Below are 72,089 nucleotides of genomic sequence, written 5' to 3' on the forward strand. Positions count from 1 at the left end.
TATAGTGACATCATTTCTCTATACTATTTCACGTATTAAATGATACTTTTTCTTTGAATTTATTCTTATGATGGTTTTTTTTGGTATTTTAGATTGTGTCATTAACCCACTATTTATCTAGTAACTTAAATAATATTAAGAACTTTCTAAATCAAATAACTTCATTTTTTGTTTTAGAAGCAATAATATATTCTATCGTAGACCTTTTGTCCTTTGAGAGACAGACAAATCACAATTGGGTGGTGGTGACTTTTCAATTTTTTCTCCGAACCCAAACAAAGAGTGATGTTGATGGGTTAGGGTACGTTGAAAATGAGTCTTTACTATGAATTTGGCCAAGTCCTTGTGGAAATCATCTCCGTCTTTTTGGACACCTTTTATTCATTTTCTCATTATAATTGGTGATGTCAAGTCCAAATATCATTTTGAATTGGTCAATGAGTTTTGATTTGGACATGTTCCTTCCATTGGTTGGGATGGAATGTGGTCTAAAAATGTTAGTTGTTATTTGTGGTATCTCAACTCACATTTTCCTTCCCCATCACGTGAGATTCAAGTCCTCCTGTCAATTTCTAGAATTTATATCATAAGATAATTAAATTAATCCAACCCAACTCATAAACATCCCACGAGCCCAAAAAGCACGCGTCTAATGTACAAATATTAAATCTTTATTGTCCTATGTGATAAGTACTAAATACAAAGTACAAAGTAGTAGATCTATATTGACTCATTGGGTTTTGGTTGTTATGTTGGTTGTCGTTTGCTTCTATTAATTGATTTTTTCCATAATTTTGACTCAAATTTGATGCACGTCACGTTTGAGCTTATTAAATTTTTGTATTTCATGTGACTCAAGAAATATAATAAGCTATTGGTTTTAAAATGTACTACTTTCAACTTGAATTTAAAATTTATTATTGTTTAAATTCTAATAATTTAATTTATTTATGATACTACCTCCAATTTGATACATTGGAATTTTGATTGGATTTGACCTCATCATAGCTAACATTCGCATGAATTGATGTGGATAGATAATGTTTCTTAATGAAATTTAAAATATGTTTTTTAAAAAAAATATTTTTTATCAGTTGAATGAAGACTTCATGATCCATTATTTTAAAGATCATGGTTTTCAATATTCTTTTTGTTTTAGTTTTTCTAGGCAATTGACCTTGGGTGTAAGAAGTGACTTTGGTAGCAATAGTTTGACAAGCAAGAACAAATAAAAAATAAACAAAAGGGTGGCTAGAAACCACAAGTTCTCGACCTAGATATATCAAAATATCTTGAGAAGACATAGAAATATTTTATTTAATTTTTTAAAACATTTTTTTAGTGAAAATGTTTGAAAAAATCACTTAGCATATGCTTGATTGATAGAATAAAGTATGAGATAAGATAAAAAAAATAATATTAGATTATATCTCTTGTTTGATTGTATTATCTTATGTTCAATTAAATATGAGATAAGATGAATGATGAGATATATTATTTATTTATTTATCTCTTTTATATCAAATATGTTAATCTCATGTTAAGATATGAGATATATGTCTCTTGTATATCATAAATGTATTTTTTTATTATTAATTTTTTATTTTTTATATACTCATTTTGTAAAATAATTTTTTTATTATAAATTAAATTTTTTATTTAAAAAACTAAAAAAATATTTATAAAAATAATATTAATATATGATATATAAATTATTTTTATATATTAAATAGCATATTATAAAAAATTATTTATAAAGTTTAAATATTTTAATCATGAATATTTTTAAATATAAGAGAATTTTATTTTAAATAAAAAATATTTTAATGTGATATAATTTTTATTTTAAATATTGAACGTAATATATTTCATATTTATTTTTTATTCATTTCAAAAATTAAATATAAATATAATATTTGGTATATTACCTTAAAATATCATATTTATAGGATAAATATATCTAAATATATTTAGGGTATATATTTCCTATACAATAATATCTTAATATATATATATATATATATTATCATAGTTTATCCCATCTTATCTTGTAGTCAAAAGAATATAAAAGTTATATAATTAGGCTTAAAATATGAAAATTGGAATATAATTGATTTAGAGAATATTTAAACTATTAGCTACCCAATAATATCCAAAATATCCTCAATGAACATTTCCTAGATAACCTCTATCGCATGATAGGACACTAAAGAGTCATTGAAAAGTCGATAGGGGCACTTGTGCAGCAATGATCCCCTGCGTCTACGCCCGTTGCTTAGCATCATATATTCTTAGTTTCTTACAATTCTATTGGGTACTCGCCCATGTGATTTTTTTTTTTATTTTATATTTTTGGTAATTTGTTTTTTTTTTTTTTTTAAAAAACGGACTATATACTATGAGTGTATAGATTAAGACATGCCTATAAAATGTGTTGCTGTAAGTGACATTTCATTTCTTTAGATATTTTGTAGTTTTTCTTTTTGGACCACGTAATAATTCTTTTATCATTATTGGAAGCCATGTAATCGCATTGTGTCTCATCATTATGCACCACAAGCAAGGTAATGGCCCATATATGTTTGGTTGTGCTATTTTATTTACTTTATTAATTGTGGATAGGAAGAGTTCATGTGTCTTGAAAAGCACATTTCAAATTAAATATGATATTTTTATTTACAAAATTGAGAGATGGTTATAAGTAATGCAAAAATTTTCATCCTTTATCTAGGAAAGAATATCATAGCCTAATTAGAAATTTATGAAAAAAAGAAATATTTATGCTAAATGTCATGTACAATAAATACAATGAGAAGCGTTATTGAGTATATATATTATTGCCGACTTAATCTATGGGGAAAAAAAACTAGATGACAATAATTATAATATATGACAATGAAAAATACAATCCTGACTTAATAATCAAGAAGTTTTAGTGACTTTGACTAATGTTATGATCCAACTTTAGGAAGAGAAGCTTACCAACCTAAAAAAGGATTGATGTGTGTGTTTGATCATGTTAACAAACATGCGCATTAATATCATTGGGCAATTTGAGAGTTGCCTCTAGGCCTACGACATGAGGATTAAACTTAAAATTGTTTATAACATGACATTTGCAAACGGGTTGCATTTGTTTACTTTAAAGTTTGAGTAGTGTATCTAAGTAACTACAGTTGAACATCTAAGAGCTATGTCATTCCTAATTCGTGATTTAAAGGCTATTAGTAGTATAACAAGTTACAACTATTACTGACTTTTTGCCAAAAAACTTACGGGCAAGTAAAGCTCATGCTAACCCCATAGATATTTCTCACCACATCGAACTTAGGGTAGAGAACTTTGGGTGCAACACACTATCTTTGTAATCCCAATGAGACAAAAACAAGATAACAAGACTAAATGTAAGAGACAAGGAAAATATGGTGGAACAACAAAAAACTTTAGGCCTAACAAAGGTAAGAAATAAAAACACCAAAGAGGCAAGCCTAATGAAAAGTAGGACAATAAAAAAATCAAATGCCACAACTGTGGCAAGATGGGTTACTTCGCTTTTGAGTACACTAAGCCAAAGAAGGTTGAGAATAAGAAATAGAGGAATTTGAAAATTCTTTGAACTAATTGAGGTTACAATTACTTATAATATTAATTCTAGTGACTGTGTGAAGAAAAGTGGATTTAAAGTCAATTAATGATTCTTGGAAACCTTGAGGTAAAATGATATAGTGGAAATGAGGAACTATATTCTATTAGATATGGTTAGATTGATGATAGTACAAGCTGGGATGCTTTTTTGATTGCCACCTACATCCTTAATAGTGTCCTTCCATGAGTCGATTCCTACAATCCTACATAAGTTATGAAATGGCATAAAACCAAATTTGAAGCCTTTATTTCTTTGGAGTTGTGTGGATTTTGTTCACAATACTTCTCAAAGATATGAGAAACTTGGCCTTAGAGTAGAGGCGTCCAATGGGCCGTGTCAACTTAAAAATTGTGTTGGGCCTGGGCCAATCCATGCAAACCAAATAGGTGGCTCGAAATGGCCTATAAGCCCGCGGGCTAATCGTGTTGTTCCATGTCGTGGCCTATGAGTCACTCACTTTGTTAAAAGTCTTAATTTAATTTTTTTAAGTCATTTTGTCTTAAGTTTTTTTTATTAAATAAAATTTCTTTTTGTTACTTTAAACACCTCTAATAATTATGATTTTTATTTTTTATACACCTCTAATAATTATACTTTTTATTTTTTTATATTTATATTTATTGAGTTTGTAATTGTAAAATTTATAAAAATGATAGTTTTAAAAAAAATAGTAAAAAAATTATATTTGAATTTGTTTTTTTTATTTATCAAAATAATAATAAATTTAAAATAATGGAATATAAAGGGAAATGAAGTATAAAAAATAATTCTTTTATTCAATATTTCAACAATTTACATGAAAAAAATAAGAAGATGGGTCGACACGATGACACGATAGGTTGTTTCCTTAGGCCTAATACGACCCGGTTCTTTGGGTTGTGCCGGCCTGAGCTGCTACAATAATTGGGCCATGCCAGCTCGACCTAGTCTTTTGGTGTGTCATGCCACATGCCAAAATGGACGGCCCAACCCATTGGACACTTCTACCTTAGAGCAAATAAACAATTTTTTTTGAATCCCCATAAGGTTATGTGATGTATGGAGAATGTTCTAATGGAAAAATGACTTAGATAAAGTTGCACAATATAGATTTCATAGAGGATGACTATCCTAGTTTAGATAAAGTAAAGAAGAACCTTAAATTGTATACTTTACAAAAGGAAGTCACGCAATCTTTGAATGAGGATAGGGAATTTCAAACCCATTCTAAGATTGCTAAAGATAGCAAGGATGACTTTCCTCTAGTAGGACTACACCACTCAATAGGATCATATCACTAAATGACTCTTCTTATGATATTTGGTTACATAGAATCCAATATGGAAAGATTTGTATAGAATCCAATAAGGAAAGATTGCCAATTATGATTTGAGATTGAGAAGAAATATTTTATGTGTGCTCTGTTAGAACTTGATGAGCTTCCATCTTTCAAGGAAGCATTGACTTCACCTAGATTAGTTGAATCACTTAGCTACTATGAGGGAAAAAATGAGTTTCATGGCTAAAAACCATATTTGGGAGTTGGTTGACCTTCTAATTAGGCACAAGATAATTAGAAACAAATGAGTATTAAATATTAAGTGCAAGGTAGATAGATCAATCGACAAATTCAAGGTACATCTTATGGCGAAAGGTTATACCTAAAAAGAGGGTATAGACATGAAGATACTCTTACCTTGGTGGTGAGATTTGCCTCATTCTTGCTATTGTCATGAATTTAGATTTATAATCGTTCAAAAAATATCTTAAGACTATATTTCTCAATAGAGAACTAGATGAGGAAATCCACATGGATTAGCTTAGAGCTTCTAAGTTGAGGGACAAAAACACAAAGCATGTTGCCTTATGCTTACCATTTATGGCATAAAACAATCATCTAGACAATTGTATTTTAGTTTTCATCAAACTATTATTTTTATTAGCTTTGACATACCAGATGAGTGCCATTGTGTGTATTTCAAACAATCAAGGAGAAGTTTTCTCATTCTATCTTTGTATGTTGATGACATTTTGTTAGTTATGAAAGACTTTAAGATAACTATTGTCACCAAAGAGTGGTCTTATACTTTTGACATCAAGGACATGGAAGAGTTAAATTATGTGCTGATATTTAAAATCCTAAAGGATCACTTTAGAAAGCTTCTTAGTTTATATGAAAAGAATACATTAAGATGATTCTAGAATATTTTTAGATGCATAATCCAATAGAGAAAGGTTACACCTTGAGTATTGATCAATGGCTTAGGAATGATGAAGACAATGAATAAATGAAAAGAGTTTTCTATGTTAGTGTAATTGGAAGTTTGATATATGCTATTAAACAAAAGTTTTATAGTTTGATTGGTAAATTGTTACTAGAGTAACCTAAGGTTTGTTCAGAGGAGAGTAGTTAAGAGAATTTTGCATAATCTCATTCTTTACTATTAAGGTGAAGACTTGAGATTAGAAGGATACAGTGAATAAAAATTAAGATAGTGACAAAGATTAACACATGTCTACTACAAGATATACCTTTTTATTTACTGATGCAACTATTTCTTAATGTAATAAGAAGCAATTTTGCAATATATTATCTACATGGAGTTAGAATATTTCTCTTGTTCAGTGATAGATAAGAGGTAATTTAGTTAAGAAGATTCTTTTACTGCCTACTTGTCATAGTTGTAGCAGATGAAGTTGTTATTGTCTTTAATGATAATATGGAAGCTTTAGCATGTAGTAAGAATTCTAAGCACCATGATAGGACTAAACACATAGACATTAGATTCCAATATATCAAGATGTTATTATACAAGCGGAGGTGATTCTTAAACATATCTCTACTTGAAGGATGATGACTACTACTCTAATTAAAGCCATTATTACAGATGTTTTTCAAACTCATGTTAGGAGTTTAGATTTTTGTAAACTATGATATATGCTTAGATACCTTATTGTGAGTTTAGCTAGGTTGGCAATTCCGAACAAAATTCCTAAGTGTCTCCTAACTTGATTTATCCAATCTTTCTACATACAAACTACTTGGTTAATAGAGATCAATTTGTTGAATTTGTCAGGAGACCAAGATTTGTAGTTGAAGTTGGAGCTAGATGGATTTGAATTAACCATTGTATTTAAATGCTGATTTTTCTTGAATTTTTTTTGAGGAGTTAGGAAACATTTTTTTACCAAGTGTTAAAAATGCCATGTTCCAAGATCGATCCAACTTTAGGTCAGATCAATCCAGCTTACACTTTTTTGAAGAAATCTCATTCGTTGGATCAATGGTTTCCTTCATTTAAAAACCCAAAACTTGTTTCCTATGCTGTAGAGAGACACACAATAACAACAATCCCCTTTGGTTATCTTCTTCTTTCCTATTTTGGGGCATTTGGTTGCTAAGAAAATCCAACTTTCTTATTGTTTTCCAAACTGTTTTCAATGGATTTTCTTGAGAAAATAATGGGTTGATTCTTTATTCATTCATCTCTCAATTTCTAGTTATTTGGGTTTGGGTAAAAACTCATTTTCTTCTTGTGTGGATTCAAGAAGAGGCTGAGATTAAGCTTAGTGTGGACTCCAAGTGTGCTCCAAAAGAAGAATGTGAGAAGCTAAAAGTGAAAGGTACTAGTCAAGTGGTTTGGAAATGATTGGTAAGCTTGAGCTAGGTAAAACCTTGTATTCAATTTTTGTTCTTCATAGTGGAAGTCCTTGATCGGTTATAGGCCCGTGGTTTTTTATTTCTTCGGAGGTTTTCCATGTTGAAATTTGGTGTCATTGTCTTTTTTTCTCATTCTACTTTTTGATTTATTTTCAATTTTTGATATTATTGGTTATTTGGGCATATATGTTGAATGGAAGAAAAATGAGTTAAAATAGTGATTATCCATTGGATATCTTGAATTTTTTTTTTGTTCATTTTGGTTAATGATATTTTGTAGTAATTGGAAATGAGTTAAGAAGATAATTGTTCTTATGAATTAATTTTAAGGAGTGTTGAAGCATTTGCATGTGAATTGAATTTATAAATTGTTGGGAGAGTGTTGTTGCATTCATACTTGCTTGTGAATTTTATACTTTATTGAAAAGTTGTTGGAAAAGAAGTTTATAAACATTGAGAAATTCTAACATTAGGTAATTTTTGTTGAAAGATTTTTTTAAAATTGTTCAACAACACCTATTCACATCTAGGTGTAGTCCATTATTGAGATTCACCTTTCACTTATGTATTGACATTTCATATGATTATGAGTATTTTATACAACTATTCAACATAGATTCCTTTAGTAACATGATTGACATTGTACTCTACCATATATTTTTCTTGAATGTCACTAGGCTTAGATTGGCTTAGTCACATAAGGCAATCATCCTAGTGCCTAAATAACGAGTTGGATGAGACAATAGTCATTTTAGAACTCAGAGGGTGAATAGAATAATTTAATTATGGAATATTGCCTTAGTTGGGCTATAAGATGAGACTATTAAAGAGCTTACTATGAAATAAGTCCACATTTTTATAAAGCCTAAATGAAGTTGAATATGAGATCTTAAGTAGGTGATTGATGGGTAATTAGGCTAAGAAACTCAAGTTAGGCACTCATGAAGCAACTAGACCAAGATTCATATGGTGTTAGAGAGTGATAGACCCATTTTTGTGGGAGCTCTACCATAACGTAGAGATCATATTGTATGTGTCATATGTGATTATTTGAGAGTATGGTTGGAGGAATTCCTACTCCAACACTGTGTGAGCCTTAATGCCCTTGAATCTAAACAATATGGTGAAATGAGGATTTTATGTTGCTACTTTAGCATGTTATTTAAGGATTGTGATTGACATGATTCAACAAAGTATGTTAGGAAAGTGGTTGAGTCTAAATGGATTGACATGAGTGGCTAAAGGGACATTGTCGATGATACACTATAACCATGGTCTAGAAGATCATGTTGAATTTTTTATCACAAAGGTTAAACATTTCTTTGAGTTACAAGTCATGAGGGGTGTAAAAAAAGCTTGATTAGATGTCATTGCCTAATTTGGGGTATAAGTAAGTTTTTCGAGTAGTATGCTATGTTAGTGAGATGTTGATTTAAGATAAGCACTCCTATCTTCTACCTTCTCATCATGTTATACACACCATGTTTTGTACTAGAAAAGGATTGGAATACAAGATTGAAAAAATGGATAAAATTCTAGATATAAAATTCAATATCGACAAGTGAAGGGATGTTAAAATTTTATTGGATTTGACCAATGTAACCACTTTCTTTTGATTTGAACATGGATAGATAATGTATTTAAATGAGAAAATTATGTTTTTGAATTTCTATTGGTTGAATGAAGATAGATCTCCATTTGAAGGCATTTCAATAAATGTACTAACACCATCAATGAATTATCCTTCAATTTTTGAACTTTAAAAAGATTTTGGTCACTCGATACTTTCTATTCTAAGTTTTTTAAGGCAATCATCTAAGCCTTTGATCTTGGAGTGTGGAGTGGAGAATTGTACAGCTAACTTTGGTGAGTGGGGAGGCTAGTACTCATTGAAGTCATTTAGAAATATGAAAAATGATATGTTTTGAATATTTTTGTAAGAAATATTTTGGAGAGTAGGTTTTTAAAAATGTATTCCTTGGAAAACACGATAGGGAAATTTGATTTGGAGGATAGTTAAGTCATGTTTGGTCCCTAAACATGTGAGAAAAAACAAAAGGATAAGAAAATAGAAAAGAAAAAATTATGAAAGAAAAATAAAAAAAATAAATTTAAAACCAATAAATTATTTATATATACTGTTTCAAACTCATTTAACTTATTTTAATTTTTTATATAATGATTAAATAATTTGAAAATATATAAGTTTCTTATTAATTAAATTTATATTTGATTTTTTTTATATATTTTTTACTATTTAACTAAACATAAATATGCATATATATATATATATATATATATTAACATTTTTTTCTTAGAATTATTGAGAAATTGAACATAATTTTAGGACTTGTTTGATAATTGTTTTCAAGAACAATTTTCTATTATCGAAAAAAATATATAAAAATAAGGATTATTTTAAAAAATAATTATACAAACATATAAAATGATTAAAAATAAAATACTAAACATAAAAATTATTTTTAAAATATATTTAAAAATATTAAAAACAAGTTAAAAATATTTTAGGTTTTAAAATAAACTTTTATTTTTTAAAACATTAAAAATTATTTTTTAAAACTATTTTGAGAAATAATTGGAGGACCTCTTAAAACGGGCTAAGAAACAATTAATACGATTTTTGGGGCCTTTTAGACCAAAAAAAAAAAAAGCATCAAAGTGATGTTATCATGATTCATGTCCTTCAAATTACTATTTAAGTGTGACACTTGTCACAACACTATTTTTTAATCAACACCCTGCAATGCTCATTGATGACAAATAATGACAACACCAGAGTTATATTAAATATTATTTTTTTCTAAAAGGAAAATGTAGGTTTCCCAATTAGTATGATAGTCCCCCCACTAATCATATTTTATCAAATCTAATACTATGATTAGATTTCTTCTTTTAGCCGCTTTTCAAACACTCACTGCCCACTGAATTGAACATATGATTGATTACCAATTTATAGATATATATATGAAATGGGGAGAATCTCTTTTTTTGGGATTAAAAGTTCATTGAGTTGGTGCCCTAACATTCTCAACTAAATCATATTATAACTTTTTTAATAATGAAATGAGCATGGCCCATCCCTTTTTGCTTGTTACTATCTTCAACATTCCACCTTGTTCCCTTTTGTTTGCTATGATTCTCAAAATTCCATTTTATTTGGAAAAACGATGTTTTCAGAGAATAAATGCATGTTTCATCGTGTGATTTAAAAATAGTTGTCTGTTTTTTAAAATAAATAATTATTTTTAATAATTTATAGTAATGTTTGATAGTTGTTTTTTTAAAAACAATTTTTTAAAATAAAGTGAAATAAAAAATAATTTTTAGAAAATAAATAAAAGTTGTTTTTACTGATTTTATAAACTAAAAGGAAAATATAGAAAATTTAAAAAGATAATAAAAAAACAAGTAAAATTAAATATAATACTGTACGTGTTCTTTTTTCATAGTCTAATATTAATATCGAAAATCTTAAAATATAATATTTCTTTAAATTGGACATACCTTTCTAAAGTTTTTTCTTTTCAATTTTTTTAAAATTTTTCATTAATCAAATAAATTTTAAATCAAATCGCACTTAATACATAAAATTTAGTAATTCTAAAAAAATAATTAAAACTCAAAAACTAATTTTGGCATATACCAAAATTTATTTTAAATGTATGAATTAGTTTCTTTTTTATATATAATTTCTTTCAAAATATTTTACTTTTTACTAAAAATTTGAATACATAATATGCATTATTCTTTTTTAAGTATAATATGCATCTCATGTTTTGTTTACATCTTTACTTCCCATTTAAACTTTCTCACCACATTTGTAAATATTTAAGCAAAGAGATGGAAAGTAAAAAATAAAATAAAAATTCCCTCGTCGAAGGTTTGGGACTTGAGTCTGGAGAGGCTAACCAGCATTCCCTCGGCCTTGTCTACCAGTAAATTAGGCATGCTCAGAAGCTCCTCCTCCTCAATGAATTGATCCTCCCCCGCTGCCAAGCCACCGAGTTGTGTCGTCTTCTCCTTTTTAGGTTGGATGGGGTCTGGACTCTCCAAGTTCTTGGACTTCGCTTGCTGGGCCTTGGCGGTGCTCACTACAGCTGCCCGTATATCACCGGCGGAGGTGGACTTTGGTTTATGGAATGACAGTGCGGAGTTGGGAAAATTCAAGTTGGCATTAATGCCTTTTAAGGCTAGCAACGGTACATCAAATGCGGCAGCCGCCATTTCAGGTGTCGTACGTGCCGAGCCACATTCGAGTACGTAGTTTTGCGCGGCTCTGAATCTCTGGTACCCATTTATTACCTCGGCACCAGATTCCTCCATAAACAGGGTGCTTCCCGACGATTTGACCGGAAAAGGCAGAGGAAGAGGGAAGATTTTTCGAGGAGGATGAGCAGATGTGGGAGGTGAAGAGAGGTCTTGTCCGCACAAAAGAGAGAGAAGCCTCAAGTACTTCAATTTTTGGAGTAGGAGGTGGTTGGTCACTTTGGCGCGCAAGTGAATGCAATTCAAAAAGAGAGAGATGCAAAAATTTGGGTAGAGAGGATTGGAATTGCAATTCTTGGAGTTATTTGCATTGAGTGTGTCAATTGAAGAAGTAATAAAGAATGAAAAAGAATGTTAATGATGTTTTAAATACAAAGGAAGGAAATAAAAATCGACTTTTAAGTCAATTGATTTTGAAAATGATAAAGTTTTTACGATATTAATAGATTTTCTTTTTTAACTTTAAATAATTTCCATCATAATTATTGATAAATATAATTTAATGATGATGGTTGGATTTATGGGAACAACTATCTAAAATTGAATATAGGTGAGTTATAAATTATGATCCAACAAACTTACCTAAAGATTGCAACTTGACCAACCCTACCTTATTTATGAACTCCTTAATGGATAGGTTGAACAGTTGGGTGGCGTAAAAGTTTGCAAATTAACTTAGACATTCTCCTAGGCAAAAATCATACTCAATCTGAATTTTTTTTTTTGAGATTTAAGAACATTTTCTAAATCATATTTATCAAAATCATTACTTATCTTGAATCTCAAGGTCCATGACTCAACCCCACTATTCTTTTTTTTTTTTTCACTAAAATTATTTTCATCTTCTTTTGAATCTCAAAACATATGAGAACAAGAAAATTAAGAAAAATAAAACTAAATTGAGTACGCCTTCGCTATTTTTCTTATTTTACCATTGTCAGTTCAAATCTTAGTAGAGTTTTGTTATTTTAAACCTAATCCCATCAATATAATTAGCACCACCAATATAATTAGCACTAATATATCTAAGAACATCTATTATAGGGAAAAGTGTATTTCCATGTGTTCATATGAAAAAAATCATAAAATAGAAACTCAAATTTATAAAATACAAATTTTAAGTAATTATCTAAAAATAATTAATATTTTATACATTTTTTAAAATTAAAAGTACTACATTTGATCATTCAAGTATTATCTTTTAATTATATGGGTATTATTTTTTTATCATTCTAGGTACTACTTTTGACCCGTAAATATATGAAACTTGAATTATTTTTATATAACTACGTGAAAAACACATTTTCTTCTATTTGAGTAGTATAATTTAAAAAAGAAAAATATGTTTTGGAATATATTTAAAAAAAAATAAAAGAAAAATAAACCCTTTAAAAATAATTAAAATTTCATGAACTTTGAAATAAAAGGTATTACCAATTCAAATCAAAATTTATATATGTATAATTTATCATTAAAATGTAGTATCAAGGTGTTGTCATTTACTTGAAAATACATAAAATTTTAATTATTTTAAGTTGGATATGTTAAGTTTTAATTTTACAAATACTCGTTTTATTTATTTTATTTTTTAAAGTGTGGATCAAAACAAAAAAAAATTAAGTATAAAGTTAATGTTTTTAATTGTGGTTTAGACATCGGACCAGACCAATCGGTCACAGTTCCGGTCCGATCTGACGAATTTGACCGAAAAGTGATCAAACCAGAATCGAATTTGTTGAATTGACGGTCTAACTGACAAATCGATCAATCCCCTTCGAAATCGTCGCCCACTGGAGTGTCTTCCCGCTGGCACCCCCCTCTCTTCTCCCTAAACACAGTCCCCCTGCGCGCTTGCACCCCTTCCAGTCACCTTATCTTCCGGCCACCTTCCATTTTTGTTTTCTAAAATTTAATTTTTTATGTTTTATATTTAAACATCTTAATATTTAATTTCTTAAACTTGTGTTAATTATAATTGTAATGATATGTTTAACATTTATTTTTTTCATTTTTGTTTTATTTTTTGCACATTGAAATTTTAATTTATTGAAATTATTAAAATTATTGAGTTGATTGATATCTATGTACAAAACTTTATGAAAAAAATTCAACAAACAGTATAGATATTGTCAAAATTTAGAGAATTTATTATTTTTATTTATTAATTTTTTTAATTCTAATAATATATAAAATATATATTTATGATGTTACTAATTCAATCCAATCAGTGAACGTGAATCGATAACTTTTTCAATTCAATAATCGATCTGTTTTTAAAAACATTGTTTTTAATAGTTGACTTATCAATTAGCATGAATAAAAAAATAATTATTTATTTTCAAATTCCAATTTGATGTTACTTAATCCAAGTCCATTTAATAGTTGGTCTACGATGAGCAATAAATACTTGAAATTGGTTGCATTTTAGTTGTATATACTAAGAAAGGAGGCTTTGTAACGGTTAACTAATTCAACACACGTGCCTCTTTTTGGGAATTCAATACATGGCATTGCCCATATACGCTGTCATGATGTGCCCCTCTCTTGGTTGTCCATCTTTCTCTCTTCTGGTCCATGGCAGAAAAAAGTTCCTTACACAAATAATTTTATTTTTAAATATGTGGTCCACATTTTAATACTATTTTAAATTTATTTCACTTATTTTAATATTTTTAAAATACTTTTATGGGTAAGTTTTTAATTAATTATAATTATAATAAAATCAAATATAAGAAAATAATTTTTTAAATATTTTTTTTCTTTAATACTTTTCTAAAACCAAACTGATGTTAAGATTGAAATAGACAACATATATTAGTTGGTGATAATGTAAAGAGATAAGAATGACAATTGATTATGTATTTTGGATGCCAACTTTGTCATCAACTATATATAATATAAAATAAAAAAGTCTTTTAATTGACTTTTTTTTTCAACTTTTTTAATGTATAAAAAAATATTATTTCTATGTATAAATATTTATAAATTTTTAATAAAAATTAAAATTTTAAAAGTAAAAAATATGAAAAGAATGAAAAAAAAATAATAAAATAATAAAATTTTGAATGGGAATGAGTAGGTCCAATTCTAATGTTTTGGATGAACAATTAATGGGAACCAAAAAATAAAATATAGGCAGTCGACCTGCCTCCTCCTTTCAGAAGGTCAAAACTTTTTCCTCTAATTCAAACTTTTTGGCAGCAGACTAATGAATCATCCTACCTATTTAGCTTATTGTGCAACTTTCAACAAAAACGGTTTGTCAAAGGACTTCTCTTCAACCAATTTTTCCTTTTTCCTTCTTATTTATTTATTTTTTATATATTTTTATATTTTTATTCAACTTATTCAAATAAGTTTAAAGTAATAAAAATAATCATCACCAAAGAATTTGGACCACCAAAAAGTAAAAATCCCCAAGAAATTTACAGTATCTTTAAAAAGTTTATGACAACAATGGGTAATATAAAGTTGAATTAGTAGATTCTTCAAATTGATTTTTTAAACCCACACATAAAAGATTTTTATTAATTATTCAAAAGTAAAACCTCATAGCATCAATACCCATGAAAATAATTAAATTATATAATAAATATATAAAATTAATAATTTTTAATACCAAATAAATGTTCATTAATTTAAAAACTTTAATATTTGAACTTCTTTTATACATCAAATGTGAGCCTTTAATATGGCTTCAGGCTTTTAGCTTTATTAATTCGATTAATTCTAGTAATTTGTTTTAAAGTAAAAAATTGTAGGTTTAAAAATAAATACAAAAAGCTTTGATCTTGTTTAGTTATTATTTTTAAAAATAATTTTAAAAAATAGTTATTGATGATAGTTTTTAAAAGCAGTTCTTATATGTTTTGTAGAACCAAAATCCATTTGAAAGCGTAAAATATTTTTAATACATTTTAAAAATAAATTTTATATTTAATATTTTAAAAACATGTACATATGTTCTTTTGAAAAAAAAAAATGTCACCAAAAATATAATGTCGGCATATGGCTGAATTTGATAATTTTAATTATGTGCTTCAAAGTCAAAAGTTATAGCTTTAGAAATAAAACTTTTTGCAAATTTTTTAATAAGTTTTTGACCCACAATTAATAATTTAATACATCACATAACTTCTTTATATCTTCATAGTATTCGCTTTTGCATATAATGACAAAGAAAATATTCATTATGTTTCTTCTCTTTCATTGGTAGTTGTGCATCCTATTTTAAATTTTCAAATATTTTTCATAACCTTTTTATTTTATTTTTAATTTTTTTCTTTATTTTTTTATTATTGTCAATATTATACTTGAGATTACCTTTGATTTAGAAAAAAAAAAACTTATATAGTTGTGATTATTATGTTTTTTTATATTTAATTTTTAATAAAAATTAAATATATATTATTTATAATTCCTTTTTAAAGTTGCCAACTTTCCCGCCACATATGTGAGGATTTAAGCAGAAAGTTGAAAAAAAGAAAAGAAAAAAAATCTAAAATGGCCTCCTCTAAGTCCTCCTCTCTTAACTTCTTGAAGTAGGATTTGAAAGTGACTATATTTTATGTAAGATTGACTCCAGTACACTAACGTGGCAGTTGAATGATTTTTGCTATATATAGATATTTATTGTCAAATTGCACACGGAACAAAGGAGTCGTGTCTCTCTTTCTTTCATACTTTTCTCTCAAACCAAGCAAAGACATTGCAATTATCATGACCGCCATTCCCGTTGCATCCATTAGCTAACCATAAATGAATATAAAACCCATATGGGCTCAAGATTCTTAAACTTCCCATGTCTCGTGGATTAAAAATTATTGAAGACAACCCCACATGATTGTTGTCTAAAAAGGGCCTAAAGGACAAGAACATGGTGAATGTGAAAATTTGAAGCCCTGAAAAGAGTGGAAAACGGATCGATGGGGAAGGCGTCTTGATATGTGGCAATTATCAAAAGGGGTAGTTATGACATTGAGATATATAAGCACTAGTCACATTAATGGTAGCTGTACAGTACACGCTTTCTTACAGGTTAGTAACTGGGATCTCTGCAACCCGATCAGCTTCGGAACCCAACATCAATGTTGGAAAAAGAAAAGGAAATCCAAAAACAAATCTCACAAACAAAGTGGAAAATTTACCATATTAATTCTTTTACCTGATGATGATGATGATGATGATGGTTCTGGCAGTTCTGCTTCTCCACCTTTCTGGCTTTGATTATGTGTAGCTCCATAGACTATCACTGTCTGAATTCTCCGGGGAATCGTCGGAGGGTTGGGACTTGAGTCTAGGCGGGCTAACCAGCATTCCCTCGGCCATGTCCACCAATAGATTAGGCATGTTCAGAAGCTCCTCTTCGTCAATGAATTGATCCTCCCCCGCTGCCAAGCTACTGGATTCTGTTGTCTCCTCCTTTTTAGGTTGGGTGGTGTTTGGGCTCTCCGAACTCTCGGGCTTTGCTTGCTGAGCCTCAGCGGCCCTCGCTGCCGCCGCGCGTATATCGCTTGCGGAGGTGGACTTTGGGATAGGGTATGACAGAACGGAGTTGGGAAAATTCAAGGTGGCATCAGTGCCTTTTAAGGCCAGCGCTGCTACATCATAGGCGGTAGCCGCCATTTCAGGCGTCGGGTACGTGCCGAGCCATATTCGAGTAGTTTTGCGCGGCTCTCGAATCTCCGATACCCATTTATTACCTCGACACCGGATTCCCCTATAAAAAGGGTGCCTCCCGGCGGTTTGACCAGAAAAGGGAGTCGGAGAGGGAAGATTTTTTGGTGAGGGATGAGCAGATGTGGGCGTTGAGGAGGAATGTGAAGGAGGTGAAGAAAGGTCTTGTGGGGGCACAATAGAGAGAGAAGAGTCGGGTACTTCGATTTTTGGAGTAGGAGGTGGTTGGTCACTTGGGCGCACGTTAGCACGAGGTTCTTCCATATTTAAAAAAAAAAAAAAAATTGCAATTCAGATAGAGAGAGGGGGAGAAAGAGAGAGAGAGAGAGAGAGAGAGAGACTCAAAATTCGGGTCAAAAAGATCGGAAGGGGAGCTGGGCTTATAAGGGGGGCGAGAAAAGGGTACTAGGCAAAAGCGTGGCCAAATCGCGGACCCCGGTTGGCTTTGCGCCTTAAACCCAATTCGACATGAGGCAACCCGAGGCACACGTATCAGGCGCAAGCTAGCAATTAGCTGTTACCTAATGGTCCTCATTCTGTTTCCCAATTTCTTAATTGGAAACGCTTTTTGCTTCAATATCTTAGTGACACAAACCTGTGGGTGTACACGGCAACGTCTGGTTGGACCATTCGCTTGTGTATTTTTCTATGGGAAAATGCATAATCTTTTGATTACTAGATTCTCTATGAACACACGCACTTTCTATCCCTTTCTATCTATAGCTATTTGAGACATATAAATGACACTCCATGGCTTCCTATTCATGGGTTTCGTGCAGAAACCAGTCATCTGCAGACTGGAAGCATCCAACACTCAAAAAAAGGAGGAAACTTAGGAATGGGGAGACCATGAAGAGAGAGAGTCTTTCCTAGAATTATATTGTGCTGTGGTGGTGGTGTTCCCTTGTTGGTATAGGATCGTGAAGGGGTACAGTTGGGTCCCAGTTGATTCACGACACATGCGGAGTGGCCACAAATTTTTATGACTCTATCCATCACTAATAAAAGCCATTTTTTTCCGGAGTTAAAAGACTGCTGCTTAGTTCCGGGAATCTATAACTATTGAACTCACTTCTCATGTCATGTGATGAAATCTAGATCATCAGATTAAAAATATAAATAACTTGAACAAAGTGTATTTGTAACATCATCAAATTGATGATGTCTTTTTGATACTTATGGAGAAAAAAATACTTCTGTTTTTTTTCAAATACTATAATAGAATCCAAAACTAATAAAATTTAGACGAACCAAAACTAATATGTGAAGTGGAAACGGCAAGATCATGTAGTCGATAACACAACTTAGATGAGTTAGAATTTAGAATAATAGAACAATTTGTTTTTCCTTTGGTAGAGACAAAAGTTGGGTCCATTGGAGCTAATTGGATCGAGTATGTCGATAGAAAGCGTAGAAAATGAAGGCGCATATTAGTGGTGCTTAGATTAGAGGGGTAAGAAAAAAGAGGTCGACTTCTAAGTCAATCGATTCTAGAAATAAGGAGGTATTTGATTCTAATAGTTTTTTTCTTTTTTGGCTTGAAATAATTTCTCTCATAATTATTAATAAATATAGTTTAATGTTGATGGTTGGATTTGTGGGAACAACTATATAAAATTGAATGTAGGTGAGTTGTACATTATGACCCAACTAACCTAAAGATTGCGACTTGACCAACCCAACCCAATTTATCAACAAGCTTGTTAATGGATTTGGTTGGGTGGTGTAAAAGTTAGACATTCTCCTAGACAAAAAGTCATTCTTGACGTAAGTTAATTTTTGGAGTTTTAAATTTCATGTACTCTCGAATTAAAGGTAGTAGTAATTCAAGTTAAAGTTAATACATGTATCATTCTAAGGTAATATCAAGGTATAGCCTTTTAGGATTAAAACACCCTAATCATATTTTTCAAAAGTGATAATAAATCAATGTGAAAAAAATTTACAGTGGTTTACTTTTAGTATAAGAGTTACATTCACTTGCAGTTGTTGCAGATTTTCACTATAATGAAAAAAGACCATAAGAAATTCCCAACCCTCTAGGTTTTGCTCTTCGTCTTTTTGTATCTCTCTCAATAATAATAATAATAATAATAATAAAAACTCCCTCTCAAAGTTAGCTATCCTAAATATAATATAAATAGGGTGAATAGTAATTAGACTCCACATATCTTTAATGCTTAAAGTTATGCAAAATTATAATTATTTTGAATTAAATATATTAAGTTTGTGTTTTACAAATATATATATATATATATATATATATATATATATATATATATATTAATTTCAAAAGTGTGCATCAATAGTGGCTATTAGATGGGAGTTTGGAATAAGAAATATAATAAATATAATTGGTCACTTCAAATTAGGTGCATCTATATATTAATTATCTATTAAGCATAAAGGTAATGTTTTTAATAGTTAACCTAGGGATGAGCATGAATAAAAAATAATTATTTATTTTCAAATTTCTATTTGATGTTACCTAATCCAAATCCATTAAACAAAATCCAATTGGTCCATGCAAAGCGTTATCCTTTGCTACGAGTTTCCTAACTATACCAATTTGGATTAAGCATATAAATTAAATACATTTAGAAACCATCTTGTATATTATTCAACCTACTTCTCTCACTAATATAAGATACTCGATTTACACCATTTTCTAGTACAAATTTATTAAATCAAACTAAGAGAGTGTTTGTTTTTTTTATTTTTTATTTTTACTGAAAGTAGTTTTTAAACTTTAGATTATTTGTTTTTCTAATTTTTTTCATGATTTATTATAAATTTTTGATTGAATAAAAAAAATTATAATATTTTTGTTTTGTTTTTTTAATTATTTTATTCTAAAGAAAATTTAAAAATAAATAATACTTAATAATATTAAATATTAGGTTATTTATTTTTATAATATTTTATTTTTATTAAACATTAAAAAGTAAATGAAAAAGCGTATATGTTACTTTTTTCATTTAGAAAAAATCATATTATTTGACTTTTTCTATAGTTAAAAATTTATAATAAGTCATAAAAAAATAAAAAAAATTAAACAACCGGATCCACCTTAACTTTTTTTGAATAGAAAAAGTAATATATTAAATTTTTTTTATATTTAATAAAAATAAGATAATATAAAAAAAATAAGATATTATAAAAACAAATAACTTAATACTTAATACTATTAAATACTATTTAATTTTAAGTTTTCTCTAAAATTAAGTAAAATAAATAAACACCAAGTGTTATTTTTTTAAACTTTTTTTTATTGAAAACAACTTACTTTTAGATTTCAAATTGTTTTTTTTTTTTTTTTACTTTTTGTTAACCTGTTACTTATTTCTTATATTTTTTGTTAATATTTTGAATGTTAAAAATAATATATTGATTTTTATTTACTTCTTAATATTTAATAAAAAGTAAAAAATATGTTGAGATATTATGATATATTATTATGATATATTCTAGGAAAGTAGTTGCTATTGTTTAGGATTGTTTCCTAAACTCACGGCATTGTTTAGGATTATTTCCTAAACTCACGGTTTTTCCTTAATTAGGTTAGCTTGATGTACTATATATTTATGTGGATGAATATCAATTAGGGTTAAGCTTTGACCCTTCAATCACACTTTACATGGTATCAGAGCATTGACATGCATGCATAATAAAACAATGGCCGGCGACGATGAACAACCACCATTGCCGCCACCTAAAAGGGAGATGAATTCACATTTTTTTCTCGGCACAGGAGACCGACCAGGCGACTTCATCACTCCCACTCGCTTACGCGGCGACAATTACGATGATTGGGCTTCCGATATTCAGTTGGCATTGGAGGCACGCCGCAAGTTCGAATTTTTGGAAGGCACTATCCCCGAACAATGGAAAGCTCTTGCGGGCTTAATTGGTAATGCTCAAGTTCCGGATGACAGGTTGAATGGTAAGTTTGACACGAAGTCATGGATCATTGACACCGGGGCAACTCATCACGTGACCGGTGATTTATTTTGGTTATTTGATACTATAGCGTTGTTTGAGTGTCCGATTGGCCTTCCTAATGGTGAATCTGTTGTTGCGACCCAATCCGGTTCCGTTCGTTTGTCGAATAACATCACTCTTAAAAACGTTCTTTATGTGCCGAAACTCAATTGCAATTTACTTTCGGTTTCATAATTGACTGATGACTTACATTGTATTGTCCAATTTAACTCTTATATGTGTGCTATACAGGACCACACCAGGGAGCTGATTGGAATGGGAGTTAGGCGAGATGGACTTTACTACTTCGGTGGAGCTGAAGGTGATTCGGTACAACATGTTTCTGTCCACAACGCAACATCCACTTTGGAGTTGTGGCACAAAAGGATGGGACATCCTTCAGAGAAAGTAGTGAAGTTACTTCCTCCAGTTAGCAATCTTAAGGGTAGTTTAAACAAAGCTTGTGAAATATGTTTTCGTGCTAAGCATCCTAGAGACAAATTTCCTTTAAGTGACAATAAGGCAACTAGAATTTTTGAGAAAATACATTGTGATTTGTGGGGCTCTTATAAACATGTCTCTTCTTGTGGAGCTCGTTATTTTTTAACTATTGTTGATGATTTCTCAAGAGCTGTGTGGATTTATTTGTTGGTCGATAAAACAAAATTTTTCCGCATGTTTATGTCTTTTATTGCAATAGTAGATCGACAATTTTCTCAAACAGTGAAAGTTGTTCAAAGTGATAATGGTACGAAATTTAAATGCCTACTTGACTATTTTTCTGCAACTGGCATTTTATTCCAAACTTCTTGTGTGGGAACTCCGCAACAAAATGGGAGGGTTGAGAGAAAACACAAGCATATTTTAAATGTGGGGAGGGCATTACGCTTTCAAGCAAATTTGCCTATTTATTTTTGGGGCGAAAGTGTTCTTGCCGTTGCTCACTTAATAAACCGCACTCCCTCTCCTTTGTTACACAATAAAACACCATTTGAAATCCTATTTGGCACCCCTCCTTCATATGCGGCAATTCACACCTTTGGTTGTCTTAGTTTTGCTCATGATAAAAAATCCAAAAGTGACAAATTTGCAAGTAGAAGTAGAAAATGTGTGTTTTTGGGTTACCCGTTTGGAAAGAAGGGGTGGAAGTTGTTTGATTTGGACACCAAGGAATTATTTGTTTCTCGTGATGTCAAGTTTTTTGAGGATGTTTTTCCGTTTGGTAACCCGGGTGCTGTGAATATTATTCCGGAAAGCATTGTGCCTACGGTAAATGTTGAAATTGATAGTAATTTTGCTGATTTTGTCGATGATGATGCTGATTTGCCTAACCCACAAGCCCAAACACAAAATCCCAACCTCATCCAACCTGAACCCCAAGCCCACCAAGATCAGGTGCCCCATTTTGATGCCGATCCAGATCTGGGCTTGAGGGAGGGTGGGCCGGCCCACACCAAGGCTTCTTCAGCGCCTCTTTCACCTGGGCCGGACGTTGTTCCCACTGTTGGGCTTGATTCACTTGGGCTTGACAATACAAGCAATGGGTAGTCTGCTCCTATGGGAAAGGGAATGAGGGATAAATTTCCTTCGGTTCTATTACGAGATTTTGTTACTCATACGGTGGTTGCTGAAAGTCCATCTCCCGCCACTCCGTCTCCACAGCATCCCTCAGGTACTCCTTATCCCATAGCACATTATATAAATTGTGACAATTTTTCTGTACATTATTGAAAGTTTCTTGCAGTTATTATTTCGAGCAATGATCCTAAGTCATTTAAAGAGGCTATGAAAGATGTCAGTTGGCAAAAGTCAATGCATGAGGAGATTCGGGCTTTGGAGGAAAATGGTACGTGGACTCTTGAACCTCTTCCAAAGCGTAAGCATGCTTTGGGAAGTCAGTGGGTTTACAGAACCAAGTACTTCTCAAATGGTGATATTGAAAGGCTCAAATCCAGATTAGTAGTTTTGGGGAATCATCAAGAAGCCGGTATTGATTATCATGAGACATTTTCTCCAGTTGCCAAAATGACTACGGTGCGTGCTTTCTTGGCTATTGCGGCTTCGAAAAATTGGGAACTTCATCAGATGGATGTTCACAATGCCTTTTTGCATGGAGATCTTGAGGAGGAAGTGTATATGAAGCTACCCCCAGGATTTGAGCGTTCCGATCCGAACTTTGTTTGCAGGTTACGAAAATCACTTTATGGGTTGAAACAGGCTTCGAGATGTTGGTTTGCCAAGTTGGTCACGACTCTTAAAGGATATGGTGTCTTACAATCCTACTCTGATTATTCTCTTTTTACTTACACTAAGGGCAATGTTCAAATAAATGTGCTAGTGTATGTCGACGATCTTATTATCTCTGGGAATGATTCCGCTGCACTTAAGACCTTTAAAGCCTATCTCAGTGATTGTTTTAAGATGAAAGATCTTAGTGTTTTGAAGTATTTCCTCGGAATCGAGGTGGCCAGGAGTTCGGCTGGTTTGTTCTTGTGTCAACGCAAGTACACACTTGACATTGTATCGGAGGCCGGATTACTGGGAGCCAAGCCGTGTGGCTTCCCGATCGAGCAAAATCACAGATTAGGACTCGCAAATGGGGAGCTCTTGTCGAACCCTGAGTCCTATCGCAGATTAGTAGGTCGACTCATTTATCTGGCAGTGACTCGTCCAGATTTGGCCTACTCGGTTCATATATTATCTCAATTTATGCAGGAGCCTAGAATTGAGCATTGGGAGGCGGCTTTGAGAGTCGTTCGTTATTTGAAAGGTACTCCGGGTCAGGGTATCTTGTTATGTGCAGATAGTGATCTGTCCCTGCAGGGTTGGTGTGATTCTGATTGGGCAGCATGTCCAGTCACTAGACGCTCTTTGTCCGGATGGCTTGTGTTTCTTGGGCAATCTCCTATTTCTTGGAAGACAAAGAAGCAACACACAGTTTCCCGCTCGTCTGCAGAAGCGGAATATCGAGCTATGACAGCAGTTACTTGTGAGCTCAAATGGTTGAAGGGGTTGCTTCTGAGCTTGGGTGTGCACCACCCAAAGGCAATCAAGCTCTTTTGTGATAGTCAGTCAACCCTTCATATGGCCAAAAATCCAGTATTTCATGAACGCACCAAACACATTGAGGTTGACTGTCACTTTGTTCGGGATGCGATAACAGATGGTTTGATTGCTCCGTCATATGTTCCTACTGTTACACAATTGGCGGATATTTTTACAAAGGCTCTTGGAAAGAAACAATTTGATTATCTTCTTGCAAAGTTGGGCATTTTTGAACCTCATGCTCCAACTTGAGGGAGGGTGTTGAGATATTATGATATATTATTATGATATATTCTAGGAAAGTAGTTGCTATTGTTTAGGATTGTTTCCTAAACTCATGTTGAGATATTATGATATATTATTATGATATATTCTAGGAAAGTAGTTGCTATTGTTTAGGATTGTTTCCTAAACTCATGTTGAGATATTATGATATATTATTATGATATATTCTAGGAAAGTAGTTGCTATTGTTTAGGATTGTTTCCTAAACTCACGGCATTATTTAGGATTGTTTCCTAAACTCACGGTTTTCCCTTAATTAGGTTTGCTTGATGTACTATATATTTATGTGGATGAATATCAATTAGGGTTAAGCTTTGACCCTTCAATCACACTTTACAAAATATTAAAAAAAAACTTAATACTTAATATTATTAAACACTCTTTAATTTTAAGTTATATTTAAAATTAAGTTTAAAAAAAAAAACCAAACAAATGCCACTTAACCCTTTCCTTTCCACACAATTTTATAGATAGTGACAAATTGACTTAAACATTCAAAATTGGTTGCATTTTTTAAGTATATACTAAGAAAGGAGGCTTTGTAACGATTAATGAATTCAACACACGTACCTCTTTGTTTTGGCAAATTCAACCCATGATGGTCTATTACAAGATTATTAAATTACGCATTCATGATGTACACTATCTTAATGTCCGTCTTTTTCTCTTGTGGGTCCATAGCAGAAAATGGATTCCCTTGCTCAAATTATTTTATTTTTTTGGAAATCTGTGGTCCACATTTTAAAAGGCTGGAATTCAACTCTGATAAGGTTGAAAAGGTTTATAAAAACTATTGAGATTGAGTTGGATGTTTAAGGATTTAATTGAGGGATAACATTTGATATTAAAGGTAGTTTTCATAATAATATTAAATGGTTTCATTAAGAGTGTGTTTGAGAGTGATTTTAGAAAACGTTTCTAGCATTTCTAATATTTAAATTATGAAAAATTTGAAGTATAAAAAATATTAAAAGCGTTTTTTAGAATCATTATCAAACGAGTTTTAAATCTCATTTAAATGATACTGAACTAAAAATAAGGAATATGAAAAATTAATAGGAAAAATTATGTTTTGGGCCTAGTTGGACTCAAAAATTAAGCTTTGATTCATATAAGTTTACTATTTAAGTTCAAGACTTAAAGGAAGTGTGAAAATCGAGAAGAAGGATATGAAGTTTTTATCTTTCCACAAATGATCTTTATTGACTATAAAAAAAAGTAGAAAAACATTAATTTAAATTTTATTCATTTTACAAACCTCAATAAAATTTAATATAATTTAGTGATTTAGAAAAAAATACACACTTTTCCAAAAAAATAAAAATAAATTATTATTATTTAAAAATCAAACATCTTGGAAAATATATATTTTTAAAATTGTGTATATAAAAAATAATTGAAAATATGTCAAATTTATTTTTTTTAAATGATATATTTTTAAAAAAAATTAGTTTTCTAAAAATAATAATTTGTCAGAATAATTGTTAAAAAAAATTAATATAAAAATGTTTCTCAAATATTATGGTAGAAAATAGTTTTGAAGGGTATATTGGTCTTTTCATGTTTTATATCATTCTTATCAATTATGCAATTTTTATGGGTCAAATCTTAATTTTTGGATCCAGTCGGTCCAAAAGACAATTCTCCCAAATAAATATGTGATCAAAGTAAAAAAGAAATATGATTAGAAAATAAAAAGTATGATAAATTGATACCATGAGATGAAACTGAGATGTTAATTGATTATTATTAGAGGCGATAATTTTGATAAAATGTGGCTATATCATTTGGAAACAATAAAAATTTTAACGAGTTTGTTGTAAACCAAACTATGCACACAAAAATAAAAATAAAAAAGATAAAATTTTTAACGTGGTTCAGTGATCGATGTAATCCTATATCCACGGAGTGCACTAATACTCAATAATCCACTAAACTCATGAGACATCGAGTCGTTCATATTATTCACATAAAAAATAAATAAAAAATTCTCTAAAGGACACTGCCCCCTTCAACTCCCGCGAGTTAATTAGAGAGCTCAATTGAACAACTCAACCCTCGACATCCCAAGTGAAGTAAAACAAAATTGATTCAGATTTCACAATCCAATATTCATATAAAATTGGTTCAGATTTCACAATCCAACATTTGTATAGTGTAATTGTGTTCATGTTAACCTATATAACTTATAGTTGTGTTTTTATTCATTGTTACAACTTGTCTAATCCATCTACTTAGTATTTTCAAACTAACTCGATTATATACTTTGGTATTGTTAAAAAATATTTTATAAATAAAATATTAAATAAAATAATAAACAAATATAAAATTCAAATTTTAATGTATTTTAACATTATAAATATACTATAATTAAAATTAAATAATTAAAATATAATAAAATTAAAAGTTGAAAGTTAAAACAATTAAAACATATATAAAATAATATATTTATAAATTTAAACTTTTAAATAGGTTAAACAAGCTATAATTTAGGTGACACCAAACTTTTCATATGTTAAAATATGTTAAAATCATGCTAAGAGTTATATATCGTAACATGAATTCATATACAATCTAATTTACCCTTAACCTAATTATTTTTATTTTTAATTTTTCATAATAATCCTTATCAATGTTTTCAAAATCATACCAAACATTAAATTAAAAAAATTACTAATTCACTATTAACTTAGATTGGTAGTTGGACCGTCGATGAAGTCACGTGATAAATATATAATTACTATTATCTCAAACCGACCGTAGTCAATGAAATCAAGTCATAAATACGTAATTTATAATTTATTAAAATTAAAAATAATTTCATAAATAAAACGAACTTTCTATGGCCGTTAAGGTTACGTTCATTATCCGAACTCTGAACACAAAGCCTCCTAGGCTCTGATCTTTCCCTGCCTCATCCATGGAAACCTTAGCCTCTACCTTCCCTATTTTCACCGCAAATCCAAATTTTCATACCACCAAACCCTCAAAACCCTCTAAGGTTTCTGTTTCAATCAAGCCTCCACCGCCGGACTTCGACTTCAGAGCCCAAATTCTCGAAGACTCTCGAGCCACAATCGCTCAAACCCATCCTCAACTGCTTGACTTGGCCGATAATGGCAGTTTAGTTGTGATCGAAAAGAGGCTCTTCGGCCCCGTGCCTGCCTGGAGGACCGAGTTCGTGGAGCCGGAAGAGATTTGGTTGCTCGGAACCACGCATATTTCGAGCTTCTCGGCTGCGGATGTGGAGCGCGTCGTGGAGGTGGTGAATCCTGATAATGTGGTGGTGGAGCTCTGTAGAAGCAGGCAAGTGCTGTCTTTGGTTAATGGGTTTTGATTGAAGTTGAAAATAGTCAATGGGTTCTGTTTGAATTTGAATCTAGTCAATGGATTTTGGTCCAATTTGATTGCAGTTGATGACTGATGGACTTATATGGATTCATGGTAGGATTAGGGTACGCTAGTGAGTATGTTGAGGCTTTGTTTGGTTGGTAATTTTCAAGGACTTCTATGGTTTGGCTCGAAAATTATAGAAGTAAGTGCTGCTAAAGTAAGATGATGCTGCCACAAGCCCTCCGCATGTTTGAAGAAAGTTCCAAGAGAGATTCTATTTTAGATTTCTTGGGATTATTAATGGGGGGCATGACAGGTGCAACGTGCCTTGAAATTTTATGGAAATGGAGGATGGTTTGAGGAAGAGTTTTGCCATATGGAATGAAATGGGTATTTTGCACATAAGCTATAGAACCATGGCAATGGGCATATCTAAAATGATGATTAACTTATGTGGTGGTCTTCTGTAAGTTTCTGTTCCTACTATAGGTCCCTACTCATCATGGGATATTGAAAACCTGAAAATTATATAATGCCATATGTAACTGCCAGAAGAAAGAAGGGAATGATGTAGACTTAATTCAGAGAGAGGGAAGGAAGGGAAGGGATGGGGGGAATGATTAAGATCCTTAAAATAGAATTATCTCGACCTGAATGGGAACAATGTATGCTATAATTGGAGAGAGGAAAAGAGAGGGGGCTAGGGGGTTTTGATTATTGGGATGATGAAAATGAATGGTTAACGTTCCTGTGATATAGAATTGAAGATGATAATTAAAATAGGAAAAATTATCATTCCTGCTGAATGCTAATGCATCTATCAAACTTGATGTCATTTATGGAAGAATGCAGGCAGGTGTAGAACTTATTTGTGAAATCTTGCATAACACTAAATAAGATGCAGAATCAGAAGTCTTATAATCATGAATGGTTATACAGGAGAGAAGCCATAAATGAGATTTTGGAAATCTCATGAAGTTGACTATTACACCTATATTTTTCCTTCAATTCTCTTACCATATCAAGATTCATATCTTCGTCTAACTTAGTGGTGCTGCCTTCCAGATATTACAGGCTGTCTATGTCACTAGTTTAAAGAAATGGTAGAAACCTGAAGCTGGAAGCACCAGCTATTTTTATTTATAAGAGTTGAAGGATAGCAGCAGAATGATCATACTTATGCATGTTAACCTAGAACCAGAACCTAGTGAAATTCAATTTTATACAACATTACGGTCTATCACATATGTTGGTTTAAGTTTTTCAATGTTCAAGAGCCGTAACTCTACAGGAGAGATTAAAACTTAATCAGTTTTAATAAGTATGTCTGCTTGTTTGATTTGACTGGATATCTGTCATACTTGTTTGTCTTCAATCCATGGCTTAACTTCAATTGTTGCAGAGTTTATTTTCAGAGCTGGTATAATGTATACTTCCAATCATGGAGAGCTTAACCAACAATTAAGGTCGAGTATGTTCTCTTTGAGTGGGACTGGATTTTTTGGTGCCATTGGTCGTAGCATAAACTTGGGTAAGCACTAGGTTTCTGTACATGTTATTGTGTACCTTTGAAGCAAAATTGCTTATTCTTCCTTCACATAGCAGGGGGTCAAACTGCTCTTGCATTACGTCTTCTTTTGGCAGTTTTTTCTTCAAAAATCTCTTCAGATGTCAACCGCCCTTTTGGAGATGAGGTAATTAACTTCAACATAATCCTTGGATGCACTTAATGGAAATGTGCTTCTTTATAGTTTCTCGTTTATGAAACTCTTTCCCTAATATGCAGTTCCGTGCTGCTCGAAAAGCATCTGAAAAAGTTGGTGCTCAAATAGTTTTGGGGGATCGACCAATTGAAATTACTGTATGTTCATCTTAACTTATGCAACAAGTCATATTATGATATTTGGTTCTTATCACTTGATATGAGCAAGCTTTCTAACTGGGCAATTTTACCATATGAGGGATGTCAATGGGGTCATGGCTTTCCCATCCCTGCCCCTATAGCGAAACTATTTATCCCATCCTTGTCCCAAATCTAGGTGGGATGAGATTTCAATTACCATCCCCGATTTGGGGTGAGCTAGGCCAAACTTGGGTAACCTATTATTACCAATATATTCCTTCTTCAAGAAAAAATAAAAGAAAATCAAACAACCTATCTGATTCAAAACCAGTTTCAACAAATCTATTCCCCCACAACCCACCACACTCCTCCCAAAAACAGGAAAAAAAGAAAAAGAAAAAGTGAAGAGTAAAAAAGGTAATTTTTTTTTTCAATCCAAACAATCACCATGGTTTTTATTATGAAAAAAGAAAAAAAAAAAAAAGAAGAAAAAAGCAAGAAGGAAGAATGGCAAGGAGACATTGAAGTGGAACGCACCTGCAACCAACGATTTAAAAGTTGGTACTTGTCAGATGTTGACTAGCATGGATAGGATATTGAAAGGTAAGGAAGATTTGTTATATAATTGACTCATTTTCAGGGAAAAATGGTATGAAAATTGCATATTATTGATATGGGGAAGAGATGTGTTTATACATGATGTTATCATGGAAAGGTGCCGATTTTTCAGCAAAATATCTCTGATTTTGCTGTGGAAAATTGGTTAACAAATGTGGGACCTGAGATCTAATGTTTCCTTGTTAAATAAAAAAGCATCTAAAGGTTGAGAAACTTTACCAATCTCTACCTACAAGTTCTAATGGCCATTTTTGGAGTAAAAATACATCCAATAGCTAAAAAAAATAACAGCTACCTAAAGCTTTATGTTTTATTAGCTAATTTGGCCCAAATATATATAGGTCATTTCATTTAATTTGATTCCCATCTTAGCCGTCTTGTTCAATCAGATCCAGATCTCTCATTTGACTCTCATCTTTGTGTCATTTAGCTTCCATTATTTTCATTTTCCTCTTCCACACTATTCTTTTTTCTTTTCCAAGTTTTTACGTAAATTTCCATCAGTATTAATATTTCTGTAATATCGAACTAGCAATATTTTTGTCAATATTGATATTTCATCATTGCCTACATTAGACGAAAAAACCAAAAGAGAAAAAAGAAAAAGGAGAAATGGAGAAATGAGGGATGAGAGATGAGTGGGATGAGGCGTTGGGTAAGCAGATAAAATAAGAGAGAAATGAGAGAGACGAGATGGCTCAAATGTGGGTTAGAGTTTTTTTTTGTGTTACATATATACAGTTGTAATGTTATAATTATAAGAGATTAAAAGGAAAAGTATAAAAGGCACCTATTTAGGATAGGTTGGGGCAAGGTGAGGAAATTAAATACCCATTTCTGACTGAACCCAAGTTGGGTTATAAAATTTTTTCCCATACCTGGCCCTACCCCATTTATATTTTGGCCAAACTCAACCTATTAGGTGTGGGTGACCTAAAAAAATGAAATCCGTTGCCATCCCTATGTTAGGCCTTTCTCATTGGTGTTTATTAGATGCTGAGTGATGATTTGTATCGAAAGTGTTATATAAAGTAGGATTAGATTAATCATGCTTACCTAATCTGCTCTTGCAGCTTGAGAGGGCTTGGAATTCTTTGGAATGGAATGAGAAACTAAGCCTAGTGATCTCTGTTATTCGTGGAATAACATCATCTGAACTGTCAACAAACGAGATGAAGGTTTTTCTTTTACTGATACTATTTTTTTTTTTATCTTGATAGTTGATACATTAAAAGCTTTGCTCGACATTAATTTTCATGAAATGCTGCTGCTATTAGTTCATAGTATTTATGTGATGTTGTAATTTATTAAAATATGTTTAACAAACTTCTGTACTTTGACATCTTTATGTATCCCAAAGCAGCCAACATGACATGTAATCTTCTCATTCTGCATATGGTTGTGTTTATTTCAGGTCCTGTGTCTATTAAAAAGTTTCAAAAGAATGTTTATCAGGTGGACAACATAATGAATCACAGCTAATACTGTAATCTTTGTTGTTCAATTTACACCAAAAGAAAAGCAAAAAAAAAAAAATACAAACTGAAAAATGACATACCGATGAAGGAGATTCTATGTAATAATGGACCCTAATTATGTAAAATTCTTATTCCATAAATGAAAAAAATTGTTTCCTTAACAGGGAACACTATTCTGTCTAAAAAATCCCACTGGCAAGACATATAGTGCACAAATACACTTGAATTTGTGTAATACTTTATAGGGTAGGTCATTGTGTCTATTAAAGAAGCAAATAGAGAGTTTAGTTTCATTTTCCTTTCTCAAAGTTGTGTTAGTTAATATGGCAGAAATTTTGATATCTCTCATCCAATTATGGGGATTGCTTTGTCATGCAAAAACTACATGTTTCATATCTATTATGTGTTTATTCACAGATTATTGCTTCATTTATATTTCTACAATTGCAATCAACTCTAGAAGCATGTTCTGTGCATAATGTTACTTTTACAGCCAATGCCTTTGATAGATATCATGGTTCAAACTTTTTTTTTATTTTTCATAAGTAATATCATGGTTCAAACTTGCACTATCAGTTGTTGACTTTGGAAGTCCTGAGAAAGATTGGTTGCAGCATCTGAGATTAGTGTTGGGCTATAGGCAATGTATGCTAGTTAAAAAGCTCAAACAATCTAAGAAGGATGGAAATTTTAGAAAAATAAATAACTAGATGGACCCAACAAATTAATAAAAATCATATACCCCATTTAACGTTACTTAAATACTGATAAAAGTACATGTACAGATTGGTTCATAATAGTAGTAAGAATTCAAAACTCTTCTATTTCAAGTTCTTTTTATTTTCTTTTAAATAATCAAGACTATCAATCAGAGTTCCAAAATCAATCATAATCAGTCCTATGATGATATAAAGTAGAATGGTAATTTTCATGGTAAGGATATGGTTGAAAGAGTTGTCCAAAGCTTGATGTGTCTGTGACTCAGTCAAATTGGAGTGGCATGACTAGCAATTTGTTTTGCTGACTTGTACATGATTCGATTGAACCGACTGATTCAATATTATTGAAACTGAAATTTTTTTACCATTTCTCAACCTTTTTATGGTGAGGATCATTCTGAATATGACTCAACTGTGTTGTATCCGATTTGACTGATTCTTTGAACCTTGATGTGTATATTATGTACTGTAGAGGAGCGTAGTGAATGGTTATTAAGTTGTAAGCTGCAGTCCAACTAAAAGAGTTGGACCTTGAAATGAGATAGTAATTGAATGCTAATTGGTTGTTTGACATGATAATTTGAATTTAGGGAGTATAATAGCACCATAGCATGCATGGACAGTGAATTCTGAGCGCTTGGCACGTAGAATCAAAGTTTAACTATGAAATTGTCGTTTTTCGTGCTATTTGATTCCTTTCTCTTTTCAACAATTATATAATCCATTCATTGCACATATTTTCTTATTATGTTATTTCCTCTATTTTCCATATTCTCTTGCAGGAATTGAGTACAGACGACAGCACCTTTCAGCTCTATGATCAGTTAAGTGTGGCATATCCATCACTTCTGCAGCCTCTTATACATGAGCGTGACACGGTAACAGTCTCTTCCTACCGGAAAAACACCTTCCTTATTGATACCTTTTCAGTTATATGTATATATTTATAAAAAAGATGTGTTCTTATGAAGCTATGGTCTCCAATCACTCAACTAATTGATGTGCTATTGTTATTTTCAGTATCTTGCATGGTCTTTGAAGCGGAGCAAAGCGGTGAATGGCGGTAAGAGAGTTGTGGGGGTCATCGGAAAGGGCCATATGAACGGAGTCATTTACGCTCTAGTATCAGATCAAGGGAACTTGCGGTTTCGGGACCTTGTGGGAAAGAGGTCATCTGGTGATGGTGCTAATGGCTGGGTTGATTCCCTTCTCAAGAACTTGGTTAGGGATACTGTAATTGGTATCCTGTTGTGGGCATTATTTGAACAGATAAAAACCGTGTTATAAGGTATAAGATTCCTGATTTGGATGAAAAATTGAAGGACTCTCCATTGTTGATGTTGGTTTATTCTTTTAACAATCCCTTTTTTCTTATACCTAAATTTGAAGAAATGAAATAGAAAAACACATTGAATCCAGAGTTTTAACTGTTTATAGTCAGCATGTTTGTTAGTCCATGGTGAAGATGGAACCCTGAGAGAAGCCCTCTTAATTTCAATGTTTGTAATCCTTTTCCTTCTAATTGTCTTCTATCTTTTCTTCTTCCAACATGAGTGTTCTTAGAAAAGAAAAATGAGGCCATTGATGAATGAATAGGTAGGACACCTTTGATTGAACTACTCATTTTAGGGGTGGATTTTGAACCAAATGCATGCTTCTTGTTTCTTTTCCCCCAATTTTAACAACTTTCTCAATTAGTATCGTTAAACCGAATCTTAACTCAACATTTAAGTTACTAATAGTGTATACTCCCCTTACATTTTTCTACTAATTGTGTTATATATTCCTCCACATTATTATAAAAAAAAAAAAAAAAAGTGGAGGGGGAGGGAAGAAAAGAAATAATGACTCCAAATTGAGCTTGTTTAAACCCAAAATGTAGGTTGGGTCAATATGAGTTTGGGCCGAGCCTAAACTTGGCCCAACATGGCCCAAAGGAGCCCAACTTTATGTGCAGCCAAAATAAAAAAACTTTGTTTTTGAATTTTTAAAATTTTTTTATTTGGGGATAATCATTAAAAAAGTGAAAGTCAGAAACAGCCAAAAGAGCGGTTGGTGGGGTCACATGGGCCCAAAAAACTGATGTCCTAATGGGGCCCACACATTTCTTCAACATAAATCCGTGGAGATTTTGTGAGACAAAAATTTATGAGTCAGGAGAGCCAGATGTTGGGTCAAGCAACAAGGCCCAAAATGAGATGCCAAGATTCGTGGCGTGAGCTATAAATCCAAAATGGGCCTTGTCTTTTTCAGAGGTCAACTAGTGAGACCAATTTCAACCCAAAAGCGGAGGGTTTACTTTGATCATAAATGTACAAAATCCATTTGGATTTTCGTTTTAGTGGTTTCGGTCCTGTTGGAGAAAACCGTTGGCCCAAAAGGGAAATGGCCCAAATCCTCCTCATTAATGGCAGTTGTCTTTCTATATCTAAGGATAAACCCACATTCATTTCCTTCCCTTTTCACTAAATGTGGAAAAAGCCCACCATTCCCCCATCCGGTTTCACTTGGATTTTCTACTCTTTCCACTCACTAAACTCTGCTGCATTAACTCCATAATGAACTTGTTGGAAATGGATTTTTTTTTAAAAATTAATTTGCATGGATTTTCTCAAGGCAATGTATTTATTGGATTTTGTTTTTGTGGAAACCCATTAATTGTATTTTTTTTATAAAAAAAAATGATTTTTTGAAATGAAAATGTTCCGGCATTTATTGATTAGTAAAAAATAAAAATAAAAACTAATAGTAAAATATTTAGAATTTATGATTTGGAATGAAATTCATGTCATTGCTTAGTATAACACATAATGCAATATAGTAAATTTGTTAAATGTGTTTTTGCTAAGAAATCAAAATTTTATTTTTATTTTAAAATTAATACAATATTTACATTCTAAAATTGAAAATGCACGATGCCAATAGTATACAGTTTTATCTATTTAGATGCAAATATAGTAGTGGAATTAATGATTGTTTTCAAATGAAGAATTGCAATTAAAAGCCTCACAATTTTCAATTTTGTTATTTCAATAAAAATAATTGTATCATTCGATTGATAACAAGTTCAAATGAGTTGCCAAAACAATTACTCAATTTACAAAATAAAAGCAATTAAGATTTATTTAATTTTTAAATATTTAAATAATTAACAAGTTGGAAAAACTTTATTTTAGTTGACAAATATAATGACTCTTAAATTAAAAACAAAAGACATAGAAATGACATTAAATTAGATGAGAAAGAGGATCTCAAAAAATCTAGTCTGAAAAGAACTCAATGGATAGCCTCCTATTTTTCCTTGTATAATTGCTTTAAATAGAGAATTTTTTTTTTTTGAAGATTTTTCTGATTAATTGGTTTGAAATTCCTGTGGGCAAATAAAAACCCGGTATCTACTGATAGATTTGTAACCTATTTTTGGGGTGTAGAAAAAATTCAGTAAATGTCAATCTCTCCCTCTCCATTGTCTTTCTATAAAGCAGGGTTTTTGCATCATTTTACACTTGACACTTATAATTCAACCTCCACCTCATTGTGATTCCATTTGCAGTGAAAACTATTTTTTGTACATGGACAATGAGATAAATAGCCCAAACCAGCAGTCTCACAAGACCATAACCTCTGCTGCTGGCGTAAATGTTATGGTTGTAGATGATGATGTTATATGTCTCTCAATAGTTGCAGGAATTCTTAGAACACGGAGATATCAAGGTATCAAAGGGAGATTTTATGCTTGTTTCTGTTTGGATCATCTTCTACAATGTCTCTTTTAGTTAGTGATTCAACAAGGCTTTGCATGCATGGTTGTTTTTCCTCAAACTCATTTTTAAAGATCTCCTCTCTTTTTCACCCCTTTTAGTGCAAGATGAAGAAATGGTAACTCATCCTAAAACTATCGATTTAAAAAATTCTCTCTCTCTCTCTCTCTCTCTCTTTCTAGTCATTTTTTCCGATCCCAGGTTTATTTTATCATATATTTTCATTGTTTTTCCATGTATCCTCTCAAGCTTATCAGTATGTGTAAAATTATGTGATTTTACACATTTTTTTCAACTATGATACTAAGAGAATCACTAGTTCAGCTATCAAATGCTCCATGAAGTGTTTCATACATATTAGCATTTTGATAATCCTTTTTTTTTTTTTTTTCATTTTGTTGAATTTTATGTTTTTACAATTTTTGTTAAGATCATATGTAAGGATATATAATGGGGGGGCATGCATCTACAAGAAATTGAATATCTTCCTCATCTTTGTCAAGGAATGGTTTGTATGATCATTCGCATTATGATTATCTAATACCTATATTTTTTTTCTTCACTTGATCTTATATAGAACTTTTCAATTATTTAGTTATGGAAATTCTACTAGTGTAAGGCTTTTATTCTCTAATTAGAAGTTTTTAGTTCCTTTGTTCATCATTTTTTTTTTAACTAATTCAAAGTAAATTTCATTGTCCATTTCAGTTGTGACTGTTAAAAACCCCCTAGACGCTTTGGCTACACTTCGATCGGGGAGTGATTTCTTCCACCTTGTAGTAACGGATGTGCACATGCCTGAGTTGGATGGATTTGAATTTCAAAAGAAAGTCCAGGAAGAATTCCAGCTCCCTGTAGTCAGTGAGTATTGCTTTGAGCTAGAAATCTCTTTCCTTTATTATTCATAATTACCTTATTTGTTCACATTTCAGGAGAAGGTTTCCTTAAAGAATCAGACAAAGTTTTCTCATATTTTTTGTCCAACATAAAGAGAAATACATGTATGACTGACATAGTTTCTTCCTTTTCTATATATATATATATATATATACTTTTAATCTCATTGCTATCAACTCACTATTTCATAGAAAGAAAAAAAAAAAAGTTTATATTTTCAAAGATTAATTTTAGAGGAAAAGGGTGATGAAAAAGGACAGTTTCCCTCATTTGTGAAATTCATCTATTTCTTTCTCTACCATTTGCTTAATTATATGTCTTTCACTGATGCAGTGATGTCTGCTGATGACAAAGAAAGTTCCATGTTGAAGGGTTTAGAGGCTGGAGCTGCATTTTACATTGTGAAGCCTGTGAACTATGATGACCTTAAGAACATATGGCAATATGCTGTTGGTCCAAGGAAAGATAATTCTGTTGACATGCAGGATGTTGGACCTGCTCCAGAGGAGGAATCGCCAGTTGAGAAAACACCTGATGATCCTGTCGATATAGAGTCTGTATCATCAGTAAATGAAGTGAACCAGAGTAAGAGAGATCCCAAGAAAAAGGCCTCCAAAAGGGTTATTGAAGACAGTGGAAAAGAGAACAGTGATGCTGTTTCACCCAAAAGGACAAAGGTCGTATGGACAAGTGCGCTTCATACCCGATTCTTGGAAGCTGTAAGAAAAATAGGCCTTGAAAGTAAGATATCTCTTACTGATTTATGCATTTTTTTTCACCCTAGCAAGGATTGGAATAGTACTTACTTAAGATATGTCTAATGGTTATATTTTCTCTTATATATACCATGCAGGGGCTGTTCCCAAGAGGATTCTTGAGCTCATGAACATGCCAGGATTAACTAGGGAAAATGTGGCTAGCCATCTTCAGGTTTGCTTCTGGCATACTATATATGGATAATTGTGATTTACATGTCATAATTTATGTAAAACTCCATGAAAACTTTGCATTTTATGTGTTAGGGTTTGATGAACACAAGAGCCAGCTTTCCCTGTATTATAGAATAATATTCTAGGCATGCAAAACCACCAAATCGTCGAAGAAACAATAAAACAGCTTTTATAAATGCAGATAACCGAAAAAAGTTCAAGAATTTTAAGCTAGGGACTTTCTATCCTCTGTAGAATGAATATTTGTTAAAACACCTTATCAGTTAATTTTATCCATTTCCATTTATAAATCTGCCGTCTTCTAAAATTTTTTATCGCTGCCTATGCACTTTGTCGTCTTCAAATTTATATCTTGTTTGTGTGCATTTGTCGTCTTTTAACGCCATTAATATGCATTTTATTATTATAAATTACTTAGTTATCGAGCTAAGAATTTCGTCGTTAATTAACATGATCATGTTAACAGTACTTGCATTGTATCTAGAGATTTTTGTGATGATTATTCATATCTTCTTCTTTATATGCCTCTTCATTCATGATAATGATGTTATATGAAGTTGGCTAACAAAATGTGAAGTTTTGAATATATGGCTTCCAAAAAGAGAAAAATATTGAAATAGAATTTTCAATGTTTTGATATAGAAACAAGAAAGCATTCTACACTTTCTAGGTTGGAATTTTATTGCTTGAAGAACCCTGTTTGTGTATGTACAAAGGTTTTCTTGTTCAATCCTTGAGATGCCTTCCAACCAGTTCTCCTTAAAAGATCAATGTGTTGCTTTTGCAGAAGTACAGAATCTTTCTGCGACGCGTAGCTGAAGCAAGCAACTCTACTGGGAGTAGCACAGGAAAGCGCATCGCGGAAAGAACTCTAAGATCGAGCTTTGCCACCGGACACCCATCACTGTTGATTAGTGCTCTCCAGCAAGGGTTCCCACAGCTTCTGAACCAGCAACTAGTAGGATCATTGCTGCAACCAGGATTCCCAGGAAATATCCAGATTAATGATCCCACCCTTAGAGGAGCAATTTTCCCTAATCAGCAAGCTTCAAGCAGTAACCCTAGACCTCAACTTGGACATGGACAGGGACATTCAATGAACAATCAAGCTTATTTGCAGCAACAACCTTTTGGCAACACTAATGCTCTCCCCGAAGCCAATGGTGGAGTTATGAATGGTGCAAATCCAATGCAAATGAACCAACAGCAAACTCAAGCAAGATCAGAACTTGTTCCAAATGCCATGTCTAACAACAACTTCACCGTCTTTGAGGGTTCTGGAAACATTCATGGGGTACAAAACATGGAATCTTTCAACAATTCACATCTGCCCCCAAATTTTGACTGCAACAACAATATTGCTGGCTCAGGCCCAATGGGATTGTCAAATGGTTTTAATGGCAACTATGGCTCAATCGCTGGGAACATTAACGGAAATCTTGCATTGTCGGAGAGTGTGAATTCTGGTTATTATGCTCAAGGAGCATATTCTTCTGTAGGGTTAAGGAGCACGAACCAACCTCCAACAAGGTTCTCTAATATAACCCAACAGAACAATAATCCAATGCTGCTGCCTTCACTGTCACTGCTGCAACAGAATGATCTTGGGAATGGAGGAGGAGACAATAGCTATTTGCTTGATCATCTGATGAATACTACTGCTCCCATGGAGAGCGTTTCTCCCCTTCAATTTGCCGAAAGTGAACTCGATGAACTTTTCCAAGGTCATCTCAACAATCTACATAATAATGAGGTACTGAGACTAGTTGCTTTTTTGGTTGCATAAGACATGTTTGCTTTATTTCCAATTTGATTCTCTTTCACACATAAAATAATGCTTGATTTGTTAGTTATAAATATCGGTTGGTTTCCTGCTTTTATGCCATTGGTCTTGATATGTGAAGCAACAAGTTGGGGAAGAAGTTCAGAGCCATGACTATTCTATCAACCTGAATCCTGTGGAAAATAACCCTCCTGAGAACCAACCGTCCTCCAACCAGGCATGTCAAATGCTTACTTCACCGACTCTATTTATAAATTACTTCGCATTTCATATCTCTACTATTTTGTTTTTCTCGTAGCTTGTAGGTTGTCTAGATTTTATCAAACCTAAGTAACTAAATTAAATTGAAAATAAATTATCAATGCCGTAGTGATAATTAAAAAATGTAGGTTCCATTCTTAAGTTTCTCAATTTGTTCCTGTGTCAATATTTTAAACCTCATTTAGATATATTTTTCTCCATTGTTGTGGGCTTTCTTATATTTTATTTGTCAATTCTTATGAATTGCCCCAAACAACTATACAATTCCAAATTGTTCCAAAAATTCTCCTATTTGTGGCTATGCAGATAGAATCTGGTGTAGAGATAATGGGCTATGTCGGCAATGGTATTGATCAGTTGGATGACTATTTTCTGAGCTTTGAACCACAAAACCCCAATCAGGCAAGTCAAGTGTTTTCTTAAATCTTTATTCCCTTTATCGGTAGATGATGTTCCACTGTTTCATTTGCCACATTTCCCCCCCCTTAAATCTTAAGGATACTGAATGTACATTCCCAAGCCCTTTAGCTCATACAAAAATTGAATTGGCCACTGGGAAGCCATTTTTCCCTGGGAATTCTGTCTGGATTGCAGAAAGAATAAGGGAAGGAAAAAAGGAAAATGGCTGACCATTACTGAAAGATGGATTCCTTCCTCAATCTATTTCAGCATTTCTTTTCACTTTCCTCGTTCTTTTCATGATCAAATGGAGCCTAACCCTTAAATTCCTTTTTAATTTGACTGAAAACCATCTGTTCTGATGTGCAGCAACAAGGAGGTGGAGACTTCCAGGAAACTGGACCCTACCATGGCTATCCAAATGTGAATCCAGCCTGGAACCAGGCAAGCCATAATTTTAAGCTTGATCATGCTTTTGGAGTAGAACAAATAGTATGGTGATTCCATTTCAGAAATTTTGTCTTTGAAACTTTCCTCAGACTTTGGTCCTGATTTTTTTGCAGGGTATAAACAATGACATCGTGGATTCCATGTTTGGTCGTGGCATGTACTAAGGAGAGGAGACAACTTTCCAAGGGTCTAAATCCAGCTATCAATATACTTCTACATCTATGCATTTTAGTCATTTTCAGTTACTTAGAACTTCGGACCTAGTTTTGGAAGTTCTTTCGGGTTTGGGTCTTAATTTGGAGATGCTTTGTGTTAATTTGAACTTCTATTAGTACTTCTTGTGGTTTGTAACAGGTACTATTTGTACCAGCTGTTTTTAAATATGGTCTGCTGGGACAGCTTGTTTAGTTACATTGTATATAGTAATGCTGAGACTTCTTGCAGCCGCAGAAGTATGCTTTTGTTTTATGAATATATGTGTTTTTGAATCTTCAACCCAATCTGTGCTGTTCCAGTTGCTCGATCTGAAGCTGGGATTCTAAAATCTTGGAACCAGGATCAATGATTTATAACGTTATGCAGTTAGTCTGGTCTGTATCTATGATATATTGATGAGTCAGGTCTGGCATGGACACATATTTCATTGACTCTGCTGGTATCCTGATCAGGAAATTAAGTTTAATATTGTATGTATATAAACCCTAGTAGTATGGATTCACTAGTCACTATGCATTCTATCTTTTCTAATATTCACACTATATTTGCAAGAGATTGTAGGTGTAAAGTGGAGGGAAGTTCTTTTCTTTTCATTTGACAAAGATATAGACAGGGACTGTTGTACTTCAAAGGTAATTAATCAATATGATATGATATTCTATGTAACAAAATTGGGGGACTGGGGTTTGCTTTCCATTCATTAGAATCTTTTCACTATTATGGATATCTAATAGCAGAATAGCATGTTAGTATTTAATATTGTAGGTTTTGTTTTTGCTACTACGTGCCATTTTTTCCCCATGACTACTAATTTTTGGTGATGTGTAGGAATAATTCATCATCTACAAAGCTATCAAAAATCACTGGCTTGAGTCTTTTTTGTGCTTAGGGCACAAAATGTGTCTTTTTAAGGTCACCATTCTTCTTAATTTACTGAACCCTATGATTCACCTATGGCATTTTAGAATTCCGTGTGTTAAGTGATGGTTATCTAGACTTGAACATTCATTGAAAGAATTAAAAAATTGCAGAAAGTAATTCATCGCTACTTCTAATGCAAAATGAATAAAGTAATTCTAAGAGTTCATAAGTTTATTAGCTCAATAGAATTAGAAAAATACCAATTTCCATGAATGATTTAAGGGTTTTGCAAGGAGACAGTTCATCGAATTTGTGTTTATGTATTTATGCAGCCCATTTGGTTTCCTTGTGATTTGATAATCTCCTACTATTAGAGACATAGAAATCATTCCTTTGGAAGTACCCAAGTAAATTGGTTACTAAGGTTATGTTTGGTTTCTAGAAAATACTAAAAAAAGAAAAAAAAAATGTAAAGGAAAATGATTTTTTAATGTTTGGTTGTCCTATGAAAAAATAAAAATAAAATCAAATATAATTAAAACTAATTAAAAAATTATGTATTTTTAAATTATTTAATTTTTATATTGATGATTTAAAATAAATAAAATGAGTTTGAAGTATTAAAAAAATAATTTATCAACTTTTAATATATTTTTTTATTTTTCTTCATTTTTTCTTTTCTTATATTTTTCATTTGTATTTTCTTTCCCTTACATTTTCCTTCAAATTTTATGGGAACCAAACATAGCCTAAAAAAAATGTCTTTCTAGGACCCTATATATATATATATATATATATATATATATATATAATATGTCTTTGTCCTCATATTTGATTTCTTTGTTGAACTTTGTCGTATTTTCAGGCAACTTATACTAAAACAATTGAATGTCTCTTTCACAACAATAATTTGTTTTTTTTTTGTTAGTGATTGTGGCATTTGTTGGATTAGATATGGCATACAAAAATTTGGTAATATGAATTAACCTTTGTTTTGGCAAGTCACTTGATCATGTTCAGTAGTACTCATGAATGTTGTATTGAGATTGAAGGGTATGTGACAAAAATTTAAATTTTGTTTTTGTAGGCTGAAGTTTCTTTTTAATACATAAATTTTTAATTACATTTTCTTTAATTACATATGCTCATTGTCATTCTCTTGTTTATCGGTAAACCTATCTTTTATTTTAAGATACATATATAGTTGTGGCAACCCATATTTATCTCTTGACATTATCACTAATGTGATGTTTGGTTGGCATGATAGGATACGATAAGATAGATATGTTCTAGGATATCATACTTAATTGGATAGGAAATACATGTCTTAGGATATGATTTTCAATGAGATATCTTGAATACACATATCTTATGGACATGATATTTAAGGTAGTATATCCAATGAGATATGTTATATTATAATATGTTTATGTTTAACTTATAAAATAAAAATTATATCACATTCTAATATTTTTTAATAAAAAAAGAATTTCACTTATATTTAACAATATTCATGATTAAATATTTAAGCTTTACAAATAATTTTTTATATTATATTATTTAATACATAAAAAAATTTATATGTCATATATTATTATTATTTTATAAATATTTTTTTAGTTTTTATTTTTTCACCATAAATTTAAATTATAATAAAAAAAATTTTATTGTGCAAAAATGAGTATATATATATATATATATAGAAATAAATAAAGAATTAATAAAAAATAAATTTATAATACATGAGATATGCATATTTCATATCTTAGTATGAGATTAACATATACGAGATAAAAAAAAGAGGATAGATAATATATGTTATCACTTATCCAATAATTGAATATAAGATAGGATTTACCCTATCCCATCACCAACCAAACATGAGATAAAATATAATATCTCATCCCTTATTCTATCCCATGCTATATTTGGTCAACCAAATATGATCTAAAAGATTAATCGCAAGTTCTTAGGTCCTAATTACAATATGGACCTAAAACACTCATTGTCTATACTAATAGAAAACAAGATTGGGAACTATTATTAGAGCAATGTAGGTACATATGTACAATATGCTTGGATGAAACATTTTGGATAGGTACAATTAGTTTTAGGTGCACATTTTGACACATGTTTGGGTGCAATTTTTTGGTTGCACATTCTCAGTACACAAATAGAGTTTGGGAATGGAATGTATTTTGGAATGTATGTAAATACAATAATATGATAATTATATTTTTGGATGTGATTTATTATAGGTTAATACATAAACATTAGAAATATATAAGTTAAGTGGCCAAAACCAAATATATATGTATAGATATTATACAATCAATTATAATGATGTGATATCATAACTTAAAAGTGATGTCACACCTCATATATATGGTCTTGGCTAATTTATTCATAAGTGCTAAATAGCCAAATTGTTAAAAGATTCCTGAATGAAAAAGGTTACCCTTGACAAATATTAATATCTATATCTTTAATCAAAAAGTGAAATTCATCATTTGAAAAATGAGAAGTCCCCAAAGTGGAATGAGCAATTATAGATGAAAGTTAATTTTTATTCTACGCTAAAAATTGGACTAAAAAAATTGATAGGAAAATAAATTTGAGAAAATTGGGGTGGGAAAGTCAAGACTTCCTAAAAAAAGCCATGTTAAAAAGAAATCTAGTTGGATAGTTTCAAATTGAATGTTTTTTGCTTTCCATGAACTTGGAATAATTTGTTTAAATAATAAAGTAAGATGGATTAAGGTATTCAAGTAGTAAATGATCATCTACTTGAGGTTGGATTGTTACTAATAATGCAAATGATTTATTCATTATGAGCTTGAAAGTCTTTTGATTCCTAGAAATTGAATTATCTTGCTTCTCTTTATTGATTTGTGAATAATTTTACAAATCCAATTATCTCAACATTTTGGCTAAGTTTTTGAAAATCATGATCCTTGCTAAGAGTGTATCCTATTTTCCAACTATTTTGGAATTCATTTGATATCTATGTATATGATATGATACATGATTTCTCTTGGATTTTTAGTAATTTTGAGATTAATTTGAACTTCTTTGAGACTTTAGAAGGGGATACAATAAGATAACAAGGTCAAAATTTGTGAACCTTCATTACTGGGAAGGATTGGGAAAGGGATTTGAACGCCTAAAATAACAGCTTAAATGGTCATGGGACATTCACATGCCTCTTGTGACCATTCAAATGACCATGTTTTAATTTGTATTTCATTGTTTAAAAGGACTTCAAATGCTCATTTTCTCACATCTTTTCTTTCGCGCGTCTATTCTTTTTTTTGTAAAAGTCTTTAATCGTGCTTTCTCATATTCAAATCTAGATAATTGGAGATTTGATGTATTAGGATGGCAAGACAAAGTGGTTTTGACGTATTTTGGATCATACTTTGATATCATGTGTCATTACACTTTGATCAGTTTGGTTTGTATTTTTGACAAGACCGTCATTTATGCTTTTATTAGCTAGATATTTGGTAGATTATTTCTCCTTGTGTGCTTGATCATGCTTAATTTTTGTATATTTGTCATTTTATGACAAAAATGGGGAGTAAAAGGCATTGATTACATTATTACCTATCGAACTTTGCTTTTCATGAGTTCACTATTAAGTGTGTATAGATTATAGAGAGTTGAATTCATTGCATGTGGAATGATCAAGATTAATGAGGCTTTTATTGGGGAGAGGGGGGTAAGATGTTGGTACACAACTAATAATGGTTTTTTTCAGTTAGCTTCCTCCTCGCAAAAGACAAGCATACTTGGAACAAGATGTGTCCGGTTAGTTTTTTTGGGCACGCCTCTCTGAAGCTTAAGTTAGTTTTTGGAAAAAAAAATGGACTATGACTTTTTTAGGAAGCTTATTTCATACTTGAATTTGATGTCTGGTAGTCTTTTATTATGACAGAGTTATAACATTTTATGTGCCTCTTTAATGCTTTAAATGCCAATAATTGACCTTATGAATAATGGTTTTTGGGCTTGAAGTTAGGCGTTTATGTTTATGATTACTCCTGATGCAATCATTCAGTACATTTATTACTTGCATAACAAATATATATGCTACTCGAATAGCCCTTTGTTTGTTTGATACATGCACGAGAAATTGATTTATGCTTGGACGGATGCGGGGTTCCACAATGCCCCTCAATTCTCTTAGTGATATCCGTCTACGAACTAGATGAGTGGTTGGAGAGAATTTACTGTCAACTTGCTTGTTGGAAAAGTTTACAAATTTTTGTTTTAGCGCCAAAGGAGCATGTCTTTTCAAATGCCTCAATCATTGAGCCCGTTTTTCAACCTATTTAAATGCCATTTTGACCATTTTAACTTTAGTCTCTTGTTCTTAGATTAGGTTTCTTCTTATGGTTGCATTTGGGGACTCTATTGTTATTATTTTCATTGTCAATATTGCCACAGGTTCACTGTCAGTGCTACTGTTCACCATTAGTGTTGGAATACCTCTGCTTTGTTATGCCAAATTAGGTTTTTTCTTCTTTTATTTGAAAACTTCCTGCTTTTATTAGCATTGTGTTAGGGTTTCTGCATATTTTTGCTTGAGTTGTGATTTGTACGTGAGGGCATTTTGCTTGATTTGTGAGGGTTTTTGATAGCCAAAGCATGGATTTTGGCTAATTAATAACTTTATAAACGACTTTGAGTTGACAATACTTTGCATAAGCCTTTAAGTGGTCCAAGGGGTCAAACTTCCTTAGCAGCAATATGATATCGGGTTGATGCCTTCTATGTCTCAGTCTAGGGGATGTTTGGTTAATCCATTTGTGCTTCCCCATGCAGGTGTCTAGTCGACCTTCGTTCAATTTGTCTACTTGGATAGAAAGGGTGTTGCTTCAACAAGTGATAGGTCTCAATGGAGTAGAGTGAGGGCTTCTTAATCTAGGCGTTCTAGAATGAACCATCTTATGGATGAATTGTTTGAACAAGAGTTCTGGGTTTGCTCCCAAATTCCCGACTTTGTTGATATTCAACTTTCAGACGGCGAGGCCCTATAAACAGATGGATTTCCTCATAACTCAATCTATTTCATGAAGAAACACTTTGTGGTTGGTTGAACAATCAAATACATGCTACATATTTGCTTATCTGTTTTAGCCTTATATACATATTAAATGTTCGTTTATCCGTTTTAGCCTTTGGCCTTTATCAGATTTTGAGCTTTTATCTTGTTTGCGCCATTTTGGATTTGCTTTTAAGCAATGGGATCGAGGCTCAGGCTATTTGGCTTTGTTCCTATACTTTCAATAGTTTAGTTAAGTGCTTGTAAGCACGTAGTTGGCTTCGACTTTATTCTTTCGCTTTTAAAACATCCCCTCAAACACCTTTATTTTAAAAAACTATTTTTTTCTCTATTTTGAAAACAATTTTTAAAAAACATTACCAAATGGTCTAATTTTCCTTTTTTTTTAAAAAAAAACAAGTATAAAAGAAAAATTTTAGGCGCGTTTAACTGTTCCTAATAGGAAATCCTTATTTTTTCCAAGTTAAAATTAAGAACCAAATACAAATTAAAATATATTTAACTTTAAATACTTAAAAAACCAACAAGTTAGAAATTTTTTGTTTTATCTGAACAAATATAATGACTCCGAAATTGAAAATTATAGAAGACATTAAATTGGATGAGAATGAAAGATCATAGAAAATCTTTTCCAAAAAAGAAACTTGTTGGATATTCTTCTTATTTTTCTTATATATTGCTTTAAGTGTAGATTATTTTTAGATTTTCCACATTAATTGGTATGAAATTCAATGGCTGAATGGAAGCCCTGTATCTATTGTTAGATTTTTAACTTATTTTAGGGATGAAGAAAAAGATTATCTCAAAGAAATACATGGGCACTTATAAAGTGTCTCTTTCTTCCCGTTGGCCTCTCATTTATCTCTCTTTGCATCATCTTGTACATATTCCTGATTGACTCAACATCCACCTCATTGCATTTTGAAAACTCTTTGAACATGGATAGTGAGATAAACACCTCAAGCCAGTCTCTCGAGATCAAAACCTCTCATGTTGGCTTACATATTATGGTTGTGGATGATGATGTTATATGTCTCTCAATTGTAGCAGGAATTCTTAAGACATGGAAATATGAAGGTATCTAATGGAGATTTTATGCTTGATTTTATAATAGCACTTTTATTTGGTGATTCAATAATGCATGTATGTTTATTTTTTATAAACTCACTTTTGGTGATCCCTTCAATTTTTTTTTTTTTTTTATTATCATTGTAGAGGATAAAGAAATGATATTCATCCTAAGTTAACTCATGCTTAGGGTTATTTTGGGTCTAGAAAATTTTGTTTGTTTCTTATGCCGATTAATCAAAGTTTTAATTTTCTTCTAATTGTAGCACTGACCAATTTCAAGTAATTTTTCAAAGAAAAATCGATGCTAATATCAATTTCCTTTGTTGATATGTGTGCTTTCTCTCTTGAATTTATTTTATAATCCATTTTTACAATTTCTCCATTATATCCTAACAATGCAAGCTTAATCAATATGTGGAATAAGATGTGATTTTATGCAATTTTTTTTTCAACTCTGATAATTAATGAGAGGATCGCTAGTTTAGCTATCAAATCCTCCAAGAAAAACTTTATATAGAATAGCTTTTTAATAGTTTATTGGTCTATTTTACAATTTTATTAAGGTCATATATAAGATATGGATACATAATGGGGCAGAATGCATTTAGAAGAAATGAAATATTTTTCATAGAATGATTTCTATCATTTGTATTGTTGTGTCAATGGAAGCTCTAATAGAAATAATGTTAGTTCAAGAATGAAAAGATAAAATAATCTACATAAATGTATATAAGGTTTTGGCACGGTTTAGCTAATTATGCCTATATATATATATATATATATCTATGAATGAGAGAAAATCATTTCATTATACAATAGAAAACATCATAGAAGACAAACTAGATATAACTATTTTTTTTATCTAAACCTGGAACCATGAACCCCTTCACTTCACTGAATGTCTTCCATTCTTCCTTACATCTTTATCTCCCTTGCATGATCTTTGCAAGCTCATATTTATCTCATTACTTTTTATTCTTATGACCTAAAATATTTATACAAACATTGTAAATCATTTTTCTTATTCTATAGGGAATTCTAATATAACAATTACATGCTAATATAAAAAATATTTTATACAATATTATTTATAAAAAGGAATTTATACTGAATAAGAATTTGGGATACTTTCCAACATGATTACTATATATCTAGTACCTATATTTTTCTCCACTTGATCTACAATTGAGCTTTCCGATTCTTAGTGTTGGGAAATGCTATTAGGGTATGCCTTTTATTCTCTTGTAAGAGGTTTTTAGTTGCTTTGTTCATCAATGTTTTAATTATTTCAAGGTAATTAATTTGCCTTTGTCCATTTCAGTCGTGACTGTTAATAGTGCCCAGGATGCTTTGACTACTCTTCGAACAAGAAGTAATTTTTTTCACCTTATTGTAACGGATGTGCACATGCCTGAGATGGACGGATTTGAGTTTCAAAGGCTAGTCCATGAAGAATTTCACCTCCCTGTAGTTAGTAAGTATTGCTTTGAGCGAGAAATCTCTTTTCTTCATTTGTCTTAATTTCCTCATCTGTGGCAAAGAATTCTTATCCTAAATGAAAGTCCTCTTTCATTCAGTAGTAAAGTCTTCAATACTTAATTTTGAGTTTTATCAAACCCTAAACCTTCTTGCACTGCAGTGTGTTCTGATTTGCTTGTCTTTCCAATGCAGTGATGTCTGCAGATGATAAAGAAAGTTCCATGTTAAGGGGTTTAGAAGCTGGAGCTGCATTTTACATTGTGAAGCCTGTAAACTATGATGACCTTAAGAACTTATGGCAATATGCTGTTGGCCCAAAGAAAGGTAAATCCCATATTGTCATGCAGGAAATTGAAAGGACTCAAGGGGCATCACAACTTGAGAAAACATCCAATAATGAAGTAGAGTCATTGATGAATGAAGAGAAGCATAATAAGAGAGATTCCAAGAGAAAGACATTGAAAAAGGCTAATGAAGGCAATGGAAAAGAAAAATCTGAGACTGTTGCCCCCAAGAAGGCAAAGGTGATCTGGACATCTGCACTTCATAACCGGTTCTTGGAAGCTGCAAGAAAAATAGGCCTTGAAAGTAAGAAAGCCCTTTCCAATTGGACATTCCTTTGCCCTAGGATTGAAATGGTACCTACAAATTATATCCATAATATTATATACTTTTACTGTCATATTATTCAGGGGCTGTTCCAAAGAGGATTCTTGAGATAATGAATGTGCCAGGATTAACTAGAGAAAATGTGGCTAGCCATCTGCAGGTTTGATTCTATATGCTTTTTCATTTTCCATGTTGGAGCTTTATTGCTTGAAGAATCCGAATTGTGTATCTGAAAAAGCTTTGTTGTTCAATTTGTTTGATGCCTTCCAATCATTTCTACTCCTTAATGATGGCATTTATGCCACTTTTTCAGAAATATAGAATTTTTCTGAAGCGTGTAATGGAAACAAGCAGCTCTGGAACTATCACTGGAAAGAACATTTCAGAGAGAACTCTCAGATCAAGCTTTGCCACAGGGCATCCTTCATTAATGGTTAATGCTCTCCAGCGAGGTTTCCCACAGTTTCTGGACCATCAACAAGTAGGAGCATCCCAGTTGCAACCAAGATTCCTCGGCAACCTCCCAATTGCTAATGCTTCAAGCCTTAGCAGCACAATTTTCCCCAATCAGCAAGCTTCAAGTGGTAACCCTATACCTCAACTTGGATATGGACAAGCCCATTCAATGAACAAACACGCTTATCTCCAGCAACCAACTTTTGGCAACACTAAGGCTCTCTATCAAGCCAACGGTGCAGGTATGAATGCTACAAATCCAATGCAAATGTACCAACAGAAAACTCAAGCAAGATCAGAACTTGTCCCAAATGCCATGTCTAACAACACTTTCACTGCCTTTGGAGTTTCTGATCCCAACAACATTCATGGAATCCAGAACAATGGTGTCAACAATTCTGATATGACACTAAATATTGCTGGTTCTGGTCAAATAGGATTTGCTGGTGGTGGGATATTGAATGGTTTCAATGGCGGTTACGGCTTGTTCGATGGAAACAATGGTATTACACATGCATCATTGAGAAATGTGAATTCTGGTTATTATGCTGAAGGAGCATGTTCTTCCGCAGGGTTTGGGGGCACAAACCAAATCCCACCTAGGTTCTCCAATGTCATCCAACAAGAAAATAATCCAATGCTGCTGCCACAACAGAACAATCTAGGGGAAGGAGGGGAGGACAATAGCTATTTGCTTGATCAACTGAGGAATAATACTGCTCCTATGGAGAACACTTCTATCTCACAATTTGCGGAAAATGATCTTGATGAAATTTTCGGGCAGAACCAGCCTAAAAATCCATCCTATAATGAGGTACTATTGAAACTGATTAATTACTTTCTTGGCTGCACAGGATATATATTCTTTATTCCAATTTGATTCTTTTTCATACATAAAGTAGTGCTAGGTTGGTTGTTTATAAATATTGACTAGTTTCCTTCTTTTATGCCATTGGATTTGATATATGAAGCAACAAATTAGGGAAGAAGTTCATAACCATGGGTATACTATCAAATCCAATCCTGTGGAATATAACCCTCCTGGAAACCAACAGTCCTCCAACGAGGCATGTCATATGCTTAGTTCACTGACCAAGTCTGTTTGTAAACTACTTTTCATTACGTATCTCTATTGTTTTACTTTTTCCCATATATTATTGGATAAAATGAGCACAACAATTCTAAAGAAACTTGGAGGATTTTTAGAAGTTGCAGTTTCAAATACATGCCAAATTTTTTATTTTAATGATAATTCAATAGCTTGTAACTTGTCTTGATTTTTACCAAATTTAATCAACTCAATGTGAAAATAATTTATCTATAGAGTAATGAAAACCTAGTTTCCATATATTTTTCTCCATTAATTTTTATTTTCTCATCTTCTGCCTACTTTTATTAGTATAGTCCCAAACAACTGCACAGTTCCAAATCGTTCTGGAAAAACTTCCAATTTGTTGATATCTATGCAGAGACAATTTGATGGAGGTATAATAAGTTACGATTATGACAGTGGCATGAATCAGTTGGATGACTATTTTCCAATCTTTGATCCACCATACCCTAATCAGGCAAGTCAATTGCTTGCATAAAGTTCTATTCCCTTTGTTACTAAATAATGTTCCTCTGCTTCATTTGTCCTTTTTTCTTCTTAAATTCTTAAGGATACTGATTAAACATGCCCAAGCCCTATATTTCATAAGAGTAATTGAACTTTACCACTGGGAAGTTATTTTTCCAAGAGAGTTTTTGTTTGAATTGCAGAAAGAAAAAGGAAATGATGAAAAATGGCTGAACTTTACTTAAAGATGGATTCCCTCCTCAAGCTATTTTTATAATTTTCTTTTCACTATACTCATTCTTTTCATGATCAAATGGAGCCTAAAAGTTGCTCTAGTGCACACTCTTAACTTCCTTTTTAGTTTAACTGAAATCCATCCATTGTGATGTGTAGAAACAAGGCAGTGGAGAAGTGGTGGAGCATGGAGCCTACAATGGCTATCTGGAGGTAAACCCAACATGGAATCCGGCAAGCCATCACTTCAAACTTCATTCTCTTTGTAGTAGTATAAATAATGATTTAATGGCCCCATTTCAGAAATTTTCTGTCCTTGAAAACTTCCCTTACAGACTTTTGGTATCTTGGTTTATCTTGCAGGGTGTTAGTGATGACGTCGTGGATTTGGTGTTTGGTCCATCTGGCATGTATTAAGGAGGCAGCAACCTTCCAAGCATCTAAATCCATCCATCAAAACTTCTACATCTTGGTCAGATTTGGGTTTTGGATTTTGTTAATTCACTTAGAACTTTAAACCTAGTCTTCGCAGTTTGTTTTGATTTGGAGTCTTGATTTGAACGTGACTTGTGGGTGAACTTTTATGAGTACTTCACTAGCTTCTAGTTTGTAACTAGTACTGTATAGATCAGTTTTTAAATAACGTCTCCTGGGGCTCTATTGCTCTCAGAAGAGTCTGCCTTTTTTTTTTTTTTTAATGTGTTTTTGAATGCTCAACCCAATTTTTGCTGTTCCAGTTACTACAGAAGCTGGGGTTTAAAATCCTGGAACCAGGACCAAGGATTTATATTGTTATGCAGTTAGTCTCGTATGAATGAATATTAACACTGCATCTGATTTCTTGAGGAAATTAGGCCTTATGATATGCTTGTAAACCCTAATTGTGTGTGTGAATTAGGTCTGGTTTGGACATATAGTTTCATTGACTGCTGGTACCTGATCAAGAAATTAAGGTTTATATTATGCTTGGACATATAATTTCATTGACTGCTGGTACCTGATCAGGAAATTAAGGTTTATATTATGCTTGTTGTTAAGGAAAGAAACTCAACCACATGTGTAAAGATGGCAACAGAATCTCATGACTCTCTTGAAGCCAATCTGGTCCAATGCATGGGCTTAGCTTGTGGTATTCCAACAACTAGAATACTGGAATTGATTTTATGCCAAAATCAAGAAGCCAAGGCTAATTCTTTTGGATATGCTTCTTGATTTTAAAGGTAGAAACTTCTATACAAAATGCAAAAACTTTTATGCAAAATGTATAGAGTCATCATATATCCTCAAAAATTATTTTCAAAGATTTTCAAATTTGAGAAAGTAAAAATCTACAATGGGTTCTTATGTTATTTTCTCTTTTTAAAAACTGAAAAAATTAAGTACATCCAAATGGATACTAAAATATCCAAAATTGATTTCATGCCAAAACTAACACTAAATTATCCAAGGTCAAACACTTTGTTTAAAATAAATCCCCTATATTATGGCTATCACATTTTTGTTTCTATATTTGGAATAGGTCAATTGTAAAGTTGACTCACACTTTTTGCTTATTTATTTTTTTAATATATATAGATATTATAACTTCCTGACAAATAATGACACTCTTGAGCCATTTTATTCAAAAAATTATTTGTTAAAAGGTTTCACAGTATCAAAGCTTCTTACAATGGCAGTTCAAAACATTGAACCAAAACTCTCCAACCAATCATTCCACTGATGTGTTGGCCTTGTCATATTATCCCACTTATCAGAAGCCTTGTTATTGAACAACATATCAAAGATGATGAGAAATCACCAATGGAGGTAAAAGATGAAGAGGGAAAGAAGATTAGAAGTCCTTAGTTTCACATTTGGCCAAACAAGATGGATAACTAGATGATTACCAAAGACATTTTGAGCATGATTGTTGGGGAAAAATCACTTGGGAAATTCAGCTCATTATCCAAGAGCAACCGCTCACACCTATACAAGAATAAGAGTCTCGACTAGAAGACTTAACACTCTTAGGAAGAAGGACTTGAAATTGGAAGATTACATAAAAAAAGTAGGAAGAGTGTACGTGTGAGTTGGGTGTAAAAGCTAAAAGGTGTCAATCTCACATAGGAAACTTGAATTGAAGTCTTTTTGTCCTTATATAGTTTCTCACTTCCTTAGCCTCTTGGGCTTGTGGACATGGAAGTGGTAGTCTTGTGCACTTATGAGGTTCAAGTCCATTCCGGTAGGATTTCAAGTGGCACAATTTGGGAAACCTTTATGCATGTTGTCTGTGTGCATAATGTGAAGGAGATCCCCTAATTTTATTTTATTTTATTTTCCTTAACTTGATCATTCTTAGTTGGAAAATCTTCGGCTAAGTCTTCTCGGTTAAAGACCTTTGTGGATTTGAGAACAGATCGGAGGAGTTTGAATGAATAAGCCGAAACTTGTTAAATAGACTGCCATCTTAGAGTCTCTCATTCATGACTACTCTCTAGTTATTCACTTCTCTTTGGCAAGACTATCACTACTCTGCTTTTTGGCAGTTTTACTAGGCTCCATTCATTGTTTTCCTAAGCTCCATCAATTGTTTCCATCCTATGCACTGTCCCTGCTCCTAATCCCCCAAACATACCTTCTTCCCCGCTTCCTACAATCTCAATAACTCTTTAGTAGTAGTCCATTCCACCACCAGCAATGCTACAACCAACTCTCTGCTTCACAGGTTGTTATAACTGAAAATGTGAATCTCAATAATGGACTACAACTAGAGGAGGGGTGAATAGGTGTTGTAGAGCAATTTAAAAAATCTCCCAACAAAGATTACCTAATCTTAGACTTTCTCAATGTCAAGAACTTTCTCTTCCAACAACTATTCAACAACGCATAACATCCACAAGCAAGAATGTATGCAACAACACTCTCCCAACAATTTATAAATGCAAACCACATGCAAATGCTTCAACAATCATAAAAAATAAATCAAAAGAACAATTATCTCTTCAACTCACATCAACTCACTTCATGATATCATTAACCAAAATGAGCAGAAAAATTATTAAGGATATTCCATAGATTATCACACTTATATCACCTCATATTTCTTCCATTCAACATGTATACCCAAGTAATCAATGATATAAAAAACAGAAATTAAATCAAAGTGTAGAGTAAGAGAAAAAGACAATTAACACTAGATTTTAACGTGGAAAACCTCCGAAGAGATAAAAAACCACAGGCCTACCATCGATTGAAAAACTCCACTATGAAGAATAAAAACCGAGTACAAGGTTTTACCTAGCTCAAGCCAACCAATCCTTCCCGAACCACTTGACTAGTACCTTCACTTTCAGCTTCTCACCTTCATCTTGTGGAGCACACTTGGAGTCCGCACCAAGTTCAATCTCGGCCTCTTCTTGCATCCACACAAGAAGAAAATGGGTTTTTGCACAAACCCAAATAGAATGAGAGATTAAGATATGAATGAAGGAATGAATCAACCCATTTATTGCTCAAGAAAATCCATTAAAAACTTCTTTGGAAAACATTAAAAGAAGTGGATTTTTTTGCAATCAAAAACCCCAAATTAGGAAAACAAGATAAGAAAATGAAGAACACATGGAGTGGTTTCTCTCTTCATGTTTTCTACAGTCCCTCACCAGAAAAATGAGAAAAGATTGCTTTTTAAAGAGTAAAGAGAAGCCCTTAATCTAATGGCTGAGATTTGATCTAAAAAAAAAATAGTTGGATCGATCCACCCCTACACCTGGATCGATCCAGAAACAAGGGAATAAAAGTATTGCACCAAAAACCATTTTTCCCAACTTTCTAAAACATTTAAAGATTAAAAACCGGGTTGATTCACATTCAATCACCACATGCTCGACTACATACCTCGGCCTCTTAGCAAAGTCTTAGTCTTCAAAGTCAAGTGGTCCGAAGAGGAATTTGAAAGCCGAGTTAGGGGACACTTAGGAATTTTGTTCGGAATTGCCAACCTAGCTAAACACTCACAATAGCCATACACATTGCATTCGAGTTCTATTGTTGCAACCATCTGCATAATTCGTTAAGTTCTGTTGTTGTAGCCTTACACCTTGCAGTTGGGTTCTACTATTGCAGCTATACACATTACAGCTAAGTTTTGCTCCCGCTGCATCCCAGCTTGCATCAATAGAATTGCTTTTCCTAATTTTTTGGAGTCTTTCCTCATTTTAGAGAAACTTCAAATTCTCATAAGTTTTTCGAGTTGTACTTTACCTCACCAACGGAGACCACTTAACGCAAGGTTCTTGACTGTTAGATCTTAGAGGTAGTTCTATTTTGCACTGAGGTTAATCTTTGAGAGAGGAAAATATACTTTAAGGACAATGCTCTATCATACCTTAACCACATAATCTGATTCGTTCTCTATTCCCATTTCAATTCTCTGTTTATTTTGTTTTGGGCCTACTTAAATTCTATTTAAATTTCACCTCTTAAAGTGTTTGAATCAATAATCTTAAAGGAGATCATTTAATGGAGACTTCCCTAGTTCACACCCCTTTTGTCACCTCTAAGATTGATCCCTTCAATGGGACATTCTTCAAGAGATGTCAAGAAAAAGTCTTCTTTGCTATTGATGTTGTAAAATTGGAACATGTTTTGACCAACCTAAAACTGAAGGACAATTTTAAGAATTTGCCCACCTGGGAAATTAGAAATAAACAAGACATGTTATCCTTAGCATACTCTCGAATGAGTTGTTCGATGTTTGATGTCAATATAAGCTAACTAAGGACATTTGGGATGTCATGAATAAAAAATATTTTTTGGAAGATGCAAAAACATAGAAATATGTCATAGGAAATTTTGGAAAAATTCAAAATGACCCAGGATAATGATTATCATCTCAAATCCAAGACTATCATTTGCTAATTAATGACTTAGTTAATAAGGACATAAATATGTTTGAACCCATTTAATTAACACTCTTCTAGATTCCTATAAAGAATATAAAAATAACATGAAACACAAAAAAAAAAAAAAAAAAAAACAAATGTCTCTAGAAAATGTTATAATTCATATTTGAAGTGAAGAATAGAATAAAAATAGGGACAAAGCTGAGAAAGCCAAAGGAATATCTTCTAAGGCAAATGGGATAGAACAAAAACATATTCCCAAAAAATATAATAGGTCTAGAAGGAAAAACTCTAGGACCAAGCCCAATACAACAAACAAAGTTTAAAACCCAACTATCAAAATGAGGGTAATTGCTATGTTTATAGCAAGTCTAAACATCATGCAACTCAGTGCTTCCATAAGAAGAGATTTGAGAAGTCAAAGCTAAAATCAAACCTGGTAGAGACAAAGGTAATTGTTGCAACAATCTCCTCTGAGGTGAGCATGGTCACCTGTGTGAAAGATTGGGTTGTAAAATTTGGAGTTACTAGGAACATTTATGGCAACAAAAAAAAAAAATGCATTCACTTTCTATACTTGTGAAGGAAGAAAATGAACACATTGTTCATGGTGATTTGAGAATGCCCATGGTGATTGAAAAAGGGAAAGTTCACCTTAAGTTGACCTCTGGTGAAGTTCTCATCCTAAGTAATGTCCTTTATGTGTCAAATATTTGTTGGAACTTAGTGTCAGTATCTTTGCTTAGAAAGGCAACAACGGGGATCTTGTTGGACTCTGATAAAATCATTTTAATTAAGAATGATGCATTTGTTGGGAAAGGTTGTTGTATTATGGTTTCTTTATATTGAATGTTTATGAAATTGTTAATAATAATAATGCACCTTCTTCTACTTAGTTGATTCTTGAGATTTATGGCATGGTATACTTAGGCATGTGAACTTTTCCTATATAAAGAAAATGGTTGATCTAATTTAAATTCCTAAACTATCCTTAGAAAACCATGAAATATGTCAATCATGCGTGGAATCTAAAATCACAAAGAAATCTTACAAATCAGTTAACAAAAAAATCATAACTACTAAGCTTAATTCACAATGACTTAGGAGATCTAAAAAAAGATATGGAAAGAGGTGTTCTATATAACTTTCATAGATGACTACTCAAGGTATACAAGGGTATATCTGTTGAGAATCAAGGATGAAGCAAGAAATGCTTTCATCAAATACAAAAATGAGTCCAACTTCTTTAACTCTTTCTATTAAGATCACAAGATCGTTCATGAGACTACTCATTTTTATTCTCCTAAATCTAATGGAGCAACCAAAAGAAAAAACTTGACCCTAAAGAACATGACGAATGCAATGTTGGTAAGTTCAAAAGCACCCTTGGAACTTATGGAGGGAAGTTATTCTCTTTATTTTTCATATTCAAAACATATTACCTCATAAGAAAATTGGTAAAACACCCTTACCTGAAATTGTGGGGGTGTTTTGGCTAAATTGCTTTCTATTAAACCTAAAAAATGAAAACTAGGTCCTAAAACCTTTGATGCAATGTTTATAAAGTATGTTGAAAATAGTGCAACATATAGGTGTTTGGTTATTAGATAAGAAACAGTCTCGTAGAAGTGAAAACATAATGGAAACAAAGAATGCTAACATCTTTGAAAACACATCTTTCCTTTGAAACCTAGCGGTAAAAAATAAATTCAGAGAACAATTAGAAATAAGTTTATGAGCCTTTTGAAATTGAACTAAGAAAAAGTAAAAGATAAAGGAAAAAAGAAAACCTTGGAGAAGAGTTCTACACCTTCCTAATAGTTGAGGACCCCAGATCCTACAAAGAAGCTATAACTTCTCCAGATTTACCATTTTGGAAAGAGACTATTAATAGTGAAATCAAATCGATCATGTGTAACCATACATAGGAAATAGTGGATTTACCTCTTGGTGGAAAGAATATAGGTTGTTAGTGGATTTTTAAAAGGAAGTTAAAGTTAAATGGGTCCACAGAGAAGTATAAGACATGTTTGGTTGCCAAAGGGTTTAAACAAAGGAATGATGTAGATTATTTTAATACTTTTACCTATATGACTAGAATATCCTCAATTAGAGTATCGATCAATCTAGCTTCCATTCATAATATGGTGATATACCATATGAATGTCAAGACCGCGTTCTTGAATGGGGAACTGGAAGAGGAAAGTTATATGTAACAACCTAAGGGGTGTGTGGTTCTAGAAGAAGAGCAATAGGTATGTAGTCTAGTAAAATCACTATCTGGGTTAAAACAAGCACCTAAACAATGACATAACAAATTTAATCATGTGTTGGTAACTATTAGATTTTCCATTTATGACGCTAATGAATGTATTTATAACAAATTTGAGGATGACACATATGTTGTCATTTGCTTGTATGTTGATGATATGTTGATCCTTGGAACTAGCCTGAAGGTCATTTGTAAGACTAAGAAATTTCTAGAACCTAAGTTTGAAATGAAAGACCTAAGGGAGACATTGGTTATTATATGAATCAAGATAAATAAAACACCTAATTAGCTTAAACTTTATCAAGAACACTATGTTGAGAGGATCTTAAAGAAGTTTGAACACTTAGACTGTAAATCAATATCAACTCCTTATGATCATAACTTACAATTGAAGAAAAATAAAGAACATAGTGTTGCCCAAATTGAGTATGCCTAGATCATTGAGAGCTCAATGCACTTAACACACTATACCAAACTTTACATTGCCAATTTAGTATGAAAATTGAGTTGGTACATCTAGAATCCTAATAAGGACTATTGAATTACTATTCATTGAGTACTCAAGTACTTGAGAGGTATTATTGACTATGGTTTGTGCTATAGTGAGTTTCCGAATGTCCTTGAAGGATTTAAACTAGAACTTTGATTTAGATGAGATAAAATCCTTTAGTGGGTATTTCTTTTACCCTTGGAGGAGGTGCATTTTCTTAAAAGTCTACCAAGTAAACTTGCATTACCTAGTATACACTAGAGGTTGAGTTTATTACATTAGAGAAGGCCTGAGATTGAGTAGCTTAGAAACCTCTTAGCATATATGTCTTTATGGATGAGACCAACATCATCTATGTCTATGTGTTGCAATAGCCAAGCTATCATAGCTAAGGCTAAGAGTAAAATATTTAATAGGAAAAATAAGCATATATGCCTAAGACACAATATTGTGCGGCGGTTTCTTGAGACAAGGATAACATCTCTAAAATTTGTATGGTTAGAGCTAAATTTGCTTAGAGAGACTTCTATTTTATAGAGTACTACTGCACAAACACTAGCACTCTAATTGCTCACTGTGATTGTGTTTGTGTGTTCCACCATATGGCAAGAGTAACTTATATAGCTGCCTTAGATAACAAAGATAACTACTACCTGGAGATTTGGGTTATTGTTGAGAGTCTTTGTTTCGTGTATCTAACACTACAGTGTAGACAGTACAATGCACATAGGATAATGTCCAATTGGACACTACATTATTATGACAGGTAAACGTTTATTCATTGCTTGATATTGAAATTAAACATAAAATTTCAGCTCTTTGCTATTTAATGTGTTTCATTAATATACAAAGAATTATATACCCAAAATAAATTTAATAATTTAATTTCAAATTTATTTAATAATATTGTTCATGAGATTACTGATCTGGTGAGATTGGACCGAAATGTAAAGCAATATAAGGCATGTGCTTAAAATGGAATGTAGTAAATATGCTTCAGGTGTTTTAGCTAAGAAATCAATGGTTTTTATTTTCGATTTTTTACCTTTTAAAGTTTTAAAATTAGTATAGTACTTATATTCTTCAGCTTGAAAATGAGCAATGCCAATAGGTATATTGTTTGAGAGAGTTACAACAAGAACATTGAATGAGCAAAAATAGTTCTATTATGTACAATTTCAATTGGGAAGCTCTCACTGTTAAATAATTTTCAAATTTTTTATCAATAAGCACACTCAAATACCATAAATAGATATATTTCAAAATAGAAAATCCTTGCTTTTTTTTTTTTTCCAAGTTGAAAGTAAACCAAGTACACCTTAAAATGTATTTAACTTTCAAATATTTAAACTAACCAGCCAGAAAATTTCATTTTAGTTGACAAATAAAATGCCTCCTAGACTGAAAACTAAAGCCCACAGAAGAAACTAGATTGGATGAGAATGGAAGATCAAAAAAAATCTTCTATAAAAAGAACTCATTAAATCTACCTCTTACTTTTCTTGTATATTGCTTTAAATATATATGTATATATTTTTTTTTGTAGATTTCCACATTAATTGGTTTGAAAAATCAGTGGGCAAATGCAAGCCATGAATCTATCGACTGGATTTTTAACCTGTTTTAGGGATGAAGAAAACATTATATCAAAGAAATCTGTGGGCCAGTGTTAATCTCTCTTTCTCTCCCATTTGTTTTCTCTATAAAGCACAGTCTTTGCATCATCTTCTACACATACATTATTGACTCAACATCCACTGAATTGCATCTCTCTTTGAAGTTTCAAAACTTTTTGAGCATGGACGGCAAGATAAATAACTCAAACCAGTCTCTCAAGAACAAAACCTCTTTTGGTGGCTTAAATATTATGGTTGTTGACGATGATATCATATGTCTCTCAATTGTTGCAGGAATTCTTAAAACAATGAAGTATGAAGGTGCGTATATTTTGTGCTGCTTGGTTTTACTTGGATAATCTTCTATAATGCCTTCTAAAATTGGTGATTCAATAAGGCTTTGCATGCATGTTTATTTTTCCTGAATCATTTTTCGATATCACTTCTATTTTTCATTAATGTTTAGTGTAAGTTGAGGACATGGTATTGATGTTAAGTTGTGGACTCATGCATAGGCTTAGTTTGGATCAAGAAAATTTTAATCCATCTCCTTTTTTTGTTTTTTTTTTGGTAGTGGTAGATTGAAGTTTTGATTTCTTTAACTGCAGTGATCAATTTCTGGTAGTCTTTCCAAGTAAACATGGAAGCCAATGACAGTTCTCTTTGTTGCTTCTGTGTGCTTTCTCTATTGTATTTACTATTTCTTCTAGATTGGCCATTAAATCCTCCATTTTGGTGGATTGAAGTTTTGATTTCTTGAACTGCAGTTACCAATTTCTGGTAGTTTTTCCAAGTAAACATAGAAGTTAATGGCAGTTCTCTTTGTTGCATCTGTGTGCTTTCTCTATTGTATTTACTATATCTTCAAGTTCCATGATTTCTCTCTTCTAGTTTAGCCATCAAATCCTCCATTTTGGTTGTCTACTGTCTACGTTTAGTGAACTTTATGTCTAACAATTCACAAGGACACATTCGTGAGGGGAGGGTGAATCTACAAGAAATTGAATATATTCCTCATGTTTGTAAGAGAATGGTTTATATAAATTGAATGATGACCGTCTTGTACCTATAATTTTTTTCAGTTGATCTTCAATAGAGCTTTTCAATTCTTTAGTGATGGGGAGATGCTATTAGAGTATGCATTTTATTGTCTAATTAGAAGTTTTCAGTTGCTTTGTTCATCAATTTTTTAAGTTTTAATTGATTTCAGTTGTTACCGTCAAAAACGCCCAGAACGCTTTGATCACTCTTCAACAGAGAATGAATTTTTTCCACCTTGTTATAACGGATGTGCACATGCCGGAGATGGACGGATTCGAATTTCAAAAGAAAGTCCAAGAAAAATTCAATCTCCCTATAGTTAGTGAGTATTGTTTTGAGCTAGAATTCTCTTTCTTCATTATTAAGCGGCATGATATGTATATCGAGCCCAAATTTTGCAATCTTAAACTATGAGGAAAATTGGTGATTCAACATTCATATCTTTATTGCATAGGAATTCTCTCCAAAATAAAAGTCCTCTTTATATATCAGGTCTACTAGCAAATAACAATCATTTTAACAATATATTTTTTCACTATGTAAAATGACTTGTTATCCCTTCAATAGCAGTTTTTATGAAAGAATTAGACAAATTTCTCATCACTTTGTCCAACATTAAGGCTATATTTGGTTTTTAGAAAATTTGAAGGAAAGTATAAAGAAAAGAAAATAGAGAGGAAAAATTGAAGAAAAAAAAAAGTAAAGAAAAAAAAAAGTTTAAAGTTAATGAATTATATTATTTCAAACTTTCTTTTTTACTTATATAATCTTTTTATATAAAGATTAAATAATTTTAAAAAATATAAATTTTTTAATAATTTTAATTATATTTGATTTTCTTTTATATTTTTTTATAGTAAAACCAAATATAAGAAATTAATTTCTTTAGCATTTTTTTCTTTTCCTATTACTTTCGGATAACCAAACATAACCTAAGAGAAACACATGTATAAATTCCATAGCTCTTTCTTTTCTTTACTGTTTTAAACCATGTTACTATCAACTCACTAGCTAATAGAAAAACGCAAATTGATGAAGTATAAAACCCCTTGCATGTCATATTCATATGCAGAAAGAATGGCTTAATACCATTTGTTTCTGATTTGCTTGTCTTTCTGTAATTCAGTGATGTCTGCCGATGACAAAGACACTTCCATATTAAGGGGCTTAGAGGCTGGGGCTGCATTTTACATCGTGAAACCTGTAAACTATGATGATCTTAGGAACTTATGGCAATATGCTGTTAGCTCAAGGAAAGTTAAATCTGTAGTCAACTGCAAATTTAAAAGTTCTCAAGGGGCATCACTAGTTCAGAAAACATCCGTTGATGTTGATATAGTGTCTGTAGCACAATTGAATGACGAGAAACAGAATAAGAGAGATACCAAAAATAAGGCACCAATAAAGGTTAATGAAGGCAATGAAAAAGAAAAAGCTGAGATTGTTACCACCAAGAAGACAAAAGTGATCTGGACAACTGCACTTCACAACCGGTTCTTGGAAGCTATAAGAAAAATAGGCCTTGAAAGTAAGAAATCTCTTGCCCATTAATATATTTCTTTGCCATAGGGGATTGAAATGGTACTTACTATAGATATCTCTAATGGTTATATTTTTACTCTTATACTATGCAGGGGCTGTTCCCAAGAGGATTCTTGAGGTCATGAACATGCCAGGATTAACTAGAGATAATGTGGCTAGCCATCTTCAGGTTTGTTTGACATATTATTGATTACTGTGAAACTACATGAAAAATTGCTATTTTGCATGGTAGGATTTGATGAATACATGAGCCAATTTGCCCAAAAAATGCAGAACAATATTCTAGCGTGCAAGATCACCTGATCATGAAAGAGAGAACATAACTGTTTATATGGTAACACATAACGAAAAAAGTTATGCTTTTCACAAAGCAAAGGCTGTAGGAAATTGGAATAATTATCGTTCTGCCTTTATGACATGTATAAACTTAATCTCTTGATATTGAAAGAAGAAAGAATTCTACTTTTTCAATTTTGGAGTTTCATTGCTTGAAGAAATATAATTGTACCTTCAAAAGCTTTCTTGTTCAACCTTTTTGAAGCTTTCCAATCTTTTCTACTCCTTGCTGATGGGATTGATGCGGTTTCTGCAGAAATACAGAATCTTTCTAAAGCGTGTAACAGAAGCAAGCAACTCCGATGGAAGTAGCACAGGAAAGAACATTATTGAAAAAACTCTCCGATCAAGCTTTGCCGCAGGGCATCCTTCATTGGTCCTTCGGACTCTCCAGCATGGGTTCCCTCAGTTTGTGGACCATCAACAAGTAGGATCATCCCTGCAACCAGGATTCCTAGGGAATATCCAACCGGCCAATGGTCTGGGCCATGGCAGTGCACTTTTCCCTAATCAGCAAGCTTCAAGTACTGACTTTATACCTCAACTTGGGTATGGACAATTCCATTCAATGAACAATCAAGATTATTTCCAGCAACAAACTCTTGGCAACACTAATCCTCTCTATCTAGCCGGTGGTGCCGATATAAGTTCATATCAAACTCAAGGAAGATCAGAACTTCTCTCAAATGCCATGTCTAACAACAACTCCACTGCCATTGCTGGGTCAGGTCAAATGGGATTTGCTGATGGTGTATCAAATGGTTTTAGTGGCAGTTATGTCTTGAGAAATGGGGACAATGGGAATATGGCTCTTGCATTGGGGGGGAATCTGAACTCTGGTTGTTATCCTCAAGAAGCATATTCTTCAGCAGGGTTTGGGAGCACAAACCAACTCTCACCAAGGTTCCCTAATGTCATCCAACAGGAATATAATCCAATGCTTGGGAATGTCTCTCTCCCGAAATTCACTGAATTTGGTCTTGATGAAATTTACCTTAACCAGCTCAACAATCCATTCTATAATGAGGTGCTGAGCTACTTGCTTTCCTTGCTGCACAAGAGATACATCTTTGCTTTATTAATTTCCAATTTGATTCTCTTTCTGACATAAACTAATGCTTGATTTGTTATTTATAACTATTGATGGTTTCCTAATTTATGCCATTATTGGTTTGAGATGAGAAGCAACAAGTTGGAGAAGAAGTTCAGAACCATGGCTATACCATCCACCCCAATCCTGTGCAACAGAACCCTCCTGAGAACCTACTTTCCTTCAACCAGGCATGTCAACGTTTACTTAATTGACTGATTTCTCGCATGTTGAATGCTTACTTGTCTGACTGATTCTCTTTATAAATCACTTTGCATTGCGTATCTTCATATCTCTACTATTGTGTTATCCTCCTCATAGATTATTGCAAGAGCACAACAATTCTATAGAAACTTGGATGATGATATTTCAGTGGCTTTTAAGTTGTCTAGATTTTTAATTACCAAATTTAATTAAGCCACTGGATGAAAATAAATTACCAATGAAGTAATGATAATTCAAATTGTAGTCTCCATTCTTCTATTTTTCTTTTTCTGTTCATATGTAAATATTTAAAAGGTATCTTAGATATATTTTTCTCCATCATTACTGGCTTTCTTATGATTTCCTTTTCAATTTTTATGAATTATCCCAAACAACTACACAATTCCAAATTCTTCCAAAAGAATCATCCAATTTGTTGATATGTATGCAGAAAGAATGGGATGGAGGTATAAGCGGCTACAACTTTGGCAATGGCATGAGTCAGTTCGATAAGTATTTTCTAACCTTTGATCGGCCATGCCCTAATCAGGCAAGTCCAGTACTATTTCTTAAAGCTTCATTCTCTTTATTAATAGATGATGTTCTGTTGCTTTATTTGTCATTTTTTATGGTTAGATCTTAAGGATATTGAGTATAAATGCCCGAGCACTATATTTTCATACAAATCATTGAAGTGCCTACTGGGAAATCATTTGACAATGGAGGGTTTGTTTGGATTGCAGAAAAAATAAGGGAAAGGAAAAATAAACTGGCTGAATAGTATGACAGATTCCTTCCTCAAACCTATATATCTTCAGCATTTTCCTTTTACTTATTCTTTTCATGATCAAATGGAGCCCAAAGGTCACTCTAGTACAGAACCTTAAATTCCTATTTAATTTGGTTGAAACCCATCTCTTGTGATGTGTAGCAACAAGGAGGTGGAGAATTCCTGGACAATGGACCCTACAATGGCTATTCGAATGTGAATCCAGCATGGAATCAGGCAAGTCATTGTTTCAAGCCATTTCAGAATTTTTTTTTTATCTTTGAAACTTTACTCATATTGGTCTCTTGGTTTTACTTGCAGGGTGCTACTGATGATATCATGCGTTCCATATTTGGTCCTGATGGATATTAAGAAGACGTACAATAACCTTCTGAGGATCTAAATCCAGACAAAACCTTCTACATCTTAGGGGGATTTAGATTTTGTTTTTTTCTCGCTATTTTCAAAGTTACTTGGAACTTTGGACCTTGGTTTTGCAGTTCATTTAGTTTGGAGTCTTACGTATTTGGACATGACTTGTTTGAGAACTTTTATGACTTTTGGCATGTGACTGGTGCTTTATTCTAGCAGTTTTTAGTAATAAAGTCTACTGGGAAAGCTTGTCTAGTGACATGTGATAGTTGCAGGGACTTCTTGTGGTCTCAGAAGTCTGCTTTAGAGTTATAGATCCATGTGTTTTTTTAATGTTTAACTCAATTTCCGCTGCTCCTGTTGCTTCAGAAGCTGGGATCTGAAATCCTAGAACTGGGATCAATGATTTACGTTATCATGCTATTAGTCAGGCCTGAACTTATTGTTGGAATCCGTGCAAGGTGAAAATTAAAGAAAACGAGAAAGAAAGAACATGCAGATTTAACATAGTTCGGCGAATTGCCGGGAATAAGAAAGAGGACTTTCACTATAAATCCATGATGTATATATACTCTTCAAGACCTCCCCTCACCCCCACTTTTTAGCTTTCATGTAGGCTTAAAAACTTGGGGAAATAGACATATAATGGTGATCTCCCCCCAAATGAGACTTAGATACCATATAGAGTATTTAAATTAGTACTATGATACCATCAAGGTGAGAAATTTGCAAACCTTTTTTTTTTTTCAAAATGAACCCAAATATTCATCACAAAGGATGAAAATCTCGCCAAAATTTTGGCCATTTCAACTAGTAGATATGGAAAGGATATTTAATATTTAATGGACAATCAACTAGAGAAAATTTGGCACTTTTTCTCTCTTTTATTGTGAACTTGGACTACTGATTTAATTTTATCCATTCAAAGATCTTGCAATATTTCGTAATATGTTGTTGATTTCACAAAAATGATTGATTTTATCCATTTTGTCAACTTTTGAGTAAAGGGCTCCAAAGGTAAGGAATGAAACCTAGCCTCCATAAGGAGAGGCCAAGGGCATATATATGTCCACTATGTTGGCTTTGGCTTGACTATCGTATACCCATCTTATTATATATCTCTACTATTGTTTTACCCCAAGGCTAATTTTCAAAACCCAAATAATCTATTGGAAGCCTCATTTTTCCATTATCTTTACACATCATTCTGACCTCCTTTAATAGATTGTGTGGGACTTTATTAACACTCAAAAATGTATTATTTTTATACTTAAAACCTGGATTTTATAACTACCTTTGAGTGTTAATCATATCTATTTAGCATGAATTTTTGTGAACCTATTTTAGAACTAAAATGTCATTCAAGTGGAATGTGAAACAAAAGAAAAAGAAATGAGGATTTTTTAATGAATTGTAAGGGAAAAAGGTTGCGAAAGGATGATAGAGGTAAAGAGTAGTGTTAAAGCATTACCTTGAAATCTAAACCAAAATCACAAAGAAGGAAAAAAAAACTTAATTAATGATCAATTGTCTTGAGGAGTATGGAGAACGATCACATATTCAAGGTTAGAAGATCAATTATCCAATAAAAGTATGTTAAACGCTCATTGAAGAAGAAAAACAAGGATTGCAATCAAAGAAAATCACAAGAATGATTGACCATCTTCATAAAGGCTTTTAATCATCCTGCTTTGTCGCAAAGAAAGATTGATCATCCTATGCAATACAACTTTAATCACCCTTGAACAAGTTGTAATTGCGATTTCAATTTTAGTTTCTTTCATATCATAAACCTTTACTAAGTACTTTTATTTCTTTTAAGCTTTTATCACATGGAATGTTAGGGTAGTTTTGGGGGGCTACCATGCATCACTTTAGTTTTCTATATATATGATTAGTTAGGGATTTGAAAGTTCTTGATTGAGGGAGGTTTTAAACTCCATAATACACACACTTGAATTTTAATTAGAATCTTGTTTTTCCTTTATTTTCTATTATTTTCTTAGAAACCAAATATGGGCCAGGAGGGGAAATTCTCCATCATATTTAGCTGATTTCATTATATTTGAAGGAGTAGTAAGTCAAATGAAGAGTCCAAAAGAGGAGTAGTAGACGTGTAAGGTTTATTTTAATTCATTTAATTTGTTTTAAGTCTTATTTTGTAACCAAAAAAAAAAAAAAAACCAGAGAATTCAAATCAAGAAATTGTTGTACCAAGACACCTATAAAGTTCATATTCAAACTTATGTACTGTTTAGAATCCAATCAAATTAATTGTTTTAGAAGGCCCCGTTTGTGACATTTAAACTTCTAAATATTTAATAAATTTATTATTTAAAATTAATGAAAATAAATATAAGTTGAAATTAATGAGAATAATTATTAATTAAAATTAGTGAGGGTGAAAACGTCAATTTGATTATTTAAAATAAATTTTAAGTTAATTTAATTAAATAATCTTAATACTTAAAAAAAAAAAAAAAAAAAACACCCACTTACTTTTAGATAAACACGATTCTAGATTTTATATCAAACAAAATCTAAAATGAACTTCTTCTAAAAAAATTATGTATAAAGCAAATAAATCACTTGTTTTTCTCATAAGATATTTTTGAAATATTTTTTTACCTTTATTATCACTTTTTTTTGTAAGAAAATTTTGTCTTGATAAAAAATAAAAATAAAAAATAATAAAAATTACTTTTATCTTAATGAAAAAAGTCTATTTTTTTTCTTTTTTCAACCTTAAACTTTGTTTTAACACTTAGACCCGATTCTAATATAAAATAAAATCATACTTATTTTTGAAAATTTTAAATCATTCTTATCTTTAAAACAAATTAATGTGCTTTCATTTTGTATAATTTTAATTAGAAATGAATTTGGTAAAAATTAGCAAAATTGTCATTAAAAAAATATGAATATGACTAAAAGAGCTCCTATTTTTCTCCATTTTTTTTTCTCTAGTTTCATAAGAAAATTTAGCCCTAAAATTTCACTATGAATTGTTACTCAAAATAAATTCAACCACATAAAAACTCACTTAATTAAGATAAGAAATTAACAAAATATAAATCCATAGAAATTCAAATTCTATTACATGCAACCACTATTTTTGCCTCATAATTCGTTTAATTCTCGAAGAAATTAGTTTCAATAAATTTTTATATATTCTTCATTCAAAATGAAAATAATAATATTAAATTCATAAAATTTATATTAGAAATGAATTTACAATTGATTTTTAAAAGTCAACCACCAAAATAAACAACCATCAATTCCAATGAATTTTTTTTTTCTAATTAGAATTATTAAAAATAGTTCACGCTCATTTAAATATCTATAAGGATCAATAATGTCAAATAATTTTGAAAAATAAAAAATTAGGATTGATACCAAAAATTAATAAACTAATCTCAATAATAAAACATATATGTAAACCATAAATCCACAAAACTAAAAATATACCGCATAAAAACAAGTACTTCAAAATAATTTCTAACATTTTTTTAACAACCAAGTATAATTAGAAACCTTAATTATAATCCAACTACCAATTTTTTTTAACCAATTACCTAATTAATCATCATAAATTTTTTTATTACAATAATAATTCTAATATTTTGGGATATTTAGGAATATGTAAAATTACTATTTTTTTTCAAATTATTAATATTTAAATTAAAATGGGAAAAATATAATAATTAATTTTATAGACGTTATAACACATAAAAAGAGCATTCATCATCTAGACATAAATAAAAATAAATATGCAAACAATAAAAATACTAAGAGTGTATTTGACAATATTTTCACTTAAATGTTTTTTTAAAGAATCACCTATATCAAGTGTTTTTTTCATAAAACACTATAAGTGATTTTTCAATGTTATAAGTAATTTTTTAAAATTTTAAAAATATTTCCTAAATTTTATCAAATACTTAAAAGTATATTAACAGTGATTTTACTCGAAGTGTTTTTGATAGTAATGTTTTCTTTAAAAATGTTTTTAAAAGAATCACTTATCACGTGTTTATTCAAAAAAACACTATAAATGATTTTCCAATATTTCAAGTGATTTTTTAGATTTTTAAAAGTGTTTCATAAATTTTGTTAAACATCTTCTTTTTTTTTTTCAAAAACACTATTGGGGCCAAAACTGCTTCTTGTTATCATTGTCAAACCGGTTTTTAATTTCTTTTCAAAAATATTTTTTTAGACTAAAAGTACTTCTTAGAATTACTATTAAAAGTACTCTTAATGACAATCAGATTTATTTAAATTTAAGTGAAATTAAGGTCTATTTCAATTTTAAACCAAAAACAAAAAACACTTTCCTAATCAACCCAATAAAGTCTCAAGTTCAAAATAAACTAGCCTAAAATGCTCTATCATTCAGGAATCAAGATATCTCCTACTCACAAACATTAGAATCACCAAGCTACTGATACTCTCTCTCAAGCATCCAGTTTCTCTTCCAACGCTATGTTTTTTTCATCCTGAAATCACTTAACCAATTTTATATAAAGTTTATTAAAATTAAATAAAATAAATAAATAAATAAATAAATTTAAAACATGAAGTTTATTTAATATATATATATATATATACACACACGTATAGCAAAAAAAAAATTCATGACCAACTTCACATAATCCACCAGAAAAGGACATTTTGAATGGCCCCTTTCTTTTCAGCTTTCCTTGGAGCTAGGTTCCCACTCAGGGCGCTCAGCAGGTATGAAGGCTAGCTGGATGGAAAGAAAAATAGTTCTGCTAATCAAAATCAATTTCCTATTATATATGTCTATGTTTTGGACTAGTACCATATATATAATCAATTAAATTATGCGTGGACTTTGGCTTAGTTCCAT

The 72,089-nt window shown here is 31.9% G+C and overlaps 5 protein-coding genes, 1 long non-coding RNA gene and 1 pseudogene across 7 annotated transcripts; 5 read left to right on the top strand and 2 right to left on the bottom strand.

The window, feature by feature from the left end:
* Positions 1-11,135: 11,135 nt before the first annotated feature.
* On the bottom strand, positions 11,136-16,303 carry LOC132255308 (ethylene-responsive transcription factor ERF027-like; annotated as a pseudogene).
* Positions 16,304-16,556: 253 nt separating this feature from the next.
* Positions 16,557-17,954, bottom strand: LOC100250412 (ethylene-responsive transcription factor ERF027). The gene has a single exon (XM_019225865.2). It carries the CDS (start codon positions 17,511-17,513, stop codon positions 16,800-16,802), a length of 714 nt encoding a protein of 237 aa, XP_019081410.1. The 5' UTR covers positions 17,514-17,954; the 3' UTR covers positions 16,557-16,799.
* Positions 17,955-27,410: 9,456 nt separating this feature from the next.
* On the top strand, positions 27,411-33,969 carry LOC100250288 (uncharacterized). 2 transcript variants are annotated; one of them, XM_010664225.3, is made up of 7 exons: positions 27,411-27,866; positions 29,309-29,424; positions 29,499-29,587; positions 29,680-29,754; positions 31,428-31,532; positions 33,334-33,429; positions 33,572-33,969. In XM_010664225.3, the coding sequence occupies exons 1-7, from the start codon at positions 27,481-27,483 to the stop codon at positions 33,836-33,838; spliced, it is 1,134 nt and encodes a 377-aa protein (XP_010662527.1). In that variant the 5' UTR covers positions 27,411-27,480; the 3' UTR covers positions 33,839-33,969. The 2 variants fall into 2 exon arrangements, with proteins under 2 accessions (XP_010662527.1, XP_010662528.1); XM_010664226.3 differs by having other exon boundaries at positions 27,412-27,866; positions 29,296-29,424.
* A 2,096-nt stretch (positions 33,970-36,065) lies between these two features.
* Positions 36,066-40,319, top strand: LOC104882154 (two-component response regulator ARR1). The gene is made up of 6 exons (XM_010664224.3): positions 36,066-36,265; positions 37,021-37,173; positions 37,543-37,950; positions 38,063-38,139; positions 38,947-39,912; positions 40,064-40,319. The coding sequence occupies exons 1-6, from the start codon at positions 36,124-36,126 to the stop codon at positions 40,238-40,240; spliced, it is 1,923 nt and encodes a 640-aa protein (XP_010662526.2). The 5' UTR covers positions 36,066-36,123; the 3' UTR covers positions 40,241-40,319.
* Positions 40,320-48,135: 7,816 nt separating this feature from the next.
* LOC104882162 (two-component response regulator ARR1) lies at positions 48,136-52,401 on the top strand. The gene is made up of 5 exons (XM_059743399.1): positions 48,136-48,274; positions 49,940-50,335; positions 50,440-50,516; positions 50,595-51,626; positions 52,282-52,401. Exons 1-5 carry the CDS (start codon positions 48,136-48,138, stop codon positions 52,399-52,401), a joined length of 1,764 nt encoding a protein of 587 aa, XP_059599382.1.
* Positions 52,402-52,761: 360 nt separating this feature from the next.
* Positions 52,762-53,298, top strand: LOC132252713 (uncharacterized). Its single transcript, XR_009464480.1, has 2 exons — positions 52,762-52,817; positions 52,968-53,298. It is a non-coding gene; the product is annotated as an uncharacterized LOC132252713 (long non-coding RNA).
* Positions 53,299-62,044: 8,746 nt separating this feature from the next.
* Positions 62,045-67,216, top strand: LOC104882161 (two-component response regulator ARR14-like). Its single transcript, XM_010664247.3, has 9 exons — positions 62,045-62,183; positions 63,073-63,225; positions 64,030-64,431; positions 64,538-64,614; positions 65,038-65,808; positions 65,967-66,062; positions 66,527-66,625; positions 67,007-67,081; positions 67,166-67,216. The coding sequence occupies exons 1-9, from the start codon at positions 62,045-62,047 to the stop codon at positions 67,214-67,216; spliced, it is 1,863 nt and encodes a 620-aa protein (XP_010662549.1).
* The last annotated feature ends 4,873 nt before the right edge of the window (positions 67,217-72,089 follow it).

This window comes from Vitis vinifera, chromosome 16 (genome assembly GCF_030704535.1).
Source record: "Vitis vinifera cultivar Pinot Noir 40024 chromosome 16, ASM3070453v1".
Classification (NCBI taxonomy): Eukaryota; Viridiplantae; Streptophyta; class Magnoliopsida; order Vitales; family Vitaceae; genus Vitis; species Vitis vinifera.

What these genes read in the sequence shown, in the direction of transcription:
- LOC104882161 (XM_010664247.3), top strand. Translation starts at nt 62,045, where the DNA reads ATGGACGGCAAGATAAATAACTCAAACCAGTCTCTCAAGAACAAAACC. An exon ending in ATGTGGCTAGCCATCTTCAG is followed by an intron (nt 64,615 to 65,037) that starts GTTTGTTTGACA and finishes CGGTTTCTGCAG; the next exon opens with AAATACAGAATCTTTCTAAA. An exon ending in TGAATCCAGCATGGAATCAG is followed by an intron (nt 67,082 to 67,165) that starts GCAAGTCATTGT and finishes TTTTACTTGCAG; the next exon opens with GGTGCTACTGATGATATCAT.
- LOC104882154 (XM_010664224.3), top strand. Translation starts at nt 36,124, where the DNA reads ATGGACAATGAGATAAATAGCCCAAACCAGCAGTCTCACAAGACCATA. An exon ending in TAGAACACGGAGATATCAAG is followed by an intron (nt 36,266 to 37,020) that starts GTATCAAAGGGA and finishes TGTCCATTTCAG; the next exon opens with TTGTGACTGTTAAAAACCCC. An exon ending in ACAATCTACATAATAATGAG is followed by an intron (nt 39,913 to 40,063) that starts GTACTGAGACTA and finishes TGATATGTGAAG; the next exon opens with CAACAAGTTGGGGAAGAAGT.
- LOC104882162 (XM_059743399.1), top strand. Translation starts at nt 48,136, where the DNA reads ATGGATAGTGAGATAAACACCTCAAGCCAGTCTCTCGAGATCAAAACC. An exon ending in TAAGACATGGAAATATGAAG is followed by an intron (nt 48,275 to 49,939) that starts GTATCTAATGGA and finishes TTTCCAATGCAG; the next exon opens with TGATGTCTGCAGATGATAAA. An exon ending in AAGAAAAATAGGCCTTGAAA is followed by an intron (nt 50,336 to 50,439) that starts GTAAGAAAGCCC and finishes CATATTATTCAG; the next exon opens with GGGCTGTTCCAAAGAGGATT.
- LOC100250288 (XM_010664225.3), top strand. Translation starts at nt 27,481, where the DNA reads ATGGAAACCTTAGCCTCTACCTTCCCTATTTTCACCGCAAATCCAAAT. An exon ending in GTGGAGCTCTGTAGAAGCAG is followed by an intron (nt 27,867 to 29,308) that starts GCAAGTGCTGTC and finishes GTTTATTTTCAG; the next exon opens with AGCTGGTATAATGTATACTT. An exon ending in TGTCAACAAACGAGATGAAG is followed by an intron (nt 31,533 to 33,333) that starts GTTTTTCTTTTA and finishes ATTCTCTTGCAG; the next exon opens with GAATTGAGTACAGACGACAG.
- LOC100250412 (XM_019225865.2), bottom strand. Translation starts at nt 17,513, where the DNA reads ATGGAAGAACCTCGTGCTAACGTGCGCCCAAGTGACCAACCACCTCCT.